General features: G+C 48.2%; 1 protein-coding gene across 1 annotated transcript; it reads left to right on the top strand.

Moving 5' to 3' along the window:
- Window positions 1-11,036: 11,036 nt before the first annotated feature.
- Window positions 11,037-68,384, top strand: Tspan14 (tetraspanin 14). Its single transcript, XM_038349089.2, is given in 10 exon segments — window positions 11,037-11,147; window positions 38,540-38,641; window positions 56,435-56,484; window positions 58,202-58,268; window positions 58,271-58,347; window positions 59,608-59,778; window positions 61,446-61,571; window positions 63,111-63,155; window positions 65,290-65,409; window positions 66,801-68,384. Coding segments are annotated over 9 exon segments (813 nt in total). The 5' UTR covers window positions 11,037-11,147; window positions 38,540-38,556; the 3' UTR covers window positions 66,873-68,384.
- Window positions 68,385-71,169: the final 2,785 nt, after the last annotated feature.

Genomic DNA, 71,169 nt, shown 5'->3' with positions numbered 1-71,169 from the left:
AGGACCAACTGAGGAAGACGCTTTCAAAAGCTGGAGACTGTGGGGTGTATCCCATTCAAAGCACCAGAGGCCTTGTTCCCCCTGCCAAAAGAAAGCAAGTTGACAGCAATTGAAGAAGACACTGAGTGTTGATCTCTAGCCTACACACACACAAACACACACATATACACACACACACACCACACACACACATACACTCACACACATACATACACCACACACACACCACACATACACATACACTCACACACATACACACACACTACATACAAATACACCACACACACACACACACACACACACACACACACACACACACACACTGATAAATTCAGAGATTCAGAGAATGACCGCTAGGTGGCAGTGTGCACTCAAGAAATCTGCTTCTACCATCTAGTGCTCCCTAAGGGATTGCACTAAGAAACCAGCTATGCCCCACCCTCTAACTGTGAGAGGGACAGAGAAGGACACCTGTGATGCTTGGAACATCCGTTTGTGCCCCTCTTTGTTTGGGTGATTGAGGGTGAGCCTCCTCTGCCTCTACGGTGGGAGCAGGAGTACTTCCTGGGTCTCTCCTTCTGGCAGGGTCTGAACATGTAGATGTTTGAATCCCTGACCATGAGAAGAAGGGGACTCCATTCTAGGCCTAAAGTTGGCATCATGGTTCCACCACTTGTGGGCTGGGTGACTCCTCAGAGCCTCCTATTCACGTTTAGCTTACCGATGCAGCGCTTTGGAAAGTCAGAACATATGAGACTGTTCTAAGTATAACGCCTTACACTGTCCAGTGGCTTACACAACTGAGCATATCCCAGAGTTCCGTTGACTCAAGCTAGAATGAGCACAGCCTTTTAGGATCACAACTGGGACTTAGCCAGGAAGTCTGACTCCTAGGCCCTTCTTTTTAACCTTTATGACCTATCTCCCTACGGTGTTTTATAAGAATCATATCTGTTGTTCTGTTGTTGTTGCTGTTTGTTTGTTTTGTTTGTTTTTTAAACCATATTCTCCCATTTGAAGTAGCTATGATTGGGTCAAAGAGAGGGCTGGAAGGATACTGAGAGATTGCCTAATAAACAAGCTTCAACTTTCCCTGCCCATAGTTTGTAGATGGGATGAGAAGTGATGGACTACTTGTTACCACGATCTGCTAGCTCCCTTCCAGCCTCTACCATTACATCACATTCCCACTACTCAGGTATGGTCTCCTATCACAGACACCGTGTCTGTCTTGTAGGGAGCACCCTTAGAGGGCGGAAGTCTCGTGGCTAAGTTTGCAGTTATCCATTAGAGTAAGAGGGGCTCGGATTAGCTGGGTGCTGGTGGCTCACACCTTTAATCCCAGCACTATGGAGGTAGAGGCAGATGGATGTCTGAGTTTGAGGCCAGCCTGGTTCACAAAGCAAGTTCCAGGACAACCAGGGCTGTTACACAGAAACCCTGTCTCAAAAACACAAACAAACAAAGGTGCTTGGATGTTTGAAGGTTTTTTTTATGATTTATTTAACTTTATTTTATGTGCACTGGTGTGAAGGTGTCCCCTGGAACTGGATTTTCAGACAGTTGTGAGCTGCCATGTGGGTGCTGGGAATTGAACCTGGGTCCTCGGGAAAAGCAATCAGTGCTCTTAACCACTGAGCCATCTCTCCAGCCCCTGTTTGAAGGTTTTTTAAAAAAATTTTTATTAGATCATTCTAGAATAAATAGGGTAGAGACTATATGACAAAATGACAGGTTAAAATAAATTTCTCTTTTTTTCTCATTTTCTTCAGGGACTCTTATTTTAAGAATGGCTACACCAATTCAAAACTGATATTGGAGTGAAAGATTTATCAAAGCTGTTGACCCTTGGCAACTACCACTTGCATACATTGGTAAGGTAACTCTTACTCATCCTCAAACTGGCCTCTTGGCCTCTCGGCATTCTCTGACCACTGACCTCCTCCTTCTGCTCTTCTTGGGCACCCACTCCCAAGGATGCAAGCCTCTGCCTGACCATGGCCTCATGTCACCCCTTCTGATATTTTCACATACCGCATCCTCCAGCCCCACCCTACTCCTTTTCTCTGGATCTAGCTAATCCTCCTCTCCACTAGCCCATACTCATTACGCGGGCTGGTTAGTGTGAGGATAGCTAAATTGGTAAAGGGCTTGCCATCTAAGTGTGAGCACCTGAGTTTAATCCCAACGACCATACTGGGAATTTTGCTAGTCCTGTACTTTTGGTTTTTCTATCATGCCCTTTTGGCAAAAACCCAAACCTTGATTAGTGTCTACTCTCCATGCTTTCTGCAGTTGTACTGACACCAGCTGCTGAGGGCCGGTGGAGCAGGCCACATGTTCTGGGATGGATGCCACTCTGGGTCCAAGTCAGGCTCACAGTCCTGGAAACATTTTTGCCTGCCTATTCTCACAAGTGTATCTCTTTCTTGCCTCTTGATATGCCTGGAGTTTTATCGACTGCCTTCTGTGGACCTTTCCTCCTAGGCCTTCCAGGAGCCTAACCATTGACATCTGTATCCTTACCCTGTCTCACCTTCTTCCAGGCGGCATGAAAGTCCAGCCGTCTTCCAGTCTGTGGTTAGAACCTAACCCCTTCCACCTGTCCCAGAAGCATCCTCTGGGGCTTTCCTTCCCCATAGTCTTTACTCTCCTCTTTCTCCTCTTCCTGTCATCATTTATGCATATTCATGACCTTCTTTTAAAGGGGATTCTCCCACAGCAGGGGCACCCTTCCAGACCCAAGATTAGGTACAAATCACCCAAACACCCGATTTCACAGAGAGAGCCTTTATTAAGGGGAGGAGAGAAATGTTAAAGTGGCTGCTTCCTGACTCAGGCAGATAAACAGCAGCAAATGACCCTGCAGGTGTCATTCTTAAGAATAGAAAAGGGGGAGGTCTGTTGACCGAGGTTTCTGTCCTGCCCAGTTTTGCAGCTGTTAAGTCCCAAACAATCACACAGAGGTCTACATTAGTTATAAACTGATTGGCCCATTAGCTCAGGCTATTTATTAACTTTTATAACTTATATTAGCCCATCATTCTTGTCCATGTTAGCCACATGGCTTGGTACCGTTTTTTGGTGGGTCCTTCACATCTTGCTTCCTCTGAGGCTGGGTCACAACTGCAGACTGCAGAATCCTCTTCCCAGAATTCTCCTGTTCTCACTGCCCCACCTCTACTTCTTGCATGGTCGCCCCGCCTATACTTCCTGCCTGGCTACTGGTCAATCAGCATTTATTTAAAATATAAGTGACAGGGTATAGACCATTGTCCCACAGCAGAGGTCTGTGTTTAATAGGCTAGGGTGCTGTGGTAAAGGAGATAGGGCACAAGGGAAAGGGGCAGAGATATTTGTCCCGGAGAGACAAAGGACTACCTTTGGAGAGAGAGGAGACAGATGTGGCACACAGGCAAATGGTGGTTTATAAAGGCAAAGGGGTAAACCCCGTGATAGGATGAGGTGTTTGATTATAAGTGGGCATGATAATTAGGTGAACCAAAGGGGCTTCTGATTGCTGGATCTTGTAGTCAGAAGGAGGAAGAAATGGTCAAATAAGAGAATAGACCTTGACTTTAGGAATGGAATGTAACAGATTGGTTTTGGTTGTTGTTGCTGTTTTGTTTGTTTTTTTGTTTTGTTTTGTTTTGTTGGCAAGGCAGAGGGATCAGGGCAAAGGGCAGGGCCTGCCAGTGCCACATGTTCAAATGGGCTAGTGTCCCTTGATTTTTCAAGACATATTTTCGTTCATCATTTTGCAGCTAATCTCTCATGTATTGCCCACTGTCAACTGGCTTTGGATCACTGACTCTGTTGAAACAGACCTCTCACCCACCCCAGCCATCACGCCCTTTTCAGCCTATCTTACTGGTTCCTCTGGACTCAATCTCACCTCCCCCAAACCTCATTTCCTCTTGCCTTTCATACAGACCATTTTTCTGGCTCCCTTCCTACCTCATTAGCCACTCTTCCTTTTTCTCTGGGCCGCTCTCATTTCTCTGTGTAGTCTAGATTTTGTCATTGAGCCTTCTTCCTTTTTCATGGCCGTCTGTTGTGTTCTGAGACAGGCTCTTGCCACATAACAAGTCTGTAGGGCTTTCTGTGGGAAGTACTGCTTTCCTGACATAGAGCAGAGCAGCCCTCTCTTTTTTCTTTCTCTTCTCAGTTGAGAAACTGGAGCCCACATAAACCAGTTTATCACCACAAGCCGACTCTGAGAATGAAGTCTGCCTATTATTGTCCAGGACCAGAATAGACCAGCCCAGCTGATCTGTAACCAGAGTAACATTGCAGAGCTGTCAAACAGCTCCGTTCTGTTTACCTTTAGATGTCTCACTGTGTCATGAAAGAGTCATTTTTAATAACTGTAGTGACCACCAGCAACAAAAACCATTAGTTAGTTGCTGAGTCATTGTTACAAAAAGGAAGCATAATTCTGGGGCTGGGGAGAGGGCTCAGTCTGGAAGTCTGAGTTTAACCCTTCAGAATCCATGATTTTAGAAATAAAAAAGCTAGACATGGTGGCATGGGTTTATAATTCCACTGCTAGGGAGACAGAAACAAGTTAATATCTGTGGCTTGCCTAATCAGAGAGCCAAAGTCAATGAAAGAAATCCCTGTCAAGAAAAGGTGGATGACATCTGAATAAAAACAATACACAGGGTTGTCCTCTGGCATCAACATAACACATGGGCATACATGTGTGTTCCTGCACACATGCATTTAAACACATGGTGTGGTGATTTGAAAGAAAATGGCCCCTAAAGGGAGTAGAAGGTATTAGGAAATGTGGCCTTGTTGGAAGAAGTGTGTCACTGTGGGGGCAGGTTTTGAGGTCTCTTTTGCTCAAGCTTCTTTCAGTGTGACAGTCAGTTGACTTCTTGTCATCTCTGAGTCAAGATGTAAGGACTGTGAGCTCCAGCACCATGTCTGCCTGCATGCCTCCATGCTCCCTGCCATGATGATAATGGACTGAATCTCTGAAACTGTAAGCAAGCCACCCCGAGTAAATGTTTTCTTTAAAAGCGTTGCCATTGTCATGGTGTCTCTTCACAGCAATGAAAACCCTAAGATATATCTACACAAAAAAGTGAGCGTAATTCCCCAAATGATACAAAATACCCAAAGTTAGAGATTCTGTTGAGGTATCAATTCTAAACTCTATAGAGCAATGGACTACTCTCCTCTGTTCAAGAAGCACTTCAAATGAAAGAGGTCTAAGCCACTACTTCTCATCATACACACACACACACACACAGAGAGAGAGAGAGAGAGAGAGAGAGAGAGAGACAGACAGACAGACAGACAGAGAGAGAGAGGAGAAGGAGGAGGAGGAGGCATACACAGCCACTTAGTGTCCAATGTCAATACCATGCAGCAGAATATGGCATCTCCTTATTCCTCACTTTCCTATCCAAATGGTCCCTATCAGCTCTGTCTCCTAAATGTATTCTGTGTCTGCCCAATTCTTTCCACTTCCTCCTCATCTTCTTCCTAAACCACTGCAGTAGTTTCCTTCAGAACCACTCTTCCTACTTCAGCCAAAGAGAGCTTCTGAAAGCTCAAATGTATCACTGTGCCATCTAAAACTTTTCAGCCAGTGCCCAGGACCTTAGGACATCTGGTAGACCAGACTCTATCAGGAATTATGATGTGAGTCCTGCATACACTATTCCTTTTCATGGCATAGTCCTGTGAAAGAACCATTGGCTTGGGCACAGGACAAGGACATGTGCAAATACGGCAGCCTGTCCTTCACAGTGATTGGTTCGAGAGTCGGCATGTGACCAGAGCTGGACCAATTATAATCCTCCCTTGGATTTATTCACACCAGTCCCAATTCTGGCTTCAAGCTTTCAATGCTGTCAGTAATCGGAATGTAGAATCTTCCATCTGTATTTGTCTAAAGCAGTTTAAGTGGGGTCCCGGTGTTTGCCACCAAAACGTCCTCAGTATTGTGAAGAGAGCTGGGAGTTTGTTCCTAAGAAGACCTAATTTATAGTCAAAGGATTTCTTATAGCTTTCCCAATGTTTTTCAAAGCTTTGTAAACTTCGTTTGTGGTAGTGCTGGGAATTGAACTCAAGGTTTCATGCATGGTAGACAAGTATTCTACCACTGAACTATTCCTTCAGCTATGGCCACTTTGTATTATGAGATTATAAAATAGACATGCCTATGGTCTTGGCCTTGTAGGGAAGAACGCTAGTGCTCAGAGATGTGACACAGTTTGCTTACGGTTAAGAAGTAATGAATGGCCCAGTAGTGCTGGTGCACGCCTTTAATCCCAGCACTCAAGAGGGAGAGGCAGGCGGATCTCTGTGAGTTGGAGGCCAGCCTGGTCTGCAAGAGGTAGTTTCAGGACAGGCTCCAAAGCTACAGGTTTTTTGAACCATGTGTCAAAAAACAAAACAAAACAAAAGGTTATGAATGAGGAGAGCTAGTCACCAAATGTCTCTTCAAACCAGCCCATCCCTGCTTGTGCACACAGAGGTTCTGTAAAATAAGCCCAGCATGGCCACAGCAGCCTCAGGACAGGCCACTACAGATGAGAACAGAGAAAGACAAAGACCAAGTTCTACCCAAAGCTTTATTTATAGCAAGGACAAGAAAGGAAGCCTGTCAGCTTCTTGCTTTCTTCTTTCCACTCCTGTTTCCTGTTCCTGTAATCCATGTCAAGCTTGTAGGCTACGCTATAATTCAGCCATATTCTAGGCAATTACAGATTGAAGGGCTAGCTTGCAAAGTAAATCACTATATAACTCTTTCACCAGACGCAAAGTCAATTGCTGATTATTGTACAACCCTTTTACAACATAGGGTTAGGGCTGCATTCATTCTAATTCCTTTTATTTTTTTTAATTAATGAAAACAAAATAGATATACACCCCCATGCTCTGGGAAGTGTAGAATGGAGTGGCGGGCTGTGTCCCGCCACCCGGCTAGCTTTACCCAAAATAATTACACAGAAACTGTATTCATTTAAATACTGCCTGGCCCCTGGCCCGTTATCTGTAGCTTCTTATTGGTTGATTCTCATATCTTGCTTTAACCCATATTTAGTAATTTATATAGCACCACGAGGTGTGGCTTACCAGGAGAGATCTTAACCTGCGTCCATCTCAGAGAGGAGAAGCATGGCGACTGCCTGAAGCGTCTCCCCAACTCTGCTTCCTTTTTCCCACAATTCTGTTCTGTCTACTCCGCCTACCTAATTTTCTGTCTCTTAAAGGGCCAAGGCAGTATCTTTATTAATAATGAAAGTAACACATAGACACTCCTCCATCAGGGAAGCTATGCTATGTTGCTGTAAGAATCTCATGAGGTACCCGAGGCTAGCAGGTACGTGTTAGTTACCCATGTCCATTGACACCTACTGAGGGTGGGCTGAGCCATGTTGGCTTTGTGAACAGCCCATCCTCTTTACATCTAGCAGCACTGTGGCCCACTGGCCCAGAGAGAAATGTCCCCAGAGGCTGCTCAGTCTGCAGGACCTAACATTACCCGGTCCTTGGTTCACAGTGCTGGTTTTACTTTCTTCCCGTCTCGTCCTGCATTCACAACCTTCTTTCCTACCAGGCAATCAATAGGTGAGAACATCTCCCCTCCCTGGAAACATCTTCGTGGCCTCCCACGCTCTCCTTCCAGTGGTGGAGATAACTTCATTCCTCTAGCAGAGGGGCCGCTAGCCCACCTCTGATCATCCGCTGCTCGGAATCATCACTCTGCCCTCCTCTTGATCATTCTCATCACTGTACAAACCTGCTGTTTTCCCCATAGTCTAACCTGCCCCCCATAGGCTAACACAAAGGAAAGTTAGAAAGAGTGGGCTGCACGTATCTTTAAACCCTAGCACTAGATGAGCAGAGACAGGCAAATCCCTGTTGAGTTTGAGGCCAGTCTGATCTACATATCAAGTTTAAGGCCAGCCAGGGCTACAGAGACGTTGCCTCTAAATTAATTAATTAAATTAATTAAAATGGATAGAGTTACAAGCAGTAGAAAGTTGAAAGTAAGTGCGAATAATAAATTTTTCTTCCTTTCATGTTCCTAGCAAATAGGTAGATAGATACCTTAGAATGGGTGACTCCCCAGACCTTGGGAATCCAGTTATCCTGATTTGTTTCATCAACATTCTGCACACAGGACTTCCACTACAGACACACATGGCTACTGGAGCCATGGCCTTCACCAGCACATTCCTCCAAAGAATGCTGGCCAAGGAAAAGCACATTGCTTCCCTTTAAAGCCCGTTTAGAATTTGCAACACGGACCCTTTCACTTCTTATGGGCTGGGACTGAGTCACATGATTGTATGTAGTAGGCTACCGAAGCCTCCAGCGTGTCACATCCTTATGGGGTCACTCACAGTTCTCTGTTCCTTATTAGGTTACTTGTGTGCAACAGGTCTAATGCCATCTGGCTTCCGTCCCACTGTCCCGGGAACACTGCCCTTAGCATGTTAGCAACGGTTTCATGCTGCTAAATGCAAGGGACACTTCTCTGTCCTTATCTTACCTGAGCCCCGAGCAGCATTTAACACAGCTAACAGGTTTCTCAGTCTTGGGCACAGGCATGTAGACTCCTTTGTTCTCCTCTGGACTCCAGCCTGTCTCTCAGTGTTCTTTCCTGCCTGCTATCCGGTCTCACTCCCTGGGTTCCCACTGAACCTTCTCTTCCGCATCCGCCTTTCCTCCCTTTAGGTGTTCTCAGTGCCTACAGTCTTTACCACTGGAATGCACCTTAGAATGCACCTTCACCCCCAACCCTTCTCCTGCGCTCTTAGCGATTGAGCAACCCTGGGTATCTAACAGGCATCTTCAAGTCAGTATGGCTAAATTGAGATTGTTGATGGTCCTCATGGAAGCGGTTGTTTTCCTCCAGGCCACCCCAACCCATAAATGAGGCACTGTTTCCCACTCACTGGAAGAAACTTGAGAACTCCCCCTTCATTTCTACATTTCATCCTCTTACATCCATCTTCCTGGTCTTAAATCCAAAACAGTTTCTCTCACGTACTCATCTTAACACATCCACCACGTTAGTTCAAACTCTCCACATACTTGGCTCAGATTAGGGCAAAGTGTAATTGGGTCTCCGCTTTTCATTTTTGCCCGACAACTGCTACATCTACTCTTCCCACGGCAGCAAATCAGAATGTTAGTGTTTTCCAAAAACCCTTCAATGGAACAAAACAGAAAGGCTCTATTCTTTGGCACGGTCCATAGGCCCTCTTCCTCTCGGTCTCTACTTCGTCCCCAAACTTTTACAAACCAGGCTTCAATTGATAGCTATCCAATTCTCCTTCAGTTCCTTGACAGCTCCAGAGTGTGCCCCTTTCAAGGCCTTGGCGCCCTCTGCCCTCAACCTGCACTTTCTGTATTACCCGCCACTTTCCCAGGAGGCTGAGTCTTCATTCTTTTGCTTTCAGTTTCAACATCTCCTTCTCAGCTCTCCTGACCACGCCCACTCTTATTCTCTATCCCGGCCCTTGTCTTTGTCTCAGCATTGATTTCAACTTGAAATTTGTCTTTTCTACTAAAAGTCACTGCGTGAGCCGGGCGGTGGTGCTGCACACTTTAATCCCAGCACTCGGGAGGCAGAGGCAGGCGGATCTCTATGAGTTCGAGGCCAGCCTGGTCTTACAAGAGCTAGTTCCAGGACAGGCACCAAAGCTTACAGAGAACCCCTGTCTCAAAAAAAAAAAAAGTTACTGTGTGGGGGTAGGGAGGGAGGGAGAGGTTCCCACCCACCCCCCCCCACCATAAAACACAAGGCCAGGTTGCTCACACAATAGGACACCCAATCACACATTTTGGCCAAATAGAGGTGACAGTGTGGACAGGTTTCCTTGCCAAGGACAGGTCCTTTGCTGGGGTATTTTAGAGACAGGCAGCCCCCCCCCCCCCCCCTTGCTAATAACCACAACAAAGCAGTGCAAAGGAATACACTCTGTTCTAGATTTTTCTCTTTACAATGAACTTACCTGCTGGCTACGTGTGTAAAAACATGGTTCCAGTCTCATGCCACTTTTGTGTTGCCCAGGAGGAGCAGATCTGGCCCTCAGCTCTCCCAAAGCCACTTGAGTTTACCAGAAGGAAACAAGGTTGTGCTTTACTCTATAGGCAACGCAGGCAGAGGCTGGGATCAGGTCGCCTTTTTCATCACAGCGGTGTGGATACCATTGTACATCTACCTGCCTGTCCTTGTGGCCTTCCACTTCCAAGAATTATCCCAGCCAACTCCTCAGCATAAAGGAGATGTACAAATCTCAGCAGGCTAGCCAAAGGAAGCTTGGTATTTTTAGAGACTGGAAGGGAAGAGACTCTAAGACTCGCCACCTCTTTCTAGAGGACTACCCCCCCACCTCTGGCTCCCAAGGCTAGGCAGGAACGCCTTCCATCTTAAAACCAGCCATTTTCCCCCAATCTTTTTCCACCTCCAAGTCACCCCGAACCATCATCCCTTGAGACAAGGTATCTCACAACTCGCATTTCTCCCCGGCTCCCTCCGGGTCAGGGGCTAAGGCTAAAGCCGGAGGGGCATTTGCATAGCTTAACTCGGCCAAGCGCTCAACTGGCCTCCACAAGTGACTGGCCGGAATCCAAGCTCCGCCAGCGTCGCGGAGCCACCGAGAGGGAGGATCCGGGTAAATCCCGTTTGGGGCACCGCCCAGAGCCGGACAAAGGGGCGGGCCAGAGATCTGCTCTACTACCCAAAGCAGGCAGCTTTCAGGGCGGGGTGAGCAGTAGGGGCGGGGCAGGGCGGGGCGTGAGGAGGGCGGGGAGATCAAGGTGGGAGGGGTAGTCGGTGGTGGGAGTGCGGGTTAATGGCCGAGGGGGCGGGGCGAGCGGCGGGAGCCCCGCCCGGTCGTGGGGGAGGAGCGAGCAATGGGGCGGTGCCTTGTGTAGGCGGAGCAAGCGTCGGGGGCGGGGCCCGGGTGGGCCAGACGCGTGGGGCGGCAGAGCGGCGCAGGGAAGCGGCGCCTCTTTCTCTGCCGCGGCCCCGCCCCTCCGCGCCCCGCCCCCGCCCGCTCGGACGGCCCCGAGTCGCGCCCTCCCGCTCTGCGCTGCCGAACTTGGTCTAACTTCCTCGGCCGACCGGGCCGTGCCGCCGCCGCCGCCACCGCTGCCGCTGCCGCGCCCGGGTAAGTAGAGCGCGCGGCCCCGCTGCAGCATCGGGCCTGTCCTTATTGTCTCGGACTGGTCCTCGTGAGCGTCCCCTCGGGACGGCGGCGGCTGCTCCCTGCGTCCCTGCTCGGCCCCGGGACTCCCTTGCCTGGCGGGGGGTGGCCCCGCGGGCGGCGCGGGCTTTGTCTGCTGAAACCGCCCGCGAGCTCTGGAGGCCGCCGCCGGGACCCCGCTGAGCCCAACTCGGGCTCTGTGTGGAGTGAGAGGCTCGGCGGGCGCCCCGGAAGGTGTGGCTGCACCCTGCTGCCGCCTGGGCTCTGCCGCTCCTCACCTGTGAGCCCAGCGGAGGGCGCCTTCTTCAGCTCGGGTCCCGGGTGAGGGGACGGTCGCCCAGCCCCCACTCACCCTGAGTGTGCTCCCAGCCTCCGGGTCCCACGCTGTCCTGCCGGAGTTTGAGGAGGTGGCGACCCCGGCATCTCGGTCCTGGTCGCTAGAGGCTGTGTTTGAAAGTAGAGCCCGATCCCTGACCTAACCCGAGCTTTGGACAAGTTTTGGTTCTAGCTGTACCTTTCGGCCCAGGTTGCAGCCCCCATTCCTTCCCTGTTAGGCGTGCCGTGCAGAGGGTGGGGAAAGTGTGCGAATGGGGACATCGGTCCCTGAACCCCAGAAACTGCTGTCTAGTGGAGTGAAACTCGTTCTCCCGTGAGAGGCGGTCAGTATTCCCCAAAACTCAGTGTCTTAAGCCAAGTGATTGCCTGGAGCTGGTTGCAGAGCCTTGATGAACACTAATGGCTGTATAAGGTACGGTGGTGTGTGGGACATCGAGATGTATTGGCAGGTGTGTGCGGGACGCTGGGTTGGAGCCTGTAAGCAGGTGTTCCCAGCTCTCTAGGAGGTTGCCCCTAGGAGTGGTGATTGTGGGTCAGTTGCCTGCCAAATACTGGACAGTTTTCTACACAGCCCCCTGACTTCTAAGTAGAAGTTGGTGCTGCTGAGTGCTTCCTTCTTTATGGGGAAATCTGGGGCCCCGCATTCTAACAGCTTAGAGGTTGCAAGGAGACACCCTTTCTTTCAAAACTCCTGGGCTCCTGAACCTTTAGAAAGAAGCGCAGACTTCTGCTGTCCCGAAGCCTTGTAGCCTATTCTGAGAATGTTTTTCTTTTTGGAGTCAGGGTCTTGTGTAAGCCAGGGTTGCCTTGAATTCATAATTCTTCTGCCCTACTTTCTACATTTGTACATTCTGCAACCTTTCTACATTTTTGGACCCTCTTTGGACCACCTAATGTGTTTCGGAGACTGGGGTGCCCTGTGCTGTAGCGGGACACTCCTGGGCTCATACCTCCTGACCAGTAGGTGGTCAGTGGTGTTTATTGATATGAGCTTGACCTAGGCCTAGTTGCTCCATTCAGTCAAGCCATCTGAGCCACTGATCTTCCAAAGGTTTTGGTTGTTTCCAAGAAGAAAAGGCACCAAAGGGGAAGGGTTGTCTGCCCTGGGAAGACCTCCCCACTTGCCCTCTTTTTTAGGGCAACTGGCAACTGTGCTCGCTTGTCTCTGAGAACAGGTGAGGGCTTCTCCCTTGCTGTGTTTCTGATGGAGGATGAAACTCATGCCTTGTGTGGGTGGGGAGGAGCCTGCCCTTCAGGTTATAGAAATGAGGTGAAATTACAAAGAGGCCAGGGTGCAGGGAAGCCCTGGGTTCTTTAACCACTTCCGGGGACTTACCTGGCCACATGTGGCCTGGGATTTGACCTTGTTTAACTTTAGCAGAGAGTTAAACAGAATTATTTTTTACAACAAACACCTAAACGCCAGTAGACAGTCCTCAGAACTCTTGCTTGTTTAAAATCTGGTGAACTTATGATCAAATGTACAGCTTTTACATGGCATAATAGTGAGTTTGTTAAGGCTTAGTAGTTATGGAGACTTATATTAAGCCACTGTCTCAGCCTTCCTTTAATTGTTTAATCCCTGAAACAACTCAGTGTGGTAGAACAGTAACTACCTGATTTTCAAATGAGCAAACTATGGCCCAGAAAGGTCAGAGTGATTCCTTGTGGTCTCTGCCTGAGAGTTGGAGCCTCTCATTAAGAGATGCCTCCTCCTGGAGTTGCTTAAACATAGTGTGAAAGCCTGGCCCAAGGCGGAACTACTGAGTCCTTCAGTACAGGTTCCCTTAAGGCCCAGCTTCCACGTATCTCAACTCTCTACCAAGATTAGTTAGGACACACCACCCCTAAATCCCTGATATGGTTTGCCCCGGACCTTGTAGTGTCTGCCTTACAGGCCAGAGCATTGCAATTATGGCTGGAGAGTTCAATCTCTTCTGTAGAGATTTAATGTGGTTAATACCAAAGTCTTTTTTTTTTTTCCCATTTCAACATTTACATCACATCACTTACCTGCTTTATGTTGCCATTATTGTAGACCAGTTCATATCCCCAGCCACTTTTAGACATAGCCTGATGAGTCTTGACTCATATTGTTTCTGCCCATTTGTGGCAGATGTGGCACTAATGAAGTGGCATTTCATTGGACTGCACCAAGTAAACACATCCATAGTCACCTTCAGAGGGGGTTGGGGTTGGGGTTGAACGTCAGAAACAGTGAATGGCAGGAAGCCTATACTTGGCTGTCACTTGTTTTCTCCTCAAGCTCTGGTTCCTAGTTTCGTTTCTTGTCTCTGTGCCACCAAGAACGCTTTTGTAAACTAGTCAAAGAAATGCTTTTTAAAGATTGGGGTTGCCCGTTTGAAAGGTAGATGCTTAATAAACATGACTGAACTCTAGGGATGGAGAAGCGGTCTTTAAAGACTGTGTGTCCTTTCCTCTGACCCTTCAGAAGCTACTGGATCGCCTGCCTTTCTCATTACCTAATTCCACTTACACTTATTTCTAAAGCAGGAAGTCCCAGCCTAGAGGCTGCTAGAATGGAGGTGACAATCCCTGTTTCCTGCTGCTGGCTGTTAGTAGTGTCGTAGAGATAATCCTGCTGTGGCCTGTGGCACCAGGAAAGCAGGTTTGGCTTGCCCTCTCTTGTGGCCAGTGACTGTTGAGCGCGTTGCACTTCCCATCTTTGCCTGGATGTGAAGTTACTTTTCCTAGAAGCCAAGCAGGTGGAGGTGCCCTTCGTTTCCATGCTCTAAGAATTGCCCATGTGACTGGGGCCAAGCTTTCAGGACAGTGCGTGTGGAGCAGAGCTCCAGTTTGCTGGGGTGACTGGAGGGAAGCTTCTGCAGAAGGACAGGATAGAGACCTGTTGGGTGCTTTTCTCTAGCCACACCGGTTTTTGCTTTGTGTTCTCTCTGCATGGCCTGGGGTCATGAGTAGAGGTGGGGGAGACCTTGGGTTATTCTTTGTGAAGGTTGGTTGCCATTGGTTCTTAGGCATGGATACTGCTTTTTCGGGGCCTCTGTTTCCCCTCTGTGCAATGTCAGGAGACATAAAGGCCTGTTGCAGCTCCTGGCTGGTCACCGGTGACCAGAATAGGCTGTACTTGGTTGTTTTCAGAGTCTTTGGCCTGGTGAATGGGCGGCGTCTCGATTTGGATTTGCCTTTTCCTGCAGTGCCGCCTCCAGCTGTAAGTTACTTTGGATTTCATGGTCTCCTGGCCACTTTCTTCCATCCCTCTGCTTTGATTTGGACAGAGCAAGTACTTGCCTTGGTTCAGGACAGGACCTGGCCTGTGTGCAACAGTTGATGCATCTGCCCGCTCAGCATGAAGATGCCCAGCAGTCCAGCTTGCAGACGGGCAGTCAAGAGGCCAGCCTTTGGCTGATGTCTCATTGCTAGCTGTGCAACCCAGACTGGAGTTGTATCTTTTCTCCTCTTTGAGGGGAGCTAAATCAGACCTGCCCTGCCTGTCTTGGCTGCTGAGAATCCAGTACACACTTCAGGTTTGAGGAACCACAGTCTCAGGCTTCTGGGTTGGACCTGACTCTGTTTGGGGACAGCTGCTATCTTTTGGGCAGTTCTCAGCAAGTGCTTACCAACAGCTGATTCTGGGAACTCTGCTTCCTCCACCCTTTAGGGTTGGGTGGGGCTGGGTGGGGCTGTGGGTTTTCTCTTTGGTAGTAGTAGGTCTGGTAATCAGTGTAAGTGGGCTTGGACAGACTGGAGTAGACGTTTTCACCTCTTAGGATCTGTTCTGCCTCCTTCTTTAAGCAGCCAGAGCCCACATCTATCAGCCAGATAGACTCCTTCTTGGGTCTACCTGGTCTGTATACTGTGTGTAAGGACCAGAATAGATGTCTAAAGTGGCTGTTGGCATACTGGTAGGAGATAAGCTAATGGTGTCCTCTAGGACTCTTTGAGTTCTCAGTCATCTTGCAGAGCTGAGGTGGTGGGGAAGATTTGGGGAAGAGTCAGTGGTCAAAAGGCTCGGTAAACCTTCTCTCTGGGTTTTTTTTCTGGCTATGTGCCCCAGCCATGTGTCTGTGATCTGTATGTTACAGAGCCCAACAAACACTCAAAAACAGGGACTTTGAGGATGTCGTAGCTCTGACATCCAACCAGGGTCCTTATAGCAACTAGAAGGGAATGAGTGTCCCCTGAGATAAATCTCTTTTGTCACTTTCTGAGGTTGGTGGTGGTGGGGGAACGGGTTTAGCATGATCAGGGAGTCCTCAGCAGGGTCTCCTTCAAAGTTCAGAGTGAGAAGGATAATACCTACCTTAGCTTTAGTGCCCCAAACCCGCTGCACTGTTCATGCTCTGGTGGGACTCCCAGCATTGGCACTGTATAGTCTCAATATTGGTGATGTCCAGTTTTGATTCTTTGCTTCCCACATTGGCCATAAATGCCCCTCTCCGTGGCTTCTCTGTTTCTTGACCAGCCTGTACTCCTGGGCCTCGTGGAACCAGTCTTCTGAGGCTTGTAGGAGGTGACCAAATCTATACCCAAGTGTTGGTGATACTCTGGGTGAGGGGAAGGGGCCTTGAGTCCTGGAACACTGAGGAACTCCGTGTTTAAAGAAAAAAATGATTCTGGCACTTGCTAACATGGTAAGGTGAACTATTCAAGATGGCTGCAACAGGGTTTTTAAGTAGGGGAGAGGGACTGGGCTCAATTCCAGAACCCTAGGAAAGTCAGAACTTACAGTCAGGGAGCAGTATGCCAGGATCCTAGAGAATTTTTGAGGGTAGGAGACACTTTCAGCTGAATGGACCTCATAGGATTCTTCCTCAAGGCAAGCCAAATGGCCAGATATTATGTGGGGGATAAAGAAGGATGAGGAATTTGATAATAAATTGAGGGATAAATTGACTTAGCAGGATTCATGCGAGAATGGGCCCCCACAAATCCAAGATTGGACAGAACTGATTGAACAGAGAGTTCAGAGCACTTGGCTAAAGTTTGGTGAAGGCCTGAATCCTTTCAGTATCCTTTGTTCCGTTTTGTGAGTTCTTTTACACTGGCTAGGCTCATGATCACCCACGTTTGTTTCTCAGGAGTAACATTTTCTCCTATGGGGGTTTCCTGACCAGTACCATTCCCTCTGACACTGCCAGTAAGGCTCCAGAACTAAAGGTGGTCACCATTGAAATCTTAGTCTTGTTGTTGCAGTGTGTACTGGTTCCTTGTGTCTCAGTCTCCTTCCCCTCTGCAACAGGACCTCGTGTCTCTGCAGACCCCATCTCCAAACTTTGGGCTTCTGTGTCTATTGGCTATCTGATCACGGGCATTCTCTCTTCTGAAATCCTCTACAGCTGCAGAGGGGGCTTCTGTCTTGTGCTGTCCCCAGTCCGACACAAACCAGTGGACCACTCTGCAGCCCCTGCCAGCCTTAGGACTTTCTCTTTTCTTTTTCTCTGCTCTGGGTCCTGGAGGGGCCATGGGTGGGTCCCTTCCATTCCCTGGTCTGCACAATGGAGGGGCCATAGGCGAAGCCTTCCATTCCCTGGGTCCACACAATAGAGAGAACATTAGTTTGGCCCTTCCATTCCTGGGGTCTGCACAATAGAGGGGTCCTAGCGTGCCCCCCTTCCACTTCCACTCCCTGGGTCTATCCAGTTGTCCTTTCTCATTTGCATGTTCTTCCACGTCTCCAGGCGGAGACTTCTCTCTGGTTTTCTGTCTGTCCCCTCTTTCATTGGTCATCGCTGTGTCCCTGGTACAGGTGACCTACTGATCTGTCTTCCTGAAAGCTCTTCTCATCTCAGCCTTCTAGGAGCAAGGCTCCCTTCTGCTCTGAGGAAAACCTGCTGGCTGTAGGTAGGGCTTACTCACTTCCTCAAGGGGAAGGCCCCATGGCCAGTAGCCATTCCTGCAAGGCAGACTGGAGATCATGCCCTGTTCTCTGCAGTCACCCTGCCTCTCCACAGGCATTGTCTCTTGCTGTCCTAGTTGCTTCCTGTGGACACAAGCTGGGTGTAAACAGGAATAGTTGTGGGGGGGGGTTGCCAGAGAAAAAAGTCTGTGGTAGTGGAGAGTGTTTGTGTCCCTGAATGGCCACAAGCATAGGAAAGAGGGATGGGCTTAAGGTACCACGATGATAGCAGGTTCTGCACAGAACCCCCTCCTGAGATTCTGAGTTTCCCCTGAGAAGTATGGTGAAACAGATATACCCAGGAGACTCAGAGCCTCCCTGAGGTGGGGAACCTTGAAGAATAATAAAAGGTTTTGGGGTTCCTGGTAGGACATGCCTTGACCTTGCCACTGGGCCCCGTCAGGGAGGCAGGAAGTGTTGCCATCTTTTAGGTTTGTTGCTAGTGTGGTCCTAGTAGCTTTGAGATCCCATTGTGCTTGTTTTGGGGGCAGTCGTTGAACACTTCACAGTCAGGAAAGCATACTTGTCCCCTCCCTGGCCTCCCTTCTCTGAGCCCTGGGCAGTTGTGAGCTTGAGGCCATTATGAAACAGCCAGCTGTATTGTTCCTGGGGTTGAAGTTGTGTGTAGCCAGGGTTGTGCTCATGGACCACTCCCTGTTGTTCAGGTCTCTCCTTATACAGTGGCCCCCACTTGCTCTAATGGCCATTGTGTCATCCCCTAGGCAGCAAGAGAGACTGGGATGGGTTTCGTATTATTCCTTAGGGGCAAAATCACGTGAAGGAAGTACATCAGTGCTTTTTAGTGCAGAGTACTTATTGACACACCCATTAAAGGGGGGCTTTTAGACCAAATGTGTAACCCTTTAGCAAGAATAGAATCTTGCTAAAGGAATGCATCTCTCAACCCTGTGCTATGGTTCCGTTTCTTGAAAGGTACATGCGGCTTCGTGGCTAAGGGTTGGGGTTTTAAGCTGAGATTTTGGAGAAAACTGTTTTTTAGCTTGTCCTTGGAGTTGGGCCAGGCCTAGAAATCTGTTGAAATAGCTTATCTTTAGCTGCTAAAAATGGGGGATGGGCTCGTAACGCTAAGACTGGATCCTTGCTGCTGCTGGGGAGGCCCCTGGAGAAGGATCTTGCAGGATGCTTTGGTTTCAGCCTCCCTGGGACAGACAGACGCTGTTAGACAGACAAACTCCTTGGATCTTGAAATCCTATAGGTGGCCGTTGGTGTGGGGTAGCTTAGTTTCCTTCCTGCCACTGTCAAAATCTGTTTGCTTTTCTTCGATAGGAAAACTTTCTGCTTGTGGGCTTAGGGTGAATGAAGGTAAGCAGGGAGGTGGAGTGGGCTTCTAGGACTGGCACTCCCTCCCTGGCCGACTTAGGTCTTCTCGCCTCCCCTCCCCCACAGCATCTTGTCTTAGGGAGATGCCAGATTGCTTGCCTAAAGAGAGCTATTCATGAAATATTTTCCCTCCCCATCCTCCTCCCTGCTTCTCTCTTTTGTTTCTTTCTTTTCTTAGACAAAATCTTCCTACATAGCCTAGGCTGACTCTTAAATTGTTCTCCTGCCTCAGTAACTCTGAGTATTGGGATTATAGGTATATGCAGTATACCTGGCTATGTACCTCTAGCCACAAACCTTAGGCAAACACATTGAATTGAGTTTCACCTTTTTTAAATCATAAAACAACCAGAAGATAATAATAGAAATGCATACTTTCTGACTTCTTCAGCTGCATCACCCCTCAAGCCCAAAGCCTCCACCATCAGATATTCAGAGCCAACTCAATTGTGACAACCCCCATGCATACACCCCTCTCTCTATCTCTCTTGCTTATTCTCACAGTGGCATGCAGCTTATATTGCTCTGGTCCTTACTGAGGCTCCCTGAGGGTTTATCCTGGGATTGTCCCATTTTAGCACACATCATGAAAAGACTACTCCATTCTTGTTAGCAACAGCAGGTCATCTTGCTGCAGAGTGAGCCTTGACTGACTCACTCTTCCAGCCCCCTTGATGGACATTGAGGTTGCTTTCAGTGTTTGCTTTCACAAGCCCGGTTGTCAGGTGCCTTGAACATACAGGTGGGTCTGAGGAGCCTGCTGTGGAGTTGAAGCATTGAGGGGATGGTTAGAAACATGGCTGCTTTGATTCCAAGAGGAAGGGAAGTTTCTGAGGCGTGAAGCTGAGGGGGATCTTCTATTTTTGACGTCGGGGGCTGAGTTGGCAGGAGGCTGCATGTGCTGCTTTCCTTCCTTTTCTTCTTGTGGCTCAGCTCAGACCATGCTCTTTCCATGAGCACATGTAGAGCTCTTGGCTGTGTTGTGACCACGAGGCTTGTGCACCCACAAGTGCCATGGCGTCTGAGGAGGATGCTGGTGAGGTGAGGTATGCAGGGAGGTCGCTTCTCACAGTGTGCGCTTAGTTGGAGCTGCCTACGCTCTGGGTAGTGTGAAAGCAAGCTGGAACTGGTTGGTCTCAGACAAGCTAGGAGGGGGCCGATGCTAGGATCAGGCCCCCTCCGCTGCTGTGGAGCCCTGGTATCCTGCCTGCTTTGCAGCTGGGTCTGACGGGTATGGGTGTAAAACTCCCTATAAAGACCTCCAGGTAAATGGAAGATGGTTTTTTCTGTTTTGAGTAGGGACCTTCCTGAGTAGAGAGGAGGGTTTGGGGTGGAGAGGGTATTGTAGGAGAGGGCACAGGCTTCCTAAGTTTTCTGACAGTTTCCTTCCTTGTTTACTGTAGCCTGTGTCCCCCTGAAATAGCCAACCATAGCTGTCTCTACCGTGTATCTGTGGCTGCCCATACAAGGTCAGTGCAAGACAAGAAGTCAGTGAGATCTCAGGGGGACTTCCATTCTATGCTGCGACCTAGTGGTTTTGTGAACTGTACCCCTACCATCTCCCATACAGAGGATCCTAACCACTGCAGTCACATGCAGTCCCCATGAGGAGCCCAGACTATCAATGCTGGAGGCTCTGCTTTGGAAGCTTTGGCCCTTTGTAGCACAGAGGTTTCTATTGTGGCCTGGTGACAGCTAGGCCTGACCTGTGAGGCTAAAGAGGCGGGCCTAGTGATGACAGTGGAGCCATTCATGGTCTCTGCCCTGGTTTCCTGATGCCTCCCATTGTGGATTTGTGTGTGGGAGGGGGGTATGTGGGGGGGGTGGAGAGGGAGGGGCCAGGGCTGCTATTGTTAATGACGCTGGAGGCCATTGTGCTTAGTGGAGGTCTGCTGACAGCCCTGAGTCACTGGGCCTACAGTTCTCAGATTCCAGCTCTGCCTTCTCGCTCCCTGTGACTTTTGTGGGCACCTGTGTGAAGATCCCTTTCTTCTTTCATGTCATGTGATCTGCTTGGTGCTCCTTGGGTTGTAATCAAAACAGCTGGGAAGGAGCAGGATGCCCAGGCTGGCTCATCAGCCGCCTGCCCACCACCTTGGGAAGCATGTCCACAGAGCTCTCGATGCCCAGCTGCACCCTTGGGTGGGGGCCAGGCACGTGCCTCAGCTGCTGTTAGTCTTGTAGGAGGCGGCCCCACATCTGCCTTTGTGCTCACCCTGTAATCGCCTCCCTCATCCTCCTTGGAGCTCCCAGCTACAGAAAAGCCTGCTTTCCGGGCAACGCAGCCAGCAACCACCCCCCGCTGTCCCTGCCGCTGCCCTCTGCCGAGCCCAGCCTTCTTCTCCTTTGTTTAGCCATCTCGGAGCTCTTGGAAGGCCGGCACAGCCGTGGAAGCGTTCATGGTGCAAGTCTACTTACTGGGCCAGAGGCTTGTTGCCCGTCTCTAGATGTACCATCTGTCTCCCAGGGAGGCCAAGCATTTCCCTTTGTTCTGTCCTTCCTCTTACCAGATCAATATTAGCGACTCTTAGAGCCAAGGCAGGGGTGCTCACTAGGTTTCGGCCATTGCGCTCTCTCTCTCTCTCTCTCTCTCTCTCTCTCTGTGTGTGTGTGTGTGTGTGTGTGTGTGTGTATGCTCATGAGAAAGGGTGGGAACTGGTGACTTGGTCCTAAGAAGAAGCACCTCCTGACAGTATAGTAAGCTTGCCTTTGAAGGCCTGTCAGAACTGCTCCTACTTATCAGTGTCTGGGTGCCAGAGAAACAGAGGAATCGTTTATTTTGGTTTTATGGTGGTGATGATTCTTCTCCGACCGAAGGGAAGCAGTCCCTGCTCTGTCACTCTCAATGTCTCTCTTTTTCCCCATTCCCAGTTTTGTTGGTCACAAGGAGCATTTTCTTTGGAGGATGACTCTCACTGCAGGGTTAGGCATTTCTCCCTGGGGGTGGATCTGCCCCAGCCATTTCTGTCTCCCGTCTAAACCACACAAGGAGCTGTCAGAGCTGTTACCCTTTGAAATGTAGGGTAGGTTTTTTTGTCCAGAAAAAACTGATTCTTTCAGAAGTCACTATCTTCAGATTGAGCCTGTCTTTCAAATTAGGGGCCACCCCCCATGTTAGACTGTCTTCATGTCAGCAAATGTAGCACACTCAGATCAGAAAGGGCTGGAATTTACTGTTACACATGTAAAATATGGACCTAATTTTGGAGGTATCCAAGTGATCTCCAGAAGACAGGGTCACAGTGCAGGTTGCTCGGTTGTCCTGGCTAGTGTTTTATCAACACGTTAGGGCATGTGGCAGAGGGAACCGCAGCTGAGAAAAATGCCTCCATCAAAGTGGTCTGTAGGCAAGTTAGTCAGTCTGTGGGGCATTTTCTTGATTAGTGATTGACATGGAAGGGTCCAGCCCCCTGTGGGTGGTGCTGTCCCTGGGCTGTGGATCTAGGGTGGATCTAGGCTGTACTGGAAAGCAACCTGAGCAAACCGTGAAGGTAAGCTGGTAAGAGAGTAAGCCTCTGCTTCAGTTCCTGCCCCAGCTTCCCTGTGTGGTAGACAGATGCATGGAAGTGAAGGACGGAACAAACCCTTTTCTCCGCAAGTCGCTTTTGTCATGGCGTTGTATCATAGCAATAGAAACCATACTGTTGCTGGTGCTTGGGATAAAAGCACAGGAATTGGAGATAGGCACTTGAGTCCTGGAGGTACACTGCTGGCCACTGGCATTTCTCTTCCTTGAATGTAGGCCTTTGATGGATAATGGAGGGAGGGGTTGCTCAGACAAACCTGGGCAAGGTTCTAGCTGTGACCTTTTTAGTTTTGTGAGTCTTAACTCCCAAAGAGTGGGTCACTGTCTTGAAAACCCCTTGTTCTTTTAGGATCTCATAGAAGAAAATGGCTTTAGATAGGTATGATGAATAAAGGGTTTTTCTCTCCAGGCCATTTCTCCCCCACTGTTCCAGGCTGGTGGCCCTAAAGAGTGTCTGTGGTTTCCCATTGGAGCTACACCGCCACCCTGCCTGGTCGTGGGGACTCTTGAGAGTACAGGTCCCGTGACTCCCTGGAGAGGTCCTGAGTGGACATGGACGTAGTTCCTCCTCTCTTCTGGTCTAGTCCCTGTCTTGTTGGATCCGGGGAGAAGAAATAAAGCTTTCTTTGTTTTACCTCTCCCCAAAGTGAGGTCATACCAGAAAAGTTAAATCCGAAAATGTAGAGATACACCTCATATATCCTCCCCTCCCCCACAACTTCTTAGCTTCTTACTCTGTGTGTGTGTGTGTTTAAATTTTGTGTCTGTTTTATTAAGAAGAGGCAAAATATTCTTTCCTTGGCATCTTTTCAGGGTGGGATTGTGGCCCTTTATCTGCCTTTGACCACCCAGCCTCACTGCTTAGTCCTTATGCCCAATCAGCCCTGGCTGCTCCCTGTCCCATCTGCAGTCCTGCTGTCTCCTTCCTTGAGGACAGGGTAGGTACAGATTGTCACTGGACCTTCTCATGTATCTCCCCAAATAACGGCTGCCCCACCCTGGAAGAAGTCTAAAGGCCTCACAGGAGGCAGGCTTCCCTCATTTGCTTAGAGTAGCTCTCACAGCTGTGAAGCGGAGGGCTGGGGTGGGGCTCAGTGGAAAGGGCTTGCCCACTGTTCAGGAGTTTGTCTAGCTTCTCTCAGTCCACAGAAACAAAAATCTCATGATCATCAGGTGGGCTACACTAAAATACCAATTAATTCCACAATGGAAGCGTTTCTCTGGGAAAGTGGAGCAGATCCCTGCAAGTTCATACACAGTGAGGTAGTGAGGACGCTGTCACCTGATGGTGACTTGCCCTCCAGGCACCTCTATTTGACCTGCCAGCTCTGGCTGTTCGGCCTCCCTTTTGAGCAGCATCATCACCTGGGAGCCTTTGAGATACAGAGCCTCGTGGGAGAAGGTTGACCTCAGATCAGCCAATCAGAGCTGTCTTCTCAGAGATTCCCAGGCGCTGTGTGCACTTTCAAGTCTGAGAGGCGCTGACCCTGACGCCTGCCCTGTTATTTTTCACACCTCATCAGTTGTTTTGTGGTTTGCTGTCTACCCTCTGGTCTCCTGTAAAGTGCACTTTTAATCGGCCCGAAACTCAGGCTTTGTGTCCCCCTTCCTCAGGTGTGCAGTGTGTGCAGGTGTGCTGGTTGTCTGGGGTGCAGCTGAGACCGTGAGCCCCTTTAGTCCGCTGGTGAGGTCATCTGTGGGGCAGGGAGCTGAGTGGGTAATTGGAGCCTTCGTGGACCATCTGGGTACCATTTACCCCACCCCATCTGTCTTTCCTCGGCTTTTACCAGCTGGAGGGACAGAGTCAGAATCTAGGCTGTAGGTGTGGTTTGCATTTGGGGGGAAAACAAAACATTCTGAATGAAGATCCTTTGGTATATGTTGGTGTTCAAGTAAAAAGCTCAGGAGAGTGACTACAAATTGATATTTTCTGTTTATTTTTTAAAGGGATAATAAAATAAACAAAAACTAACACACCAGAATTGGACACAACTGATAGAGAGTCCAAGAGAAGACTCAAGAAACTGAGACCCACTCCATCTGCACACTCAGGAATCCCATAGAAACACTAAACTGGAAGCCATAAAATATATGCAAAGGACCTGTAAGAAGACAAATAAAAGAATAATAAAAAAATTAAAAAAAAAGGAAAAGCCCCAATACGACATTGTGAGACAAGGAACCTCCAAAGATGCCATTGAGTTTGTTTTCTGTTGGCCATCTACTGCGTGCATGCAGCCTACCTTTAAGAGTAGTGTTTCTCCAGGGAGACTCCCTTTGGAAGAAATAAATTTTCATTTGCGAGTGGTTATACATTGGAGATCGCTTCTGGGTTAGGGATCGAGGCACATGGCCATGTCTCGCTTCAGCTCCAGAAACCCATCGGTGCAGACCTGCGCAGGCCCTGGCAACGCTACCTCAGTCTCTGAGGGGTCACATGTGCGCTAGTCACATGATTTAGAGGGCTTTCTTTCCTTGGTGTCCTCCATCCCCCCTGGCTCTTACACTCTTTCTGTCTCCTCTTCTTTGGGGTTTCTTGAGCCCTGAGGAGAGGGATTTGATGGAGACCTCCTGTTAGGACTGAGTGTTTCAAGGTCCTTTTACTCTCTGCATAAATGTGTGACTGTGGGTCTCTGTGTTTGTCCATATCTGCTGCAGGAGGGTGGCAGAGCAGGGCACTGACCAGCTTCCCTGGCTGAAGTTCTGTTTTCCAAGGACATATTTGAGGTGGCTCTGCACCACTTGCTAGCTTCTGTGTTCTGGTCTCGGGCTTTGGGAAAAGATTTCATATTTATCCCACCTGCCCCACTGCTGTCTGCTGCCTCCCACCCCTTCTGCTAACCCTGCCCACAGTTTCCCACCCATGAGTCCCAGTTTTTCAAGGAGCTCTTCTTTATTCCTCTTTTCATTTGATAAGAATGAAAAGGTTAGCACTTTAGTTTTTCCCAGCAAGCTTCACTTCTCCGAGCTTCTGCAAGGCTTTGTTTCTTATTTTGTCCTTAGTCTTATCCGTTGCTTCCCTAAGTAGCTTTGCTTTGCTTGAGGAAGGCCCAGACTCAGGCCCTTCTCTGGGCTGGAAAGTAACTCAACTCAAGTCTCTCAGAAAGCAGGGAAAGGTTGGAGGAGTTCTCCAGAATACCATATTGGAGAGGGGATAGTGAGGTTATGTCTCAAAACATAGTATACTGTACATACCATGCAGTTTTGGATGCACCAAGGTTTAAACATCTCAGAACCATAATTCTGCCATTTAGGCAAGAAGAAAATGGAGACAAGGAGTAAATATATGTCATTCAGAATTCTCTCATGTAGTTTCCTTGTGTTAGAGAAGCAGGGTGGGGGGGGGGGGTGGGAACAGCCCAGACCAAAGAGAACATTTCATATCCCCATTAGGCATGCAGGTCGAGTTCTGGCAGCTCTACAGAGCTCTGGACTGACCAGCAGAGACCTCGTTATTGGAGCAAAGTCCTCTTTTCCAGAGTTGGTTCTTTCTTCATCGGCAGTAACTGTAGAGTTCAAGAGTGGCTCTCACCCTAGTGTTGGTCTTTCCAAGGTGGTCGTGTGGCTCTGTCTTGGTACTGTCCACAGTGCCCAGCCTATAGCTGGGGGTTCACAGGGAGCTCTGCTGATAAAATGCATTGAAGGGTGCATCTGGTTTGATGATTTGTCTGCTACTAGCTTAGTTGCTGCATGTCCGCATGTGTGTATGAGTCAGTACTGTTATTCTCATGCCTGTGTGCCTGTAGAACGTGTGTCCTCACCCACCTGACACCTAAACCAGCTGTTCTGGGGAACACTTTCTGGTCCACATCTGCCTTTCTGTGCTGGCTTGCTATCTTCAGGAGCTGGAATCTGAGTCCCCGTGTCATGCCCAGCTCTGCATTGGAGTTATTTGCACTGTGCCCTGATGAGGCAGAAGCAAGCCATGAAGTGTCCTCTCCCACAACAAGGGGGTCACTTGCTGAGGTAGCCTGTGCAACAAGGGGATACCAAGCAGGCTGTCTTCACCCCTGCTGGTCTGGAAACCATTGGTGGTATGACTCCCACTGGAGAATTTCTGGATTGGCACAGGGCCTAGACTATGTCTTCAGAGTTCTGGGTATACAGCTAGCCCTCTAAGTTGTTATCGCCTGCCCCCAAGTGCTGTGAGCTGGCCCAGATTCTCCACATCGTGTGTAACTGACCAGTGCTCTTTCCAGAGTAGATATTCTGTCAGGACTTAACATTTTCAGATTATCAGGTATACAACACTGTGACAGTGTCAGTCAACCCTGCGTCATGTGTGTGGGTGGCTTTGCCTTTGATGGCAGAGGGGAAAATGCCATGGGAAATGAACTACAGGGTTTCTCTGTATGTAGCTCTGGCTGTTCTGGAACTTGCTCTGTATACTAGGCTGGCCTCAGACTCCCAGAGGTCCACCTGCCTCTGCCTCTCAAGTGCTGAGATGAAAGACGTGCGCCATTATTGACCGGCTGGGAAGTGAACCTGTAACCCAGGGAGGTAGGCCATGACAGTTGTAGGCGTCTGGGCCTGCCGCACCTGGGCCTGCAGATGCTGCACCGAAGCTTTGATTACAGTTGTATGAGCTGTGGGATGAATCATTCTGAAAACCTCTGCTTGGCCTGCAGTCTCGTTGCCTTAATGTTTTGTCTGCTGCTGCTTCCCCTCCCCCCTCACCACCTCCCTCTTCCTCCTTTTTTAAGAGAAAAAGATACAGACTGTGTTTTGACTTGAAGTCGCTTATTTTTCTGAACCACTTGTAATTTGCGTTCGGTTGATGTTCTGCCACAGTTAGAGTCAGTCATGCACCTTCCTTAGGAACACTTCCTACAAAAAGCAGTGTGGCCCAGGCGCCTCTGCTGGGGGACCCACACGAGGTGCCAGGTGCGTTTGACTCAGTTTGACTCATTGCTGGTGCTGTGAGCAGCAGTGTGCTGTCAGCTGGTTCTCCACAGCTAAGTTACTAGACTGCCGTATGTAATTAGTCAGTGCCCGTGGGGAGGTGCTTGGAGACCTACATTTGAAAATGTAGGAATCCTGACAGGATGGGTTATTCCAGTCACGGTTCCTGAATGGCAATAATCTAATTTCACAATTCCCTCCATTTTTCCTTTGGCATTTTCCTGTAAGGAGCTCTTTTCTCTTTTGTTTGTTTTTTTTCTTTTCTTTTTTTAATAAGTGGCTTTCCAGATCTATCCTAGTCTTTATTGAAGGAACCTCTGGAAACAACTGGACTAATCTGCATGTTGTATGTGTGTGTGTGGATTCAGTTGGACCAAGCTGGACATTTTCCTTCCAGTGGGCACCCCATGGAGCCAGCTAACTGCAGAGAAAAGTGACCCACTCTGCTTTGCCACCGTGCAGGGTTCTGGGTCAGAGCTTTTTTGAACAAAGGCTCCTATAGCTTTAAAAAAAAATCATAAAAAGAATAAATCTAAAAATCACTCAATTAGGTGACCTCCATTTCACACCCCGTAGTGCCCCTTCCCTGAGCATACACACCCTCCTTTAGCACCTCTCCCTATGCAGCAGCCGCTGGCACCAAAGCAGACAAAAGCTGACTGACTCTCTGAATTAGCCAGGAGGCCTGTTGATGTTCCTGACACTCAGCCGGTTTGGGGTTGTGAGTTGTTGGTAGAAACTCTGTGTTTAATTTGTTATCTTCAGTGGTTTAACAGGAAGCCAGACACATAGAACACTATGCCCACTGGAAACCCTGGCAGGGTTCAGAACTGGCTGGCTAGATTCCCAGGCTTATGGTGGCAAGGTCCCTACAGACTTGGACCTTCATCTCCTCCTGCCACAACCATCCTTTAGGGTAGTTCTTGTAATAAAGAAAGCGGCTTCCTCTAAAGCTTTATAGTGTCTTCCCAGGGTATAGTCCCGCTTTTTGATCCTAGTTAGTGGCTGTAGCCTTGGGTGTGGGGTGTTAGATAGCTAGGGACTGGGTCATCAGAGGCCATAGACATGTCTGACTCTCGGGTCTGACTCGTGAGTCAGAGAGCCAAGCCCCTTCTTTTACTTGTAGGGTGGCAGTTGCCTTGGGCTAAGGCCTAAAATGGTTGCTTTGTGAGATTCCTGTGGGTAGTGAGGCAGCTATTTTGGCATGTTATTACATGCTTCTCTTCTACTAGAACTCTTGCCCCTTCAGTAACCCATTCGCATTTACCTCCTCCCTAGCCTGCTCTCCGGTGGCCTCCCTGTTCCTCAGTTTGTGAATGAATGTTTCCCTACTATCCTGCTAGCTCTAAAGCCTCTTAGTGGGAACATCCAGGGCCCAAGAGTGCTATTTTGGAGGCTCAGAAGGGTCCTAGCACATGAAACGGGGCCTCCTTTGGGAAGGGCCTGGCATCAGTGTGTAGGAGCCTTAGAAGCCTTGTGAAAAGGTAGATTCTTGGTTAATAGCCTGCTCTGGAGAATGAGAGGGAGGAGAGATGTCAGGGATCATTAACTGTGTGTGAAGGGGGCAGGCAGTTTGCAGTCTGGGAGTGTAGTGAAGGCACTGAGATAGGTTGGGGGTTCAGAACAGACCTGGCGAGTGGGAGGGAGTGGATGGAGATGGCTGGGAGAGACCTTCCGGACTTAGTGTGAGGGAGGAAGAGCTGAGTTGCAGTCCCCTGGAGGAAAGGAGAGGATCAGGAACAGCTGTCTCAGAGCCTGGCCCTGTACTGACTAGGTACCATTAGGGGACCTAGGTGAGGTGGACCTTGGCCTACTTTTTCGCCTGAGGGCTTATGGATCAGGCCTGAATGAGCAAGACATGAATAGAGAGAGGCTCTGAGGTTTGGAGCTACCTTACAGAGGGTGGTGAACACAAGAGAGCACAGCCTGCCCTAAACTGGCAAGGCAGCTGCTGCTGTATGTTAATCAGGTTCTGCGAGGTAGGGGCAAGAACACTTGTAGCCACGCCTGCCCACACGTTCCCTTTGTTTACTGTCCCCTGGCTTCCTTTTTCTCTTGGCCACGTCTTTCCTGCCTGTCTGTCTCTCTTACTCTCTTCTGTTGTGATTTGTCATCTACAGCAGAGAGAGCTGTTGCTATCAGGGCCTCTCATCATTAATCTTACTAAAGTACTGATTGAGTTGAGGGGGACCGAGATCCGCATTTCTGGCAAAGTTGAGTTCCGTGGTGGCTGTTATCTGATCAGTGCTGGGTGTTAAACTGCACGTGGTCCAAAGATGGCAAGAAAGAATGAGGAGAGAGCCGGGCGGTGGTGGTGCACGCCTTTAATCCCAGCACTCGGGAGGCAGAGGCAGGCGGATCTCTGTGAGTTCGAGGCCAGCCTGGTCTACAAGAGCTAGGTCCAGGACAGGCTCTAAAAATGCTGCAGAGAAACCCTGTCTCGAAAAAAAGGAATGAGGAGAGAGTTGACAGCTGCTGAAAATGGAGGCCCTAGGAATGCCTGAAGGAGGCTGGCCTCCCTTGTCTGTTGGGTGAGCGAGGACTTGACTCCTTTGGGTGTGGCACCACCAAACACCAAACCACATGCTGTAGACAGCTAACTCTGAGTCCCAGAGGTTAAGAACTGACAGCAGATCTGGAAATGAGAGGAGAAGACAGTGAACTTTACCCCAGATTTTTGCTTTAACGATCTGTAGCAGAATCTTCTCCTTGCTGCTTTGGGACAGAGATCCCTGTCTCATTGTTGACTGTCAGCTGGGGCTGTGCACATGCGTAACTCCTACCTTCTCTTCCTTTCCTCCAAAAACCAGCAAGAGTAAAACAGAACCGCTTATGCTTGGTGCCTGTGCATTCTGCTTTTGCCTTCAGCCGGGAAAGAGCTTTGCTTTTAAGGGCTTATGTAATTACAGGCAGTCCTGCATACCCACAGGTTCTGAATCATATGGATTCAACCAACCGCAGAATAAAAATACTCGAGAAAAGGGTATGTCTGTCTGCAACAGATATTTTTGCCTGGACATCATTCCTTCAACAATACAGCAAGCAACATTTACGTAGTATTTATAGTGCATAAGGGATTGTAAGTGGATCTGGAGATTATTTAAATTTACATGTACATACATGTACGTAAGCTGCACGGTAAGAATACCTCTTAAAACCACATATTTCCTGTGCACGTTTGTACATGGTGTATGTATATCTGTGTATTTATATTCTATCTGTGACTGTTTGAGGCAATTCTCCTCCTTCCACCATGGGGGATTCCAGAGATAGAACTCTGTCACCAGGCTTGGCGGTAGGCGCCTTTACCTGCTGAGCCAATCTGGCTGGCCTACATTCTTTTGAAGGGAGCCTGCCTGGGTTTGGTTTCCGTGCCATCCCTACAGGTGTCCAGAGACAACTGTGTGTTGTACCCACTCATTCTTCCCATGTTAGGACAAGTTGATTAGTAACTGTAGTTACAGAGTTTCTGTTGCTCTTCATAATAGATTATGATTCCTGATGTTTTTACCTCACTAAATAAAAAGCGGCACCCAAAACTCCTTCCTCAGAGCGTAATGGGTGAGCATGTGAATCGAGCAGACACATCTACCTTTACTTTCTCATAAAATACCGTATAAATTAAGGGGAATTTAATAAGGAATCAGTGTGCCAGCTTGGGCATCAGTGAGTGGGTAATAGAAGAAAAATGTAAATTATGAGTAGTGATCTGAGTGATCTGTGTAAGAATTGATGACACCGGGTTATTCTGGGAGGAAAAAGAGGAGAAGGGCACTTGTGTGGAATCCTCAGATAGTGCTTTAAGAAGGAAGAGGAGGGTGGGGTGAGGTCAGTAAACATGAGCATGGTGGATGTTTTATTCTTAGACTCCTTCCATCCTCCATGATACTGCTCTGTCTCCCTCTCCCATAATAATAGAACGTTGGAAATTATTCTCCAGTGGGCAGACCTGAGCCTAGGAGACTCAGGGATTCTTGGGGGTTCATGTCGAGACCACTGTGTTTCAACTCTCCAGCCCAGTTGTTTTCTAGTTGTTTCTGGTGGCTTGGTTGGGGAAACCTCACTAAATAAAAGCAAAAAGCAAACAGACCAGCATTTCTAAACCCAATAATATTTGCAACATGGATTTAGCAAATGGCTCAGCCAGATCATCCTGGATAGAAATCTTCCTGCTAAAGGACACATTTTATTTGTTCTTAATTAAATATTACTGGACATATGGAAAGTACCTACCATGAGTGACAGCAATAAAAAAATCTTGAGAGAAACAGCTTATTTAGAAAGAACTATTTTGAGGAAGGCTGTCAGACATTTCGTTTGGAGGAGATGGAAATGCAATAGTGTGAAATAAGAACAAGATTATAGCTTTAAAGGCACATTTTAGAATGCACAAAACTAATTAAAAAACAAGAGCTGAGCAAAAATAGTATAGAAACTATTAAGAGAAGTCAGTAGGAGGTAATGTTAAAGTGGTCTTCGGAGCTAGTAGCTCAGAGGTGGGTGGTGGGGTATAGGGCGGAAAATGTAAGGTGTCTGAAGTGTTTAGCCCAGGTTCCCACGTCCACTGAAAGGGGCTGCAGAGGGTGGTGGCCTTGTGGAGGGAGACATTTCATAGGAAAAGAAATTGGTCTCGGTGTTTGGAAGCTCCTTTGCCCGTGGAACTGCCTGCATGAAGGTAACACAGTGTCAAAGTCTCAGTATGTGTGTAGACAACTCCATAAGTTTACAGAAAGAACTTGAAGAACAAAGATTGGGGATCAAATAGAGTTTGGCTTCTCCAGAATAGAGATTGATGGAGAAGGGGAGACTTCACTTTCTTTATGAAATTGACTTCCAGCCTAGACTTCTACTTACAGGTAAAGGACCACTGTACCCTATCTAGAATCTCAGGATTTCTCACAACACTAAGTATAGGCAGTACCCAAAGAGAATTATGTGGTTATCTGTCCAGTACCTTGGAAAAACTGTGCTCTGAGGATAGGAATAGAACAATCCGATGCTAAGAACTTACTGAGAGCAGATTTCGGCTCTCATTTGAATTTGAGGGTGTTGATTTGATAAATTCATAAGAGTGCTAAGTCAACAAAATAATCATTCTAGAGGAAAAAAATTACCAGAAAAGGAAAACAGGTCCCGGCTTTTGGTGGCCTCATTCTGCCTAGCTCACATGCTCATCATAATACCGACTCTGAAATGATCGCTAAGTCAGCTCTACCCAGTGTCACTATAATTAGATGGAGATAGAGCAAGCATGAGGGGAAGTGGCTTAGGGAGAGATGGGGTTGGTAGGGAATAAGAGTTAAATCATCATCTTCCAGAGTGGGGCCTGAACAAGTAATGCTCTAAAGTAAGAGCCAGGTAGCACTAACGGAAGCATATAGAGTACCAAGAGGTACTCAGATGTAAAAGATTCGAGTCAGTGTCTTAGAGTCTCTGTTGCTACCATGAAACACCATGACCAGAAAGTAAGTTGGGGAGGAAAGGGCATATTTGACTTACACTTCAATAGCAGTGTTCATCATTGAAGAAAGCCAGGGCAGGAACCTGGAGGCAGGAGCTGATGCAGAGGCCATGGAGAAGTGCTGCTTACTAGCTTGCTCCTGCATGTCTTGCTCAGCCTGCTTTCTTATAGCACCCAGGACCACCAGCTGAGGGATGAAACCACACATAATGGGCTTGGCCCTCCCCCATCAATACAAATTAAGAAAACACTTTACAGCTGGGTCTCACTGATGCATTTTCTCAGTTAAGGTTCCTCCTTTCAGATAACTCTAGTTTGTGTGTCAGGTTGACATAAGATTAGTTGGCATAGTCAGCTAGAAGTTAATGCAATCTTAGTGGGAAAGGCCTGAACCCAGGGGCAAGGCTGGAGTCTACCATTTTTCTCAACATGATTATTGGGTTCTCATGTTTTGTGACAGTTGATTCTTACATTGTATGTAGATAAACATTCAAAACGACAGGGAATAAGGAATGCATAACGTGATAAGGAGCAGAATTTCAAGAAATTGTACATGCAAGTATGCACACTGCATTTATCCATCCACCCACCCATCCATCCATCCTAGCAGTACTGAAGACTGAGCCTAGGGTCATGTATGCTAGGGAAGTGCTGCCCCTACATCTCCAGTCCCTGAAATGTCATCGCAGTGGACCATAACCAAAGAATTGGTGCATTTGTTCTCATGCTGTGACCAAAGTACCTAAGCAACTTAATTAATTTTCTGGGTTTATTTTGACTCATAGTTCAGGGAGGTCCAGTCCGTCATAGCAAGGAAGGTATTGTGGAGCTTTCTGGTAGTGTGAGCATATGCAGACAAGGAAGGTATTATGGAGCTTTCTGGTAGTAGGAGCATATGCAGACAAGGAAGCCAGGTGGGATTTCAACCTTTAAACACCAATCCGTAATGACCTACTCTTACCAGCCAGGCCCACCTCCTAAAGACCCACAGCCTTCCCAACTGATACTGTCCTCCAGGGGCCTGCAGGAGACATTCCAGGGTCAAATCATGCCTTGAAAAGCCGTGGTCTACTGATCTGTCAGTTCACCTTCATTCTTCTAAATTGGAAATATTTTTTTCTGAATTGGACATATTTTATAGTTGAACAGGTGCTAATTTTTTAAATTAAGGGAAGTCAGTGGGGAAGGTTGCTGCAGTAATATGATCAGGGAGCCCTGCTAATGATGACTATGGGCTCCCCACTCCACTCCCCCACAGTGGCCTCCATCAGTGTTTATAATGCCAAGATGGTAATGGCAAGTGTGATGGTGGGAACCGTTGTGGAAAATCATTCACAGACCCACGCCATGCAGCCCCCTCGCGTGCTCTGCTTTTCCATTTGGCCTTTCCCCACATGCCTACAAATTGTTCCGTAATTGCAAACCATGATGTTCATGTTTCATACTTAGTGCATGTTCATTTTCTTCTGCTGGCTTATTTTCATGAGGCAATTCTTAGTCATGAGTTTATTGGATTAGGATGTGACCAGATCTAATTTCTATGACTGTTTGTTGACTTTCCTGAGGGTAACATCCGTGTGCTGCCTGCAGTGTGCAGACATTCTTGCCTCTAGAAGTGGTGGCATTCTCTTAAATTTGAAAGTAGGAGCTAGTGCCCTGGATAGTCTGTAGATTTTATTTTCAGTGATAGGGATGTTCGTGTCTATAAAGTATGCTGCCCTTTCATTCTGCACACCATCCATAGCCACTGTTTACTGTGAGCTTGAGTCATTGTCACAAACATTTACCTGCTATCAGTGCTGCACCTCCAGAAAGCTTTCGTGACTTATGTTTCTTTTATTATTTTAATGGGATTTAATCATGTGGAAATTTGCCACAGTCTTATACTTTCCTACACCCCACTTCCTGGATGCCTCACAAGAAAAGATGATTAAGGGGGAGATGGATCTGAGCATCCTGCTCTCCAGAATGTGTGTGCACTCTTGCTTGCAGGTGTAGTGTGCCCTTTAACTGTTTAGATTGATTTTGCCTATTTAATCCCCCTCAGATTGTTAACCAGCTTGCTCACCACTATAAGGTAATTCCACCTTTCCTGTTACCAAGTAGATGCTTTATTTTATATCTGTCAGTTCTTGGAGTTCAGGGTCGAGGTCTGATCATTGTTTTGGATGCATATAGAGAAGCTTTAGATTCTTCTCTGCTAGGTCTGCTAGTGACTGAATAATTTATTGCCTTTTAGGAAACCAAAATTAGTCTCTGTCCATCTGTCCATCTGTGCATATGTGTGTGTGTGTGTTAAGGTAAAGAGTATTGGTGTCAATCTGAACAGGATTTTAGTAACTTGATGTGGTGTGCCCCTCTGTATGTGTGAATATGTTTTCTTGCCATTGGTTAATATTTATTAGAAGCTGATTTGGCCACATATCAGCCAGGCAAGAATGGGAGCCCGATGGGGAAATTCCAGCAGAGAGGACAGGTGAGAAGAAGAAGGTGTGTATTTCAGGGACGGATGCCAACACCCCACTACGAGACACGCCAACGATGTGAGGGTAACCAAGCACCGGAGCCTTGGGGCAGAATACAGAATACATAGGAAATGGTGTTTAAGTTGGTAAGAGCTCACCGTTATATAATAAACTGAGCTAATAGGGCCAAACAGTTTCTAATTTGTATTACATTTACGCCTCAGCGTAGGTTGTTTTCAAAGTGTGTTTCATGGGAAAGTGGATTACGACGAAGTAAACCTCCAGTTACAGATTACTTGGGTCTAAGGTAGACTTCACTCTGTGTGTTTGCCACCCCATTTGAGTGTGTAGACCTATGTCCAGCGGACCCTGTGTGACACCTTTGGAGTCCTTTGGTTTGCGTAAGGTGTTAGTTTCTAAGTGTCCTCACAGCCGTGAGTGTGGGAAGCTGGTTCATGAGTGCTCAGTCCTTTTTCTGCTCTTGAAGTTTTGAGTTGCTGATTCTTAGCTTTGCTGAAGACCATTGTGCCCTGTTGTAGAGGACAAGTTTAGACCGGGCTGAAAAAGAGGTATTCCTGTTGTTCTACAGTGTAAGCTGTAAAATACATCTTTGGGTTTCTGGCCAGCAGGAGACATCAGGATCCCAAAGGAGAGCCCAAGGCCACCACCGTTTTTTCCCTTCCTGAGACTCATGGCAGAAAGCTGGAAAGTAGGGTGGAGGAAGGTTGAGTTTTTTATTGCCGTTGAAACGGCTTCCCTTTCTGTGAGTTGGGGATGGGGAAATAAGTACCATCAGAAGGCCACCCCACCCCAGAGTCTGAGTTGTCATTTCAGAGGAAGTGACATGATGCTCATGCATGTTCTTGGTTTGTAAGTAGCAGGCGGGGCATGCTGTGTGGGTGTGATACCTTGTGGCCTAGACAGTTAGGAAGTGTGTGGCCACTGCAGGCCAGACCTGCTCCTCGTGAGGTGCCAAGTGTTGGGAAGTCACTGCACGTGGGGCTTTTTAATTAGGTCTTGACTTGCAGTTCTTTGATGAGGATTTGGACCCCAACATCTGGTTTGTGCAACATCTGGTTTGTTGCTTCCTGTTTGGTTGTGGGGCTTGTGGGGTGGAGGAGGGTGAACCAAATGGGGAGAGAAGACACCACCCTGAATAGGGAGAACGTGCTATACTCCAGAATGCTATTTCCCCGTGGGGTGGTTTTCTGTGTGGGTCTGTATTATCCACATTGAACTGGCTAGAATTGAAGGAGACCCGGGATTTGAATTATGATAGTCATCATGGGATAATCATGGAGGCCTGGAGCTGGGACACAGGGTAAGTCAATATTGCCAGGCCAAGCAGACAGTGTTTGCTGGTGAGAAGATGGAGGGGGCTTAGAGCTCTTATCCTCTCTGGGCCAAATGGTGGCCATGGAGTGCCATCTAGGAGTTGTGACCATCTGGGTGCTTGTGTGGCCTGTTTCCCCAGCTTCTCCATGAGCCCTGGAAGAAGGGTGCCTTTGGTGCTCTGAGGACAGGACAGTCTTGTCTCTTAGGGACATTTTGCTGTCTGAACAGTGCATTTCAGTAGCTAAGTGGGTTAGAGTTAATGAACTCTAGGTTGACCTTTTAACTCCTACAGAAGACCATCCAGTTGTCTCTAATTATCTCTCCTTCCACACAAATGTCCTCAAATGAAACAGACAACACTTGTGTTGAAGAACGTCCTCTCTGGTTAGGTGTCTGCAGGGCCCGTTACAGCCGGCCAAGGTGCTGCACCCACACAGCCGGGCTCTTCTGTCTTCCCAGGCTCCCACAGAGACAGTGGCCCTCTGGTGTGTAATAGATGCTCCACCAGGCATGCATCTGGCCTCAAGGCCTAGTCACCCAAGAAGCTTAATACATATTCAGAGCCCAACCAAACCTACACAGATGAGGGGGAGGCTGGAGCCTGTAGAATGCCAGGGAGACTCCGATGATGTCAGGTGAGGCCCTCATGGTAGCACCAGGGACTGCAGGGACTGGTCATATATTACCTGTTTCAGTTGAGGTCCCTGAGGCCTCCATGGGGCATGGACTTGACTGGTCAGGCCATGCTGTGACGATTGGTGCCTGTGCCTTTTCCTGAACTCTTTTCTGAAGGAGTTTGAGCTTCCCCATGTTGTTGCTTGTGTGGGTCTGTGGTGCTTGTGCCTGCAGCACTTGGCAGAGTGTGTCCCCACTCATCCTTAGAGGGTGGTGTCACGGAAGTGTCCTGGTAGCGGGGTGATGATGGGGTAGATGTCAGGCTTCTGTGTGCCTGTCTGCATGTACGTGTGGGATGGTGTTGAGTGTGCGGAGATGGTGGTACCCCCTTATAGTCTGGTGCCTCAGGTCCTGCCTCCCGCTTTCATCTTGAGTACCCCACCCTGTCCCACCGTTCATCCGTGCCTTCTTCCTGAGGGTGGTGGAAAATGGAAGTAACACTGGCGGCCTGGCTCTATGAGTGTTTTGAGCAGGCAGATAAGAAACAACATACATTGTTCACAGCTCCAAGAGTGCTCCTACAGGGACAGTATCGTCCGGATTGTCTTGCCTTTGGCCAGGAGGGCAAAGCTGTGGCCATGGAGGATAGCATAGGAGGTAGGAGTGATGGTGAATGCTGGCTGCTGTGGCCTCAGTGGCCTCGCTGCCCAGACGGGGCCTTCTCACTTCTCCACACGCTGAGAATGGGAACTTGTCTCAGACAACAGACAAATGAACATGGAGCCTTAATAGTCTTTCTGTGCCGGCCCCATGGTTGGATCCAGCACAAGCCTGCCCATCTTTCAGCTTTCTTCCCACTGTGCCTCCTGTGATCCAAGTCTTCATTTCTTCGTTGGCTATGGTGGATAAAATAATATGAACAGTGGAATCTGCTTTTTTTTTTTTTTCTGGTACATATTCCAGGCTCCGTCCTTATCCTCGTATTTATGAATTTATTTTTATAGATGAGGTCTCTCTGTGTAGCCTAAGTTGGCCTGATACTCACAGCAGCCCTCATTTCTCAGTCTCCCAAAGGCTGGGATCACAGTGTGAGCCACTGTGTTTATCCCCCTTGTCTTGGGACAGTAACATGGCCTTTCTGAACTCCACCGCCCTTGGCATGGAGTGGAATAATCAATACACAGCTGAGAAGAAGATGCGGTACATGGTTGAGAAGGCTCCAAGCAGAGTTTCTGGTACTTTGAAGACACTTCAAAGTTCTCATCCTCCCTTTTTTCAGATTTCTCCATTTGTTTTGTTTTTGCTTTTAAATGGAAGCTGATTTAGCCTGGTTGTTGTCTAGCCTCTAATCGGCACTGTTAGAACATTTGTGTTTGGATGAACAAGTGGACGCGAGGGAGCAGTGGGGGTTTCTGAAGTTGAATGGGAGCCATGGCCTTTGCGCTTGGGGAGCAGGTGTAAAGCTGACTGTGCCTCATCAGTCGCTGTCCCCGCAGGTCCCGCCTCTCAGAAGATGCACTATTATAGATACTCGAACGCTGAGGTCAGCTGCTGGTACAAGTACCTGCTCTTCAGCTACAACATCGTCTTCTGGGTAAGTCCAGGGGTGTGACTATGGTCTCTTGGGTGAGTCCAGGGGTGTGGCCATGCAGTGGGAACCTTCATCACCAAGTCCTGATTCTCCCTGTACTTCTGATGACCAGACTCCAGGGAGGTCCTGGGAAGATGTGGTGGGCAGGTTCCATGGTCCCTGTCCTCTTAGAACCAGCCAGGATTAATGTCATGGGTACACCAAGGTGACTAAAAGTCAGACTAAGGGCTCCAACCACCATCACCCACCCTCACCCTAACCCCTACCCTGGGTCTGGAGGATTCAGGAAGCCTTTGGACACAGTCTTGGAGTGGCGATGCTATCTTCCTAACCCAGCAATGCCTTGGCAAGACATCAACAGCCAAGTACTTTGTGGGCCAGGCTCTCTGCTGTATCCTGGGAGGGGATAGTTGAGGAGGGATCAAAAAGTGATTTCCTAAGAGTGGTATTAGCAGGCTGAGCATCGGAGGGTAGGCAGGACAGCTCCTTGCTGTTGTGTATGTGTTTGGCAGAGTACACTGAGCCAAGGGTGCAAAAAGTAAGCTCGGGGGCCGAGACCCAAGTATTAATGAAGAGGCAGCCCAGTCGGTTTGAAGAGGAAAGACCCCGTCAGAATAGTAGCCACAAAGGCTGTCTGGCTGCCTGTGTGGAGGCAGAGGTGAGCTGAGCAAAGGACAACAGGCAGCCGTGAGGCTGGAGTAAGGTGACACAGGCCAGGCCAGGTGTTAGGAAGCTCAGGCCGCACCGGTCTCAAGGGTGTTATTATTACCTGTTTTTTCTTTTGCGGTGCTGGGATTTGAGCCCAGGGCCAAGTGCATGTTAGGCAAGCACTCTACCACCAAGTTACACCCCAACCCCCTTTAGTTTTATTTCCAGATAATCTTAGTTGTTGTCCTGGCTAGTTTAATGTTTGATACAAGCTAGAGTCATTTGGGAAGTGCAGCTGTCAGTTGAGAAAAACACCTCTATAAGATTTGCCTGTAGGTGGCAAATCTATCGTGATTTGGAAGGCCCAGTCCATTGTAGGTGGTGCCACCTTTGGCTGGTGGTCCTGGGTATTGTAAGAAAGCAAACTGGAAAAGCCACGAGAAACGAGGTTCCAGTAGGCATCATTCCTCTATAGCTCCTGCTTCAGTTCCCGGCTCCAAGTTCCTGTCTGCTTGAGTTTCTGCCCTGACTTCCCTCAGTGACAGACTGTAATCTTCAAGGTAAAAGAAACCTTTTTCTCCCCAAGTTACATTTGGTCATGGTGTTTCATTACAGCAATAGAGACCTTGTTTAAGACAGTTGCCAAGGATGACTCTGCACTTATGATTCCCCTGCCTCAGCGTTCTGATTAGCTACGATTATGATCATATGCTACCATCCCTGGCTTTCTATTTAACTTTTGGAAGGGTTTTGTTTGTGTTGGGTGGTGTGATCCCGCTTCAGAGTGGCTGCAGAGGGAGGGAGAAGGCCGTTTGAGCCATGTTCTGAGGTGGAACTTTGGCGGATGTGTGTGGAGAGCTTGAGGTGTTCCCTGACTATCCTTATGGAAGTGCCAGTGACATCCTGGAGATGCATCTTCGGAAGGTGTGGGTGGAGAGACAGCACCAAGATGAGGGTGCATACTGTCTGAGGAGAGCCTCGAGTGTTTCCTGAGATGCTGAGGCTAGATGGAAGACAGGCCTGAGGTAAAAAGGAAGATCTGTGTTGTAGAAGCTTCTCTGGGCAGAAAGAGCAGTCAGCTGTATTCCAGCGGGATGGCCTTGGTTATGGAGGCTGGTTGGAGCTGGGTGGGGACGGGCTACCCTGTAGAGGCTGGTCAGTGAATCCATGGAGAGTGGAGAAGTGAAGTGATGTTTGGCAGTTCTCTCAAGTACTCTGTCCTTAGAAAGAGGCAAAGCTGGACAGTTGCTGGAGCTGGTCGATGTTTGGGGTGTTCCATCCTGTGTGTCTTGTCATCAGGCCTGGGCAGGCGGACCGTGGTTCTGTGTGGGAAGGTGAGGGGCCGTGATCGTGTGTAGAACCTCTTCTACCAGCAAGCACACTACTGGTCACTGTAGTCAAGTGGAGAAGGGGGGCAGAGCAGGTAGCCATTTTTATTTATTTATTTGTTTGTTTGTTTGTTTGTTTATTGCTTCTAGTGTGGATATGGTGTTTAGTGACCTGGAGAACTGGGCGAGTTCTTAAGACTCTGTTCCGTCCCTTTCCCTCTTCTTCCCTCTGTCCTTTCTGCCCCCTTTGCTCTCCTTTCTTTGCTTTAGTATCGGGGATAGAAACCTGGGGCCCATGGGTGCTCTACTACTAAACTCTGCACCCTCCAATTTCTGCCTTTTCAACTTCAACCTTACGATGTCATGTCCTGGCGATTTATCTGTGTTCTTAGGATTTTCTATCCTAGAGAAATAGGGTGGACTGCACTAGTATGGCCATCCAACTTAGACTTACTTCCCTGTGCTCAGACAGTATTCCACCAACAGCTTCAGCTTGGTTCTGGATGTAGGGCGGTACTGGATATCAGTGTGTGTGCTTGCTTTCTGCTGCTGTGACAAAATACCAGACGTGCAAACTTAAAAACAGAGAGATTGATTCGGAGCACACATTTTAAGAGGTTCCGTGGTCACCTGGACTGTTGATTTTAGTCTCCGGTTGTGGTGTCAGATGGCAGTGATGTAGAGTGTTTGAAACCAAATTGCTCTCCTCATGACCAGGAAGCAAAAGAGGAGAGGAGTTGACTAGATAGATAGTCACAGTCCCCTTCATAAGCATGCGCGCTACAGTTCTTAGGCACAGAGGCCTGCACTCCATTCTTGCTGTGTATTGCAGGGCTTCTTAGACTTCATTTTGCTTTGTATGGAGAGCCTGTGCTCCCTCTTTTCCCAAGCAAGCAAGTGCCCTTACCTTGCCTGCTTGGCTTTTGACTTGATCTTGACTCATACCCAATTGCTGCAGGTGGCACAATACCCTCATTGTCAAGGGCCCGTCCCTCGTCACCTCTGTCCTTCAGACTTTGTAACAGATCCAGGGAATACTGCACCAGCAGCAGCAAACTCCAACAGTGGCGTTCAGTGAGTCCAGAACTGTGGCAAGCCTGCTGGGTTAAAGTATGTAGTAGTATTTTAAGGATTTGTGCAGACTTGGCAGTTAGTGTCTGCTGTCGAGAGTTAATCATTTTTGTTAGGAGCACTGGGCAGAAGAGTAGGGAAAAACAGGAATAGTGAGTAAATGTCCTCATGGATGGGAATGGAAGCAGGAGGCTGGGCCCCTTGGTGTTGGCCACTGTCCCCTGTGTTCCTGGCAGGGATTCACTTACCCTGGGCAGGATGCAGCAACATGGGGGAGCCCAAGCACTGAAACTCACAGAGACCTGGGAAGCTCCAGTTCAGTGAGGAAAGTAAGCCAGCCTACTGTGGACACCTGGACACAGTCTGGCCTCCCTCCTGAACCTAGTGACCTTGAAAAGCCTGGTGTTATCATTGAGAGTTGATCTCAGCTGCCTGTTGTGTCTCCCTTACGAGGTTTTGGAAAAAAGTAGACAATGGCATGCTAAGTCCACATTGGCTTCTGCGTTTTCTTTTTTAGATGGAGGAAAATAGAGAAATGTAACAGGCCTGGTGCGTTCCATCATCCAGCTTCAGAAATGAACTTCTTACAGCTGGTTTTGTTTCGTCTTCATCCCCACCCTCTCATCTGGATTCTTTGAATCAAACCTGGATCATTTTTCCACATGGAACATTTGTGTTCGCTTTGTTGTGGTGGGGAAGGACTGCTCAGTAGGCCAGCTTGAGTGCAGATGGCAGCCTGATGTTCCTGTAACCAGGTTGAGGTATGGGACAGAGAGTAGCTGTACTGAGCCATCGGGATAGATGCAGCCTGATGTTCCTGTGACCGGGTTGAGGTCATAGGACAGAGGTAGCTGGTACTGAGCCAATCAGGATAGATCTTTGTAGCACTCCAATGATTTTTGTCAGTTTGCTTTTTTCTGACTTTGAGACTGGGATTCCCAGAGCCCATCCTCCACTTGGTAAGGAGTGGATGCTGCTCTCTGCAAGCAGAGAATTGGGCTTCATGAGGTTCTTTACACAGGGTGTTGCAGAAAGTAGCTTCTAGCCAGCCTACCACTTTAAGAACACTAGTACTGTTTTATCCCTTCCCTCGCTCCCCCCACACAAACTTTTCTACTTGTGCTAGACCTGTTTCTAGTTTAGAGTCTCAGTTCAACCCAAGGAAACACAAATCAAAACCACAGTATAATACTACCTCACACTCACTAAGGTGTGATGTGTTTTCTTTTCCTTTCTTTCTTTTTCTTTTTTTTTTTTAAGCAGAAAATAAATGTTGATGTGGATGTGCAGAAATCTGTGACCTTGTACATTGTTGTCATGGAAAACACGTAATGATCCATGATGGCAGTCTGATGTTACTTCAGGTTAACAATGAAATTACCATGTGCTCCAGCAACCCCACTGTGGATATATACTCCAGGAGAACTGAAAGAAGAATGTCAGATTCTGTTCTCCAGTATGCACAGCCTTTTCACCATAGCCAAAAGGAAGAAACAACCTGTGGCCATTGATCATATATGAATAAGGATATGTTCCATATACATGTCAGGAGAGCCTTAGTCACTCTAGGACACATGTTACAGTGTAGATGAACCTTTAGAACATTATAGTAAGAAAATAACCCAGATACAAAAATAACAGTCGGATTCCACTTCAGGGTAGATACTGGATGGCCCCACTCAGTAACTAGAGTAGTCAACAGGCAGACACAAAGAGTGGAATTTGGTTGCCAGGTGATGAGCAAATGGGAGGGTCATAGTCCATCTGTGTTCAGATCACCTCCAGCAGGGTCACCTCTAACCAATAGAAGTTGATTTGGCACATGGTTCTAGAGCAACAGCTCTCAACTTAACGTGGGTTGTGACCTCTGGGGGCTCAACAGCCCTTTGACAGGAGTTGCCAAAGACCTTTGGAAAACACGGGTATTTACATTACGATTTTATAACAGTAGCAAATTACAGGTATCAAATAGCAGTGAAAATAAGTTTATAGTTGGGGATCACCATAACGTGAGGAGTTGTATTAAAGGGTAGCAGTGCTTTTAGGAGTGTAGAGAACTACTGTTCTGGAGGCTGAGAAGGGCAAGATTGGGGAAGCCATAGCCTTTCATTGTGGAAGAATTAAAGAGTGCAAAGGGAGGCCAAATTCAGCCACCCCCCACCCCCTTGCAGTGCTGGGCACAAGCATGGGGCCACGTATGTGCTGGGTATGCTCTTTGCTACTGTGCTCTATCTGCATCCTTCAAACTCAGTTTTATACCAGGCCCGCTCCAGCAGTAATGAATTAATCCATTCATCCTCACGACCTACTGTCCTGCGGAAAGCCCCACTTCTCAACACCGTTGCAATGGGGACAAAGTCTTTTGCACATGGAATCTTGGGAAACGCATCAACCCATAGCAAGGAATTATTGTTTAAGGGGTCCGGTTTCAACTTTGTAATATAAAAAGAGCTCTCTGGATGGGTGGTATTAATGACCTGACCTGTTGTGATGTACTTTATCTCACTGAGCTGTACACTTGAACATGGTTAATAATAAAATTTATGTCATGTGTGGTTCATAGAAATATAAGAAGAAATGTCTCATTTTAGCAGACAGAGGTAGAGAAACTGGGTGAAGCAAGGCAGGAGGAGCTGTGGACTGCCTGTCTATGTTCATACACGGCTCAGTTTTGTAAAGAAGGCACCCTGTCTTGGATTTGCTTCTTGAATGTTCTCGAGGAGTATGATCCAGAAGTCAAGATTGCTTGCTCCCATAAGCATTGACTGTAATCTCCCTCAATTCAGATAAAAGCCCTTACCTGGATCTGTTTTAGAGGCAGATTAAAAAATGGAGACCCCATCTCTTCTAAGTGCAGACGTCAGGCCTGCGCTACACCACTAGGAGAACCTTCTGCATGTCTTTACTTTCAAAAGAGCTGGAAAAAAAGCCAACACCCTGCCATTGGCAACCTCAGTGAGTTTAAGTCCTAGCTTTCTAGCTTGTCAATTTTGTGAGTTTGTATCTGGTTGTAAATGGGCAACCTTGCTTCTGAGTGAGACAGTAGGGCAGGAACCTCGAACATCTCAGCCCACTCCTTCCAGTAACTGATACCCCTCCTATGGGGTAGGTGAACATAATGTATAATCTGAGTCAGAGTCTCAACAAGGGAGAAGTTACTGATAGTTTTTACCAGATGAGACCCTGGCCTGACTGCACTTTGTTTCCCAGCTTCCGTCGTCACTGTGTTCTTCTCTGTCTACCTCCCCCCCCTTTTTCCTCCACTAAGATAAGGTCTCATGTAGCTGTGGATACTTTTGCATTTCTGATGGTCCTTCAGGCAGGGACTGCTGTCTGCCTTGTTTTATGTAGTGCTGGGGTTTGAACCTAGGCCTTCATATGCATGCAAGGCAAGCGTTCTACCAGCTGAACTGCATTCTCAGCTCCTTTGCTTCCATCTTTTAAATGATGCATATGAAAAATCTGTTTTAAGAATGAAACAATGTAGTTTTCACTGCTGAGATATGCTATCTCTTCTCTCAGTAATTATTGAGGGCTGGAAAAGATGGCTCAGCCGTCAAGGACAATGGGTGCTTTTCCAGAGGCTTGAGTTCAATTCCCAGCACCCACATGAACGTTCACACCTGACTGTAACTTCAGTTCCAGGGGATTTGTCACTCTCACAGACTTATATGCAGGCTGAACACCAGTGTACGGGAATAAGGAAGGAGAAGGGGGAGTGGGATAAAATATTTAGCTCAGTAAAAACAATAAAAAACCCGATTTACATAAAATAAAAATAAACAAATAAAAGTATATTGAACGCACCTTTGCAATTGCCTGAATTCCAGAAGACTCAACAACGCATCCCTGAATAACATGCATCCGTCTCCATGCTGCAGCCGCCTGTCTGTAGATGTGCGTAGTTTAATGTCCTCATGGCAGTTCTCAAAACCTGGCTGGGGGCTGCGATATCATACCAACACAGAGGTGGAAGACGTTTGGGTTGCCACATCGGTCTTTCTGGTTGTATTTTTGTAGGAATTCCCATGTGAGACATTTAGGTTGCTTCAGCTTTTTCCCCTGTTCTAGATAAGACTGTAGAGACTGGTACAGATTTTATGCAGTACAGGTTCTTCCCTGTAGGAAAGGAAGGGAGCTATTGCTCGGGTAGATTCCCAGGAGTGGGGATTAGTGGTCAGAAGGTGTGTGCATTGATTTGACCTTGCTGACACACTTACCCACTTACAGTCACAGGAAGTGAGGCTCCTTATCTCTTGGCATAAGTAGGAGTGCATGTGTTCTCAGAGTCAGCCTTGCCAGGGACTCCCCTCCAACTAAGGTGTGGCTAGGAGTATTCACCTCTGGATGCCTCAGCCACGTGCCAAGCAGAGACCACTAAGGAGGTTAAGGAGAAAGGCTGTCCCTTGTGCATGGTGGCTAGTGCCTGGCGTATGGCTGTTACATATCCACAGGATGCTTGCCAATACAAGGTGTGTGTGTGTGTGTGTGTGTGTGTGCGCGCGCGTGCCAGTAGATCACTGGCGTGGCAGCTCTGTCAGAGAGGTCTGCCTGCCCTGTGGGAGTGCCTCAGTTCCATCTTGTTTGTACTGCTTTGTTTTTTTGTCTTCTTTTTTCAGAAATCACTTTTCAAATTTCTGTTGAGCAGCAGGGGCAAGGACTCAGTGCATAAATTGCTTTCTTGCCGAAGTGAGGACTAGAATTCAGATCTCCAGGAGTCCACATAAAACCTGGGCGGGGCACTCAGAAGACAGATTCCCGGGTTCAAGGTGGCTGGCAGGTGCGTTGAGTCTGTGAGCTCTGGTTCAACCAGAGACCCTGACTCAATAACTAAGGTGGAGAACAAAGAAAGTAACCATGGCAACTTGTGGCCTCCACACTGGTACTCTTCACGGCAGTTTCCTACAGTCTACAGTCTTCGTGTTGGTTTCGCCCTTGCCTTCACCCCCTTCCTTCCCGTCCCTGCCTTATCCTTCCACTCCCAGTATTCCACTTCCCCTTCATATCATCTCCCCACACCCCCTTCCTTGAAGCCTTTTATTATGTCTCACCGGCCCTCTAGTTTTCCTGGCCTCCATCCACATGAGAGTGTTTGTGAACCTCCACAATGATTTTCATTGTGCCTGAGTAGATTATACTCCACCAGCATTGTGTAAGGCCCCTATTTCCCCGAACCCTTATCAGTCAGCGCTTGCCTTCTCCACATTCTTTCTGGGGTGACATGAAATCTCAAGGTAGTTTTAATTTTAATTTGCATTTCCCTGATGTTGAGCACTCAAAAAAAACAAGCAAAAACCTAAAGCAAAAATCCACAAATATTTCCTGGGGGGGGCAGAGGGAAGGCACATGTGTTAGTGTGTACCTTTAATTCCAGCACTGGGGAGCCAGAGGCATTTTGAGTTTGAGGACAGTGTGATCTACATCGTTAATTCTAGGCCAGCCAGAGCTACATGGTGAGACTCTGTATTTGGTTCATGGTTCTATTCATTGATTGTTACTTTGACTACTTCTTCTTCTTCTTCTTCTTCTTCTTCTTCTTCTTCTTCTTCTTCTTCTTCTTCTTCTTCTTCTCTTCTCTTCTCCTCCTCCTCCTCCCCCCTCCTCTTCCTCCTACGTTTGTTTTTTAGTGTTTAATTTTTCGCAACTCTACATATTAACCTAAACCCCTTAGTCTAATGTAGCTGGCAAAGATTTCTCTTCCATTATGTAGGGTGTCTGTTCATTTAAACTGCTCCTTCCTTGGGTGTGTGTGTGTGTGTGTGTGTGTGAGAGAGAGGAGAGAGAGAGAGAGGAGAGAGAGAGAGAGAGATTTCTTTTTCTTGGGCCTGTTTTTTGTGCTCTGAGGGTTCTATTGAGAAAACTCTCAAAAATTATTTGTGTTTCAATGTGCACTCCCATGTTTTTCTTTCCTCTGTGTGAACTGTGTTTTTGTGCAGAGCGAGACATGGGATTTCACTATGGCCTCAGATTCTGGAGATCTGTCTGCCTCTGCCTCCTGAGTTCTGGGCTTAGGTGCCTGCACCATGACCCCCACCCACAGGAGTCTTTTTATATGTGTCTTTTGCTCCTTTCTGCATTGCCACCTATGTTTTCCTCAGCGTGCATATATCTGTCTTCAAGTCTTTGTTAATTTGCTGTCATTCCTTTGTCCCTTAATTTTTGATTTCTGCCACCTTGTTACAGGGCCTCTTTTTTTTTTTTTAAAGGAATTTTTACCTGGGTACCAGGTAGTTTTTGATGAGAATGTTTTTCCATAGCAGTAAGATGTTGTGGAACACTTATTATTATAGGCATGTGTTGATGGGTTCATACAGTTGTAAGCTGTTCGCATCCTGCCTAAAACAATACAAAAACATACCAGAGTTAGAGATACCCAGAGTTTACGTGGCTGAATTAAAGGAAATCCTGTCTTCATCTACAAGTCCAGACGGTTTTAATGTGATAGTTTAGTGCTGGGCTTGGCCGCCTGTGGCCGGCAGGTCAGACCTGGTTCTGCTTGTTTTGCACGTAATTTTCACTGGAACGCCGCCACATCTATCCATTTGTCTAGCAGTTCTGGCTTCTCTCAGTGTTCACAGCCGGTGGGACAGTTGCAGCAGAGCTCAGGAAACACACAGAACTCAGAATGTTGACTGTTTGGCCCTGGTATAGTAACCTGGATGTTTCCCTATGTAATCTGGGACGGTGAAGGCAGAGACGTCTGCTGGGGTGCTGCCCAGAGCCTCCCTGTGATAACTCGGTTCCTCCATTGTCTTTCCTTAACCTTTGCTGGGTGGGGCTTAGGTTATCGGTGTCACTGTAGCTGCCCCTGGAGCAGTCCTTGCCCCTGCACCGGGCCCCTCGCTGGGCCCCTGCAGCTGCTTCTCATTCACAGCAGCCACCCATCCTGAGGGAGGAAAAGCTGGCCTGTGATAGCTCTGTGACTCCGGGCATGGTGCCTCCTGTCTTGGACCCATTTCCCCTGTAATGAGGAAGCTGAGGAAGCAGGCCTAGCCTCCCATGCTCTTCTCGACCTTTCAAACTTCCGTTGAGAAGGTGGCTTCTTTCAGACTTTTAAAATGGATATTTATTTTATTTTATTTATTAGCTATTGCATGTGTGTGTGCGCACGTTCCGTGGTGTGCACATAGAGATCAGAGGGCAATTTTAGGGAGTCTGCTTTCTCCTTCCACTATGGGATCTGGGGATCAAATCACTGTCATCAGTGTTCCATGCCTTTTCTCTTTGAGCCCTTTGGCCAGCCCTCAGCCTAAGACTTTTGATATGGGATTTGTTTGGAAAGAGATTCCCTGCCCTGTTTAGAACTCTCAGGGTCCCCATTCATAGTAGACAGGGCTGCATAACCCCCAATGGCTATATACTATGACCCAGGTAGGGCTCAGCCCACTGAGTGGACTTTCAACACCAGGTTGGGTTAAAGGCAAGCAGTTCTCAACCTGGGGGGGGGGAGGGTCGTCAAATGACTGTCTCATAGGGGTATTCTAAATACTATCGGAAAACACAGGTGTTTACATTACAATTCTTAGCTAGCAAAATTAGTTAATGGTGTGTGTTAGGCAATGAAAATAATTTATATGCTTGGGAAGTCAACGCACCCTGAGGAAACTATTAAAGGGTCGAACGAAGCATTATGAAGGTTGAGAACCGCTGTTTTGGGGTCTGTGCCTCCTGGAGGCCATATTGACCTCAGATTTAGTTGAATCATAGGCAATTGAAGGAGTGCAGGTATCTCAAATATTCTGGGAATTCACCCTGGGATTTCTTGTTCTGGGATAGTCCATGACCATGATTTTGCATCCTGCTGGCAGGACTTAGGTGTCAAGGCATAGCCATGAGATGCTTGATTGCAGATGGAGCCCCAGAGATGGGTGACTGCTCAGAGCGTTGGGATGTGGAAGAACAAACTTGATACTATAATTTCTTCAGGCTCTTGTTCTCTACCCTGCTGTCTGTCTGCATCCTTCCTGGCTTGTTTTCCTGAACTCTGCCCTCTTGTTTTCTCCAGAAGGGGAAGCTGAGACTCTGGGGAAATAGGCGACCTTTTCTTAGGATACTAGTCCTTTGGGAATTGCCTGGGGTAAGACTGTAATAGCTACTTTCTCCATGCTGGGACAAGACACCTGACAAAAGCCACTGAAGAAGAAGAAGGGAGTTTATTTCGGCTCGTGGTTGAGGGTACAGTTCATCGTGTGGCAGGAGCATTAGATGGCTGCTCACCATCAGGGTGCAGAGAGATGAAAGCTGGGGTTTCTCTCATTTATGTTTTTCAGTCTAGGCCCTGGTCTGTGGAATGGTGGTCTTACCCCCTCAGTTAAACTCTTTAGAAACATCCAGAGATATTGTTCTCATTTGGTTCTAAATACACAAACTGGAGATTACGATTAACCACCACTAGGGGCATGCAGTGTCTTCAGTGCAGCAGGTAGAGGTGTATGAGGGTCATTTGGTGGCCCTTCAGGCCTCAGCTCTGCCTGAACCCAGGAGAGCAGGGCTCCTTGTTGTAAGTAGATTTCATTAGAGTCTTTCCCCAGTCCTTTCAACCTACCTGTGAGTAGGGCCATGTGTGTTGAGAAAGCCCCAGACTTGTAGGAGATCGACCCTGGACCCTGGACCCTGAACCCTGAACTGCATGGATTTTTAGTGCGTTCCTTTCTGCTTACCTCAGATATCTATAAGGAGGCCCAGGGAACTGGTTCTGAGCACCTGAGTCAGTGTAAATAGATTTACCACGAACCAGAGGTCAGAAGTGCAGATTCTAGAAATGCGGCCTTTCTAAGATGTGTGGAGCCTGCAAGAATTGCCTAAGCATTACACATGTGTTTAGAGCAATTAGGCAAGGAGCCAAGGCCATTGAGTCCTGGGTGGATGCTCTTAATTTGCCATCTAGCAGGGTTTAGATGTTCACACTTTCATTGCCACTTGATCTACCTGGGTGAAGTGTAGCAAGCTTACCCTTATGGTGAGGGGATTTTTTTTTTATTAAAAATTTATTCATACTTTTATCATATTCTTTACTATACCCCAACTCTTCCCAGATCCTCCACTCCATGCCTACCCAAGTTCATGTTCTTTCTCTCTTAAAAATAAGATCTAGGGGTGGTAGCTCATATCTTTGATCCCAGCACTTGGGGGGCAGAGGCAGATGGATCTCTGTTGTGGGTTCGAGGGCAGTCTGATCTACAGAGCAAGTTCCAGGAAAACCAGGGCTACACAGAGAAACCCTGTCTCGAAAGAAACCCAACCAACCAACCACACAAACAAGCAAGCAAACAAACAAGAAAAAGAAAAGAGAAAGGCAGTAAATACATAGAGCTGCTTCCCTCTTTGGTTTGGGATTTCCCTCTGGCTTGAACTTGTGCAGGTCTTGTTAATGCTGTCACAGGTCTCATTTGAATCTAGACAATATTGTTTCCTTACAATTGTTCACTACCTCGGCTCTTACAATCTTTCTGCCCTGGGTTAGGCATTTTTTAAATTTAAATAAAATTTTTCTTTTCATTTATTTTACGTATCAACCAGCTCCCCCTCCTATCCTTCTGGCCCCTCCCCTTTCCTATCTACCCACCACCCCATCCCACTCCTCCTCAATCTCCATTCAGAAAGGGACAGGACCTCCCATGGGCTTGCGCATTCCCTGGCACTTCAAGTTGAGGCAGGACCAAGCTCTTCTCTTTACATTGAGGTGAGGCCTGGTAATCCAGCATGGGTTAGCAAAAGCCAGCCAAGCTCCAGGGAGAGGTCTTGCTCCCGCTGTTAGAAGTTTTAGTAGAGACCAGGCTACACAATTGTTACATACATGCAGATCCGTCTGATGCAGGCTCCCTAACTGCTGGTCCAGTGTACATGAACTCTCATGAGTTCAGATCTGCTGTCTCTGTGGGATCTCTCATCATGACCCCCCTGGCTCATACAATCCTTCCTCCCTTTCTTCTTCAAAACTCTCCAGAGCTCAGTGCAATGCTTGTTTGAGGATTGGGGAGGGCATTCTTGCAGCTTCCAGAATAAGGGGAAACCTGTTGCCAATTTAGGATGCTCCAGTAGGCTTCTTGTTCTTGTTTTTGGAGGGTATGATGGCTGTTCTTTGTATCAACTTGACTACATCTGGAACTAAAACCTAAGTGTCTGGGCACACTTGTCGGGATTATTTTCTTAATTAATAATTTGAGATAGGAAGGACACACTTTTAACCCAGATCTTTTGATGTGGAAAGATCTACCTTTAATCTGGGCCACACCTTGTGCTAGCGGCCTATATAAATTACATGGAAAGAAGGAAGCTTTCACTCTTTGCCCGTTTGTCCTCGCTGGTAAGTCCATTCCTTCCTGGCATTAGAGCCTGCCTCTTGGATTCTAGTGTATACTGAATGCCAGCTGAAACATTCAGCCTTGTGGACTGAGCAACTACTGGATTCTTGGACCTTCTGTTGGTAGACAGTCATTGTTGGACCGACCAGCTGGGCCACAGCCTATATGACATTCTAATAAATTTCCTTTTTATGTATCTACTTGTTCATCCTACCAGTTCTGTTCCCCTCCAGGAGAACCCTGACTAATGCAGAGGGGGTTGTTGTGTTGTTGTATGTGGTGTATGGGGTATGGTGTGGGAGAGTGTGGGGTGTGGGGGGACTTGTATGGGGGTATGTATGGGAGTGGGGGGGGTATGGGTATGTGCATGTGTGTGTGGTGGGTGTGTGCATGTGTATGTAGGGGTATGGGTGTATGTGTGCATGCATGTGTATATGTGTGTGGGGGGGACTTTCTGATCAATTAGCCGTAGGGAAGGTAGTCTAGAGATTTTCACTTAATAACCTTGGTCCTGGGATTCTTGAATTGTATGCTGTGAGCTTCTTTAACCCATTGTTCAATGGAACCTCTTGTCTCCTGTAATTGCTCCTGAATCTTTTACAGAGACTCTCAGAGATTCTTACTGCTCTGACTGGGATGTAGACTTGTAGAATGTTTCCTTCTTAACACAGTCATGTTGTTGAGGGTGTGCAGCTAAGAACTCCTCTGTGGAGTCCCTGTCTCATTGGGTCAGTCTTCTGTAGGTGGTCTGTAGGGCCCATGACCTCAGAGTGCTGCCCCCTCTTCTGTCCCTGTGGGGTAGTGAGATAATCTGCTGTCAAGGATCGAGATACCTGGGGTTTTTAAGTCTGTCACCAGCTTTGCTGTGTGACCTTGGACATGGGTTCAACATTTGTTCTCTATCTGTGGGAGTTCTTGGGGAGGAAATGACAGGTTTCCATTCACTCCTGGAGCTGGTATGTGGTCCCAGAGGCCGATCACTTCCCTGTCTGATCCTCTTGCAGGTTCTTGCCCATAATTGGTCTCCAATTCCTGCCTTGGGCAATATTCACTGAACCCTTGAGCAGACATGTGGCTGTTAAGTTTCTGTCTTTTGGGTCTGAGTTAACTTCAGTTCTTTCTATAAGATGACAGGAGAAGGAATGCTTCTTAGTCATTGTAAGAGAAAAGATATGACTGTAACAGATCCAGCAGCAGTCTCCTACAGGTCTTGAAGGAGGGTGCGTGCCCGTGTGTGACAGAGTTGGAGCCTACCTACATCTGCACAACTTTGTACACTTGCCCTGGCAGAGCCAACATCTTTCTTTCTGTTTAGCTACTCCAGGGAAAAATTAAAGCAGCACCTCAAGGCCGAATGGTGGTGCACGCTTTTAATCCCAGCACTCTGGAGGCAGAGGCAAGAGGAGCTCTATCAATTCAAGTCTAACCTGGTCTACATAGCAAGTTCCAGGACAACCAGGCCTATATAGAGAGGCCATGTCTTAAACGAACCAAACACCTCAGCGTGGATTCAGTAACATCTAAGTGTATGTGGAGTTAAGGCTGACTTAATGTGGGGAGGAAAAAAATGAGGTACTAAAGGGAGTCTGAGAGCCACTGATTGTTTCAAGATAACCTTCTTTTTCACCCTGTCCCTAGATCCCCAGAAGTGGGCAGACTGCTCTAAGTGGGTCAGGCAGGCCTGGTTTTGAATGGGAACACTGGATGGCAGTAGTGTCAAGATACCTTCCAATCTTACTGCACTAATTCTGTGATGTAGTTTGATTGGTCATGAACTTGGCAAGCCAGGCTAGGTAGGCTCTTGCCTGGCCCTTAGGAGTACATGAGACACCCTAGTAAAACCCAAAAGCATGCATAGAGGGAGAGTGTGAAGAACCCCAGGCTTGGGGCCTTCTGGTCTTGAAGCCTTGATGGGGTTCTCACATGGGCCCAGTCCTGCACCATCCTTCTCTATATGAGTGAGTTACAGCCCGAGCAGACCGATGAGAACGTGGCTGAAGGTAGGCACAGTCCACTTGGGTTAGGATCAGGGCTGCAATGAGAACCAAGCCAGTAGGGAATAAGTTCATATAGGGTAGCAAAGGTAGACATCTCAGGGGAAGATCTAGATGATGTGAAGGAGGTGGCGAGGAACTGATGCCAGGCAGTGGCAGACTGTGGTAGAATCTTAATTTCACCCTAGGTGTGAGGGGAAGTGATTGCAGAGTTTTGAAGTGTGGAGTGACCTGGTCATAGTCATATTCCGCAAGTGATAGTTCTGCATCTCAATTCACAATGATGGAAGACACTATAAAACTGCATGGAAGACTGTTTCTCACCGTTCCCTAAACAATACAGTATAACAGCTATATGCACAGTGCTTGCATTCCATTCGGTGTACTAAATAGTCTACTTGAGGGAGGATGTATAGCTTACTCCAGGGACTTTGAGGACCTGAGAATTCTGGTATGTACTGGGGGCATTAAGGCCAGTCCTTTGATACCAAATGATAGAGGAGTTTTAAATGATGGTTCCAGTTTATTGCAGGCCGGGAAGGAAGTAGATTATGGACAGAGGGGATCTGAGAATCAGAAGAAACTGGCCACGCACACTCTTAAGGTTTTGAGTAAATGGAGCAGAGGGTCTTAGTTGGTGAGTATGAGGCCTCTTTCCATCTTGTGAGTTTTCTCCAAAATGGCTAGTGAACAGATGTAGTATAAGGAAAGGAGCTGGAGAAGAAGGGCCCTGGAGGCCACAAGGAAATGGTAGATGTGAGCTGCATGGTTGATGGTCACGGATGTGGTAGTATTTAAAGCTATGTGAATCCTGGGTCATCATGCCCCTGCCCCCAGTGTTCCAAGGGGTCTTTGAACCATTAGATTTTACCATCATTTAGTGGGATCTGTAAAGGAAGGATGAGCCGCAGGCAAGAGAGGAAGACAGCCCCCAAGCTATGTATGTTTGGTGTCTCAACCTGATTGAAGGAGGAGGAGGAATGACAACAGTGACTTTACTTCTGATGAGGTCAGATGAGGAAAAGGCCTCCACTCTGATGAAAGACAAGTCAGTGACTGGTTACCTTAAGGAGTGGTAGGGTGGCCTTTTGCTTTACTTCTTGTGCCATTGTGCAAACTGATAGAGAGAGGGGATTTAGTGTCAGGAAAACAAAGACCTTATCTGCTAAGAACCCAGTGTGGTGTGGGATGGGCTCAGGGAACCAGTCTTCTAGCTTCAGAATGCTCACCCAGTATCTGCTCTAAGAAGAAATTGTGAACAGATGAACCAAGATTTGGGAGGAGCCCTTCCCCTGCCATGTCTCTTGGTCTTAGCTTTGTCTGGCTACCATGTTATGCTTTGTAAAATGGAAATGTTGCGTCCTGGCCTGACTTCATCCGTGAATGCCAGCTGAACAAACCGTGGTAAGCTGTGAGCCCTCAGAGAGCGCAACAGATATTAGGCCTATGTGCATTTCGTGACAGTGACCTGGTGTTTCAGTGAGCACCGAAACCTCCCAGGGTTTTCATCACAGGGCTTTTTCCTTTCCCGTCCCAGCTACATGGGTCTGGTAGTGAATAAAATAGGCAGAAGCCACTTAAGCTGGAGAATACCACTTGCAAAGTTGAGTCATAGAGAACCTAGCACTTACTTACTGTGAGGTCCCAATAAATGGCATTGAAATGCCAGCATACTGAAAAGTAGAGAATAGTGGAAAAACCAACAACAGAACAGGCAGCTCCATTTGCAGAGCATTGTGTCTACCTTTTATGGTAAAAGCCGCTCTGCTTTAGGAGTGTGTGATGTATTTGGGTCAGTGAGCGACAGTAGCCGGGAGGTTGAGGTCACAGTGCTTCTCTTCTGCTTAATGTGGCTTACCTTAATTTATCAGCTAGACCCTGCTGTTTCCTGAGCACATGCTATGTGCAGTTGTGATGAGGAGACTCCGCTCTGACCAGTGAATGCGTTGAGTACCTGCTTGTCTGTGTTTGGAGTCTGAATCCTGGGCTGTGGACTGAGATGGGCAACAGGTGGTCTTGGGTTTGTGCTTTTTCCCCTGTAGCCTTGCCTTGCAGTTGGCCTGAGCTGTGCAGATCTCAGCTGGGCCAGAGGCCTCTGATAACCCTGGTCAGTCGCCGGGAGTACAGGGTCTTGCACACTGAAGTGAGTTGAGGGTAAAGGTGGACAGGAAGAAGAAACAGTCTCTTGTTCAGCGTGAGGCTGTCTCTCTAGGACTGATCTCAGCATCCTTACCTTGCCTCTTTGGTCTTACGGCCATCTCATGGTAGAAACCGGCCACCAGCCATCTGTGGAGGTAGGTGCTGGCTATCTGCAGTCTCCATGGCTCTTTCATCTGCGAGATTCAGATGCCACGCTGCGACAGGAGAACAGCTCACTCGACTAGAATGTAGACTTTGTTTCTAGTGCTCTTTCTGATCTCTCTCTTCTCCTCTTTCCCTCCCTCTACCCCTGCAGTTGGCTGGCGTTGTTTCCTTGGAGTCGGGCTGTGGGCATGGAGCGAAAAGGTAGGTGGAACCCCAGTTACCAGGCAGCCAGACCTAGAGCCTTGGACTTGAATTGTTCCCTCCTCTAGTCTGCTCAGTAGGGCACTAACTGTGCAGTGAAAGGTTTTGTAGGCATTTTAACCCTCAGAAAGAAACTTGCCTCTAAAAGTTGGCTCTGCTCCTGGAGGTCATGGACAGTTAGGCCAATACTGGAAGGGTAAACCACTGGGCTTGGCAGCTGTGCCCAAGGCAGGCCTGGGGCTGCCCTGTTAACCCTTTCTGTTATTTCTGGGAACAAGTGAGCAGGTCCCCTGAGCAAGAGTTATGTTTACTCCCTTAAGTGCTTGTCCTGGCCTACAGAACAAAGGGGGCAGATAGAACTGGTTCTATGCCCCTGGCTTCTAGGGAGGAGGTCAAGAACCTGTGTGCTGCTTGCTGGTATGTGAGGAAGGAGAAACCAAGCTCTGTGCAGCTAGACAAGGGGGCACTTGGTACTCTAGGGGTTCAGAGCTCCAGGGGCAAGGTGGAGTCCTGGTGCTGACCTTACCCTATGGAAGGTTTAGTGCTTGTAGCTTATAGGCAGGAGAGGTAGAATTCTTCCAGGAAGGGAGAGCAAGCAGGACCCAAAGCTGAAGCACCCCTGTTCCTGTGGTGGAACTTGCTGTTGCTTCCAGAAAAAGGAAGCAGAGCACTTTGGTCTATGAGCTTTCATAGGAGCAGAATTGTATATTTCTGAATTTCGAGGAGGCTTGTGAACCCCTTATGGCAAAAGCTGCAATACAAGGTCTCTGTCCTAGTTAACAGGAGGCAGTAAGCCATGTAAACAGTGCCACCATGTGGCCCGTGCTTGGGATTGCAATGGACTTGACCTGTATGAGCCATGATCCTGGAGCTCCCTACATAGCTGTCCATTTTGGCAGCTTCCCCCACTGCCCCTACTTTGAATATCACAGAATCTGTCCATTGTGGTTGCCACTAGTTATATATAATGATTTTTAAATATTGCATAAATACATATATCTTTTTTAAATTTTACTGCTTTTGTGTGTGTGTGCGTGTGCGTGTGAAGTTATGTATATGCATGAGTAGAGGTCAAAATAAAACCTACAGGAGTAGGTTCGATACTCTTCCCTTCTACCATGTGGGTCCTAGAGATTTAACTCAGGTTGCCAAGCAAGGTGGCAAGTGCCTTTACCTATTGAGCCATCTCAGTAGTGGCTGACTATATGTATTTGAATAAAAATGATAAACCAATTCTTATTTGTCCCTAGCCTCCTTCCATGTGTTTATTGCAAGAACAACAGTGGTTCTCTTTGAACCGTGCTGATAGGACGACTCCCCCTTCATCTCTCCTTGCTGGGTGTGTTTCCTCAAAAATGTTCATTTTGAGGCTGCTTTTAGCCAGTTTGACCAAAGGTCACAGAACTCCACTTCCCTGAGGCCTGGCCAAGGTACCCTACGGGCCATGGAGGAATCTGGGTCTGGGCTCACAGGAGCCCCGATCTTCAGTGTGGACCAGGAACTTCATGGGAAAAGTATCTGGAGACTGAGGTGGACAAGGATGCTAACTAGACTCGGGGCCTCTTGGAAGTGTTTTAAAGCACCACTCTGGCCTGGCTCTTGATGGCAGGACTGAGCCTTGAGAAGCAGGCCCCTGCCATAACTGCTGAAAGAGTTGGCCCCAGGACCTCGACTCCATTTAAGGGCCTTGCTATCTTGTATTCTCTGCCTTTTCCAGGGTGTGCTGTCCGACCTTACCAAGGTGACCCGGTTGCATGGAATTGACCCTGTGGTGCTGGTCTTGATGTGGGCGTGGTGATGTTCACACTGGGCTTCGCAGGCTGTGTTGGGGCTCTCCGGGAGAACATCTGCCTGCTCAAGTTTGTGAGTGGTCCTGGAGTGGAGGTGGGAAGGGGAGATGTGCTGGGCTAGGGTCTGGGCTCACATCTTTTCTGACCCAGGCAGTAGTAGAAGCAGGGAGGAGGCCTTTGAACCTGTCTCACTGGAGGGAAGATTTGAAGAGAAAGCCCAGATGATGGTTCCTCACCCTAGGAGATGGGTGTTTGCTGTGCCCCCCCCATAGGAGCCAGCTGATGCAGGGGTCTACCTGCCCCCTTTGCCTTATAGCTCCCCTAAAGGAGTTCTAAAGGATGGTTGCTGCTCACCTTTGCCCTCCTGGCTAAGATCAAACAATGTCGCCAGTAGCATTAAGAAACCGTTTCCTTCCTCCTGGATGTGAATCTCTTGGTATGTAATAATTTTCTGGCAGAATTATGAATTGCTAAGAGTTTAGTTTTATATTTAAGATACGACTTCATTTTTAAATGTATTCAGTTAAAATTAAATAGACCTGGTGAGGCAAACACTTTTATTTTCTTCATGATTTATTATTTGTTGGAGTTTATTAGGTCAAGCTTTTTTTATCTGAAAAGCAAGCACACATTTTCTAGATCTCCTTCCCTTCCAAACACTGTGTTTTGCACCTCATGTGCACATGAACAGACTATGCACATGCTTGTGGCATGCTTGCGATTCCTTTCCAGTTTTCCTGGGCAGGCCCCTTCCGTTTCCTAGATGTGACAAAGCTTCTTAGCGTCATGTATGGCTGTAAGGCCACAGGATAGCTTCATCTTGTGCCCCAGTGGCTGCCATGGGTACCAATAGAATGTCACTACTTCCTGCCTGCGCAGCCATGCTTCTAGAGAGGCCTGCATGTGGCTGCGATCCTGCTTGCACATGCAGAGTGGGTCCTGATCATACTCTACCTCTAGAGTGGTAGGGAACTCAGATGTCCTCTGTGTCTTAGTCTCAGTTTTTTCATTCCTAAAGGGGAGAGGAGGATTAGGATAGCTGTGTGAAGGGGTGGGAGCAGGTGACGCCCGTTGGAGGCTCCCTATTGAACCAACTGACAAGGCTTTTCCCCAGGGTCGGGGAGGGGAGTGAGGACTGCCTCCCAGGAAATGGTGGTTTGGACTTTCCCTCCCTCTCTGCAGTTTTCAGCCGTGCCGTCTGAGGCATGAGTAGTGGTGAACCCCATTTATGGAGATGAAGTGCTGTGCAGCGGGCGGTGGCTCTGGGTCTAGTGGGGTGCATGGGTTTGCCAGGCTGATGACGGCTGACTCCCCCTCTCTTGTGCCCATGCAGTTCTGCGGGGCCATTGTGCTCATTTTCTTCCTGGAACTGGCCGTGGCTGTGCTGGCCTTTCTGTTCCAGGACTGGGTGAGGGACCGGTTCCGGGAATTCTTCGAGAGCAACATCCGATCCTATCGGGACGACATTGACCTCCAGAACCTCATCGACTCCCTTCAGAAAGCTGTAAGCTCTGCTCCCCACAGGCCTCCTGCTAGAGAATGCCCTTTGCCTCCTCTGTTCACTCTGGGGTGCCCTGCAGCTGAGATGGGAATGAGGCCTTCCCTGCTCAGTGGCTTTTCTGCCACTGCATGGCAGGGTGGTATGGAGCATCCCCTCTACCTCTGGTCAGCTCAGTCACAATTCTCCCTAGGACCTTGGGTCTCCTGGATGGAGAAGGGATATAGAGGATAGAGCTCCTCCCCCAGGCTTGTGACTCACCACAGGAGCTATTCCTGTCCCCTTCCTCTCTGGGACCTTTTCTCCTTCCTGTTTGAGAAGGGCAAACTGCCTGGAGGAAGCCTTCTCAGATGGAGGGCTGTGACCTCTCAGAAACTTTCCCCAGGGGGTTGAATAAGCAGAGCTGTGTCCCTCAGCCTTCCTGCCCCTTCCCCTTGTCTGCAGCTGCACCTGGAAGCTTGAATCACTGGCTGCTCCAGCCCCTGGGATGAACCAATTGCCTGCCACAGTGGCCTGTTAGATCTGCCTCTCCCAGAAGCTTGGCTTCCAAATTGTCTTTAGTGTGGAACACTTGGTTCCGAAGAGAAACCAGAAAGCACTAAAAATAACTGACCCACTGTTATTAACCAAAACTTGTTTACCCTGTTGCATGCGGCCTGGGTGCCTGCAAAACCCGTTTATACAAACAGAGAGGCTCCCATGCCTTCTAACCGTCTTGGGAGGATCATGCATTATTGCCCACTGTAGATGGCCTTGCTGCCCTCTCTCTGTTCCATTTCTTTCTTTTGTGTTCATATGGCATTGCCTGCTAGTTTCTAGCACTTTCCCCTGCGCTTTCCTAAGTGATGTTGTCTTCCTGCCGCCTGTCTGTTTCTGTCTCTTTTGAGACAGGTGGCACAGGATCTTGCTGTGTAGCCCAGGCTACTCTCAAGCTTACCCTCTGATTATTGAAATTAGAGGAATGTTCGTGCTTTGCCATGCCCAGCTCTTCTAGAAATAAAGAAGGATCCAGTAAGTTTTAGGCCTTGGGATGACTTAGATGGTCACTAAGTCATTAAAGCTTGCTTCGTGGAGGAGCGTGGATGGGGAAGATGGGATTTTCACTAGAAAAGTAGGATGTGAAGGAGGGAGAGATTGCTCTTGGCCTTTTGGCTACTGCTGAGGCTGGGCCACTCCCTTCATGGTCTGTTGATGGTGTGCAGGGGCTGCACCTCTGTAGGCTGATGAGGACTATTGTCAGCTGCACAGTGTACTGGGGAGTGGAGGGCGGCAGCCCCAGGTCAAGGCAGGAGTTTAATGAGTTACTCTTGATGCTCACCCTAGTCGTACATATTCAGCAGCTGTGACCGTTTACCAGGGAGGAAGGCTTGTCTCGTAGTGCTCTAGATTAGGAGGGGGTACATCAGAGAGCCTTTAAAGGGGAGGGAGTGTACCTTGGGTGGGCTCTGGCGAGTGGCATGACTGGATGGTAGCATGCTGTGAGCTGCACAGAGATGACATGGCTGCTGCTCCTTCCTAGCGGGTTGCCATTTGTTGGTGTTATTAAGCGTCTCTGTGGGCCTTGGTGTCTCTCTGTCTGGTAAATGGGAACGTGCTCTGCTATCCAGAGACACCGTGGGTTGACTAAGTGACCCTGGCTCTCCTCATGCGGTTCTTGGCTTTTGCGATTTCAGAATCAGTGTTGTGGGGCCTATGGCCCTGAAGACTGGGACCTCAATGTCTACTTCAACTGCAGTGGTGCCAGCTACAGCCGAGAGAAATGTGGAGTGCCCTTCTCCTGCTGTGTGCCAGATCCTGCGGTGAGTGTATGTCCCTTTCCTAGCCCAGCAGCTCCTGCCACTGCCAGAGCCCTCCAGGCTGCTGATTCCCAACACACCGATGGAGTGTGATGCGTTCCCTCTGCTCCCTCCATCCACCTCCTGTCCTTGCAGCTCTGAAATCCTGTGCACCTCTTAGTGGTGCACCTTGGCCCTGTGTGGGGTAAAGGAGGAAGAAAGCTCATCTTTTTCAAGTGGTGCTCCCGGCCCTTACTGTGAAGGTGCTGTGCTCTGGTCTGCCCCCTTTTGTACTTTCTCTGCAGAGTGTACTCAGTGCCCAGAAACCCACGGTTTGTAACGTTATGTATACCTCCCATATGGAGGACAGCCATGCCATGGTTAATTATCGTTTAGCCTCTTCACCTGCTTTCATTCCTAGTCTAAGGCTTAAGTGCTCACGGTTCTGGAAATTGAGCACTTTGGGTAATGTATGAAGAAGGACTGTTTTGCTGGAGTAGAGATCAGCCCTGCACAAGCTTCTGCACAGGCCTGTGATGCCTACTCATAGCCCCTGAGAAGCATGCCTTGACTCTGTTATTACCTGGGCAGGATCCTGGATGTGGGAGAGGCCTGTTTGCTGAGGTTGCACAGTGGCGTCAGAGGTGTCCAGGAATGTTTGAAATCCAGCGGTGTAGCAAGTGTGATAATCACCTCCTTCCTGGCCCAAAGGGGGACAACTGTGGCCCAAGGCTGAAATTTGCCTGGTTGCTTTGTGTGACCTGTGAGCCAAGGATGCATTACTTTTCAGTGGTTGTTGAAGCCAGTTTTCCATCACTGTAGCCAGCCCTCTGAGGAAAGGTTTGTGGGACTCAGTGGTAGGGAGTATGCTTATAATGCAGGAGGCCCTAAATTCAATCCCTAGAATTTAAGGAGAGAGAGTTACGCTGGCTGACGGTATGGCATGAGGTGGTCCTGATGCTTTCAGATCTGGGGCACCTGGTGAAGATGGCAAGGAGCATATAGCAGAGGAGGCTGCCCTCTACATAGCTAAAGAGCAGAACAGAATATCCTGTCCCCTTACGGGACACAGTCCTAGAGACCTAAGGGCTTCCTTCCAGGCTCCATCTCCTAAAGGCTCTACCACCTCCCAATAGCAGCACCCTGAGGACCAAGCCTTTGGGGGATATTCTGCATCTAACCTCAAACATGGGTAAAGAAAAAAAATATTTTGTAATGTATAAGAATTTGTATGAAATTCCAAGCCCAGTGGCCTTTGTTTCCTGAAAGTATAGCCAAGCCGGATTGTTTGTGCGCTGTCCAGGTCTGTACTCTTGCTGATGAGGCAGATTAAGTCCAGTTCTGTACCCCTAGTCTACAAAATTCACTGCCGAACCACCACAGAAGCAACTCACTGACCTCTCTGCTAGCATGGAAGTGGAGCTGGCAGTTGGCTTGTAGGGTGTAAGCGATGATGGAATCTCTGCAGGTGTTTCCTGGTGTTGGGCTGTGATTTCCTAGTGCCTCCTACCACCAGGTTTTTGACAGGACAAAAGTGACTTAAGTTTTCTGCTTCTCTTACAGCAAAAAGTTGTGAACACGCAGTGTGGCTATGACGTCAGGATTCAGGTAAGATTATCAACACGGAGCTTCAAAGGGCTTTGGGAGACTGTTTCATAGGTTTCAGTCTGTGGTCTAACCTTCTTCAGCACAAGTGCAAACTGGAGTGGGGACACAGGAAGGTTCAGTTGGGTCCTATTCACACGCACACACACACACACACACACACACACTTAAAGCCCTGTGACTATAAAACCCTTGTTTTGCTCACCCTCTCACTGCATTGGAAGTAGTATGGAATTGGGAAAAGAAGCTATGCAAGAGTTATTTACATACAGGAATTGAGAAGGCTGGCTTGTGGGGTGTGTGACTTGCTCCAGCTTTTCCATGGAGGCAAGAGCAAGAGGGAGATGCCTGGATTAGGGCGGACTAAAACCCAGTGCTTCTTTCAGACCACATGGAGTGAGGGCTTTGGATGTGTTAAGATAGCCACAAAGGCGTACCCTCCCTACTGTGGTCTTTTCTCTGGCGGGTTTTGGTGATATGGTTGGCTGCTGTTGTGAAAGAGGGGGTGTCTGGGAATGTAGAAATCTGTCTTCTTGGACACTAGGGCAGTTGATCTGCATTTTGGAAATCTGTTAACCTTAGTTTCATAGGAACAGGCTGTTTGGTGGGTGTTTTATCTCCCAGAATTCACAAGCTGGAGCCTAGTCCCCAGCGAAGAGATTTCTGACCTTACTAAAAGACCCTGTATGGCCTGGAGAGATGGCTGAGACATAAGGAGCACTGTCGTTTTTGCAGAGGACCCAGGTTTGGTTCCTAGCACACATGTAGTGGCTCACACCCATCTGTAACTCCAGTTCCAGAGGATGGATGCTGCCTTCTGTCCTCTGCAGTCACTGTATACACAGGGTGTGAAGACATAAGTGTAGCCAGAATGCTTACACACATAAATAAATCAGAAAAAAAAAAAAATCCCAAGAGCCTTTCACCTCTTCTAGCATGTGAGAATTCAGCGAGAAGACACTGTTTAACTGGACCGCAGCCCCAGACTGAGTCGGCTGGTGCCTTGGTGTTAGGCTGCAGCCTCTGCAGTGCGGAGGAAGGAACTTCTGTTGCTTTAGGCCACTGTGCTGTTTTGTTTTGGCATCCCAAAAGGGCACAGTCAGAGAGAGGCATCTGTATGGAGCCTGGCTTTTGTGTTAAAGATCTCATCTCTAAGTGAAGACGGGGAGCTCAGTGACAGACAGACATTTATTGTGTCACCATTCTGGAGCCTAGAAGTCCAAGATGAAGCTGTCAGCTGAGTCGACTTTTGGGGCTGCATGGGAAGGAGCTGTTCCAGGCCTATCTTCCGGGTTTTCATATCCTTCCTCCTCTTCACATGGTCTGCCTCTGTGCATGCCTGTGTCCTGGTCTCATGTATGGACAGTAGTCAGTGGATCAGACCTCATCCTGATTGCCTAGGCCACCTGCAAAGACCTGTTTTCAAATACAGTCACAATCTGAGGCTGGGGGGGGGGGGGGCAAGTATGGCACAGTGTATCCCATAGTGCTCCTGGCATGAGTTGATGTTTCATCCATGTTGACATGGAGGGAGTTGACGGGGAGGAAACTGGGGCTGATTGCCACTTATGAGGTAGTACAAGCCAGGTGTATGCAGTTACAGGGTCCCCACACATTGCTTTTCCAGAAGGATTGGTAGATGGGGGCCTGGCTGACTCTGTCTCCCAGAGCCAAGCTTACCAGTGAGAGACACAATCTAAAGAACCCCTGACCTTTCTTCTGCCAACTTCTTTAACTGAGAAAGCTTGGGATCCCTTTACCTCATCTGTACCTTATATTTCCTAACTAAATGCCAGGACACAGTAGCTAAAATTCAAGGGTAACCCGGGACTTGAGCCCAGGTCCATCCTTCTGGCTGTCGTGCCCTTGTTGTCTCCAGGCTGGAGATGTAGACTGAGTTCCTAGAGGAGAGCTATTATTTAGATCGGTGATAGATAGGATAGCAGGTGGCCCTGAGAGAGGTTTAGACTGAAGCTGGAGTGTGTTTCTCGTGCAGGATTTGTCTTGTGTCTTCTCAACCCCCCAAGACCATCATCCACTTGCTGTGCCTGCCCTGCCCCATTCAGAACCAGGCTTTCTGGGGGCAGGCAGGGATTGTGTGTGCTCAGGCTGAGGCCACTGTGCTGTTTCTCTGCAGTTGAAGAGCAAGTGGGACGAGTTCATCTTTACAAAAGGCTGCATCCAAGCTCTGGAAGGCTGGCTCCCCAGGAACATCTACATTGTGGCTGGAGTCTTTATTGCCATCTCACTACTGCAGGTATGGCCCAGGAAAGAGTGTCCAAGGCTAGCTGCATGTGCATGTGTGTATGTGTATGTATGTATGTGTGTATATATATATATATCATGGTGTATGTGTATGTATGTGTGTGTATATATATATGTATATATATACATATATATATGTATATATATATATATATATATCATGGTGGCACCTGTACATGTATGTTGGAGGGTGGACCCAGGACGGCCTGTGGCTCCTCTTTTCCCCACAGTCTGCTACCTGAAGGGAGACCTTCTTTAGTTAGGGCGGACAGACAAGACAACTGTTACCCTCTCTGGAGGGCCCAGTAAGCTAGCGTATGGATTGCCTGTGTGTAGTCAGGGTACTTGGAGTGCATGGCCAGTACTGTCACCTCTTTGGGATCCTTCCCTTCTGTTGATTGAAATAGCAGTATTTAAGGGAGGTGTCAGGGGCTCTAGAGGGAGGGAGTGACTCTTCCTTCTAGCTGGGGCAATCATCCCAGAATTATTTTGTCCTTGTCCCCTGGCTGGGCTTCCTGGAGTCTCCTCTCACCACAGAGGCCCTATGTCCCACTGCTTTTGTGCTTAAAGCTGTGCCTGTTCACAAATATCTCATGTGAAACAGACATGGTAACCCAGTGGTGAAGGGGTTGCTGGTGCCCATGGGAAAATCGAGAAAAAATCAAGAACCCAGTCTTTCGGGGAACTCGGTTTACTAGGGCCTGTGAGTAAGAGGCACTGGCAGCCTTCAGGGCAGCTTCTGAGGTAGTGGAGGCTTTGTTTATGTGTCAGGTGGTTTCTGCCTTGAGAGGTGACTGGAGTGGACCTGGCGGCAGCCACACAACACTTCTTTATTCTTCCCTGTATCGTTGAGGGACTACAGAAAAAGGCTAGAGAGAAGCTGTGGAAAAGGAAAGGAAAAGGTTTGAAGTGGGCAGAAAACATAACCTCAGAGATTGTCTTCAATTATAAAGTGTAGAACTTAGAAGGGGGAGAAAGCAAGCACATCTCCCCAGTGTGTGTTTAGTTTAGGTAGAAGAACCTCCCCCTCACTCCCCTTCCTATATTCCTGCCTGCAGACATCAGGGCATGGCTGTGAGACAGACTATTCTCTTGGGAATGAGGCCTACAGGGTAGCTGGTTCTGAACAGTTGGTGTTATTTTTCAGTTTGACCTAGCACTCAAATATGTGGGTCCCGCCTATGGTATGTGGCGTGTCACTCCCTGGAGGCAGTCTGAGCATCTGTTCTGGTTTGTGGCTCCTACCCAGGGCTACTTCTAGCTCTGTTCTCACTTTGCATTTTGACCTGGTAGGCTAGGTGAGGGAGTCCATGCAGGCAGTCCCCACTAGCTCCTCTGCTCCTGCCCTTGTTTTACACTGCTGACCTTTGGCTTTGGTTTCAGATCTTCGGCATCTTCCTGGCGAGGACCCTGATCTCAGACATCGAGGCAGTGAAGGCAGGTCATCACTTCTGAGAAGCAGAGGCAGCAAGTGGAGCTGAGCCACATGTGGAGGTGAAGCCACCCACATCAGACCCGTGTCTTCGGCAACAGTGTGATGTGACCTCTCTGTTTCTTCTTGCTGGTGCTGAAGATGATGGCCCCTTCTCCTCTGCCCACGCTTGACATGGCATCTCTGAAGGGGTTTGCCCAGAGACAGAGAATGTGGGCTTCATTTGGAGTAGTAACTCTGAGGACTGATGACTCCCATGGCTGCAAGGGGGGCTTGATGGCCCGCTTGGAGCCCAGAGCGTCTACAGGCCCTACCCACTCAGTAAGGCTTAGGTACATGCTCTACTATTATCTTCTGTGGGTGGAGCATTTGTGTTGGACCAGCAGGTTGAGGACAACTTCTGGCCTCCATCGGATCAAGAATCATGGAGGGGAGATAAGTGGTCCGTGGGGTTCCCGAGTGCCAACGGGTTCATGGTGGTGTAAACATGCCACGGATTTGCAGGATCCTCAGCCATGTATGTCCAAGTGAAGTAAGCCTGAGCCAGCCAAAGCCAGTCCCAGGGAAGCACCTTGCCACTGCCTTCCAAGCCTACACTGCTCTCCCAGGGTAGAACAGCCTCGTGTCTCCATAGCATTAAGCCCTGCTGAGAGCCAGCTCTCTTGTTCTTAAAGCATGTAAATAGTTTATTTATAGGGTAAGAGTGTTCCGCCACCATGTCTTCATTGCCTCTTCTCTCCAGCATTCTTTTCTCAGCAGCCTTACCCAGTGTCTGTTGCCAAGCTGTCCTTCTCCGTTCCCTGAGTGTCTCCAGAACCAGCGGTGACAGCCCCTCCACCCCTGCCCAGTCCACACTCCCTCCATGCACCCTTGCTTGGCTTCACTGTCTCTGGTCTCGGTGCTACTAAAACTGCCACCAGGACTTGAATCCTTATTGACCTTTCTCCCTGCTGCCCTCTGGGGAGCCCAAGTTCCTGATTGTTAGCTGGAAACCAGGTTCCTCTCACGACCACATACAGCTAGCGGCCCAAAGTGTGCTGTCCCTGGAGGGCAACACCCTGCAGCCAGGCCCTTGCGAACCGCAGACACCAGGTGCTGTATAGAAGCTCAGCGCGTCTTATTTCTAACTTCTGTGATGACTCCTCCACCCAGATGCCATTCTTCTGCCATTGCGTTCACTGTCAGTGCTGTTCAGGGCTGCTCTTGAAAATGATTGTGGTCTTAAGTACTGGGTACTCCTGAGGCACACCGGGTGTCTGTCCCCCTTGGCTGGGCTCCTCTTTAATGCTTCTCTGTAGCTCACTGTCCTCACCGTTCAGGGGTTGAGTGCCTACCTTCAGTTACTTGCCGAGGTTGTACATTCTAGTGTGGTGTATACTGGTGATACTGGTGGTGTGTGTTCATGATGATGATGACGTTATAGTTTTTTTAAATAATTCTCTATAGACTAGAGGAAGAAGAATGCTTGTGTTTTTAGAGTGTGATGCTTCTCTTTGACCTGCCAAACTCTTTTATGGAATATATCTTTATATTAATGCTGTTGTTGGGTCATTTTTTGTTTTGGAATCACTATTAAAAAAAAAACCACTTCAAGCATTTTGGTGATACATTGAGCCACTGAGCTGACCTGAGGCGGCGGAGTGTGACAGTAGTAAGGCAACCTAACAGAGTGCCTTGTATCACTTCACGTGCACCCGAACAGTTGAAACTTGTGGCCTGACTTGCTGGTTTGCCACCCTCAGCCCCTAATAAGGCATGCAGCTAACACACTTTCTTTCCAAGACCCTAGAAGAGGCGTATTCTCAGTTCTCTCGAACTCCTAACCCTGGTAATACGGCCCATCTGGACCAAAAGTGCACAGAGACCATGGTTCGGAAAGGGACGACTACTGTGTTCGAGCTTTAGGGTGGTTTTTCTGTTGGCTGGACGAGTGTAGAATCCAGAAGCTCTCTTTTCCAAAGAGCAGACACTTTGAGAGGGGTCCCGAGGCAGGCAGCATGTGGGCTACTGCCCTTGGAGAGCTCCTCATGCACAAGGAGGAAGGCACACCCTCGGCATTGGGGACCCAGCCACTTGGTAGCCTTTCCTGGCCCCTCAAGCTTCAGAGGTGGTGAAAGTACTGTTAGAAATTCCCTCCACTGGCCAAGTGAGGGGCTAGGAGAACTGTGTGTGCAATGGGTGGGCACACTTCTTCCACAACTTGCAGCACCAAATAGTAAAAACCCAGAGACAGAAATTGGGGTTTAAACCGAAAACCAGAAAAGCAAAGTAACCAAGCCGCTAGAGAAGTCTTACCTCTACCAAGGCTGGGTGACTGCAAACTAAACAGACTAAGCCTCTCCCTCTTCTTCATTTTAGATGCCCTTTAGTGCTGGGATTAAAGGTGGGAGCACCAACATCTGGGCTTGCTTCTGCATTGATCTTGTGTAGCCCAGGGTTGCCTTGAACTCACAGAGATCCATCTGTTTCTGTCACCCCAATGCTGCTGTGATTAAAGGTGTGTGTCACCATTGCCTGACCTCTAGTGGCTTTAGCTTTGCCTCTGGTCTTCAGGAAACATTAATTAAAATACAAATAATAGACCACTATACCCAGAGCTACATTTCTCTGTGTCCTTGAGGATTATGGGTACCACATTGTCAGCCTTGAACTGTGGGATACCCTACCTCCCATCATGATCTTAGTTGAGATGCTTGTGTTATGTCAGAAGGATGTTGTCCAGCCTTTTGAACTGAGCTTATTTAGGGTGCAGGAGCTGCCCTTCAGCCTCATAAAAGGACTGTCCCTTTAGTCAGTCACCTTTGGTGTCTCCAAGAATCCTCTGGAAAATGTGAAATGAGCATTATTAAACTGGGGCTAGGGACAGGAAAGATGATGTAGCAATTAAGAGCATTTTTTGCTCTTCTAGAGGACCCAGGTTTGGTTCCCAGTACCCACATGGTAGCTCACAACCACCTGTGATGCCAGTTCCAAGGGATCCAGCATCCTCTTCTGCTCTCTGTGTACACCAGACACACATGTGATGCACATACATATAAGCAGACAAGCTGCTCATATATATAAAATAAATCTTTAAAAAGCTACAAAAAGCCCTGGGGCTAAGGTGTAACTGGGAGAGAAAGAGTTAAAGAATGCCCTTAAGTGGATGCTGTCTGAGTTTTGGGGACCCTTACCAGCAGTGGGGGTGCTTTCTTTGGAGTGGCAGGATACAAACACTTCCTGCAGAGCTTGGAGACAAAAACTTCTTCACTTGGCTTTCTTCTGTATTCTGTACCTCACATCCCAGCAGGGGCTTCAAAAACATAGCTTAATGACTACCAAACTAAATTATCACCTTAGATCATCATTTTTGTCACCTCAGACTTTTAAATTTCATTTTTTAAAATCATAAGTAAAAGCTGTCTAAATAGAGTGTGAAGTGAGAGGCATGTTTTCTATTGCCTGAAGACACCCACTCCTAAGGATCCTTCCAGAAAATGTTCTGGATCATCATCCAAATGGAGATCATTTTTTTGCAGCTTTCTATGGTTTCTTTTACTTAGGGTATTGATCCGTGGTGCATTCATTTGGCTGAGCTATCCACTGTATGATATGCCACAAGCAAGTGGACGTTGATCTTCAGGGGATTATGTTTGCAGTCCCAGGTAACAGGAAACCCTGCTAAAGCAACCTGAACAATGAGCGGAGGGTTTTGGCTCCTGAAACTGGAAAGTCCAGAGGTGGAGTGAGTTCCAGGGTTGGCGTGATCCAAGGGACTCAGTGACATCAGCGGGATCTGGTTTCCTTTTCTCTGTCTGCCACAGGGTCTCCATTGTTGGAGGCTGAGGCAGGGCCTGCTTTGCTCGAGACAGCCTCTAGCCTCCATGATGGGACTTCATGGTGGTGGAGTCAAGGAGGGACCGTCCTCCTTTCCCCGTGACTGCTCATGGGGCTTCAACCACATGTTAGGAAATAACTGTCGGTTGGGGCGTGAGGGGTGGGAATGCCACTCACTTCCCCTCATCCTGTGGGTATGTTTTGCTCTTAAAGTTCATTAAAACAAAAAGTTGCAGAATGGCTGGGGAGATGCTACTGTGAGCAGAGGGGCTTTTTTGTAAGCCTGGAGAACCTGTGTTTGCACAAACGTCTGTAATCCCACAGCCCCTGTCAGGACATATGTGGTAAGACAGGCAAATCCACAGGAAGCTATGAGTCAGCTTGTCTGGCCTAATCAGCAGAACAACAGAGAACCCCTGTCTGAAGAGGGAAGTCGAGGACCAACACCAGGGCTTGGCCTCTGACCTCCATATGGGATGTGCCATACCCGCCCACATCTACAGT

Source organism: Arvicola amphibius, chromosome 12, assembly GCF_903992535.2.
Source record: "Arvicola amphibius chromosome 12, mArvAmp1.2, whole genome shotgun sequence".
Lineage (NCBI taxonomy): Eukaryota > Metazoa > Chordata > Mammalia > Rodentia > Cricetidae > Arvicola > Arvicola amphibius.
The sequence above is the reverse complement of the archived record's forward strand: the minus strand, read 5'-3'. Positions and strand labels throughout refer to the sequence as shown.